The 72,089-nt window shown below is 40.5% G+C and overlaps 1 long non-coding RNA gene across 1 annotated transcript; it reads right to left on the bottom strand.

Moving 5' to 3' along the window:
- Positions 1 to 22,911: 22,911 nt before the first annotated feature.
- Positions 22,912 to 58,467, bottom strand: LOC139158998 (uncharacterized). The gene is made up of 3 exons (XR_011557790.1): positions 58,368 to 58,467; positions 24,825 to 25,118; positions 22,912 to 23,950 (listed from the first exon to the last, which is right to left on the bottom strand). It is a non-coding gene; the product is annotated as an uncharacterized lncRNA (long non-coding RNA).
- Positions 58,468 to 72,089: the final 13,622 nt, after the last annotated feature.

Genomic DNA, 72,089 nt, shown 5'->3' with positions numbered 1-72,089 from the left:
CAAAATGTGGGTATATGCATAATTTTGTATTTATTTATTTAATCATGTTTATACAGTGTATATTGGAGGTGGTGACCCTTTGAGCTATATGAAATGAAATTCCACTTTAATGTATGCTGATTAGTGTACATTCAACTTGACAATGAAATTATTCTATCATCTGTCCATCCATCCATCCATCCATCCATCCATCCATCCATCCATCCATCCATCCATCCATCCATCCATCCATCTATCTATCTATCTATCTATCTATCTATCTATCTATCTATCTATCTATCTACAGTATCTATCCATCTTCCCAGCCAGCAGGTGCTATTTATTGTTATTTATTTAATTAGATTTCTATGCTGCCCTTCTCAACCGATTACTATAGCTCCTTCCCCTTTTTCCACTGATCACTTCCAACATGATTGACTTTACTGAGAGAGTCGCCTCTCATGACATGATTAAAGTAAGAGATCCTCTCTTTGGCGATTTTACCTTCAAATGAAACTTTTGGTGAGGTTTGGTCTGTAACTTACTTCTGCATTTATTTATTTATTTATTATTAGAGTTGAAAGGGACCTTACGGGTCATCAAGTTCAACACCTTGCCTGTTAATTTGTTAATTTTTTCAGTCATGGGATGCATAATAGCTGCTTCCAGAGCCACAGCTCAAAGATGTTCACCCTTCCCTTATCTGCTCTTATATTATCCAACTTTTTCAGAGTCCACATTTTACAGCCATAAGTAGCAATTGAAAAATTACTACATTAACCAATCTGCATTTGGTTGTGAGGCTGATGTCTTCACTCTTCCAGATGTTATTCATGCCAGACATTGCAGTTTTTCAAAGTACTACATGCTTTCTGGTCGCAAGGTTGAAGTCACTACTTTGGTCAATTTTTGGTCAACCCAGGAAGATGAATTTATTTACTGTTTCAATGGTGTCATTGTTGATCTTCACTTTGACCTGCATGTTCTTTGTAGTTGTCATTATCTTTAAATTCTTGATGCTAAGGTGAAGTCCAAAATTTTCATTTTCATGTTTGACACTCAGGATTAGCCACTCCAGATTCTCTTTGCTTTCTGCAAGCAATATTGTATCATTTCCATATTGGAATTTGTCGATATTCCAACTGCTGATTTTAACTTCAATGTAAACTTGTCCAAATATGCATTTCTCATAACTATTTCTGTGTACATGCTGATTAGGATCAATGACAGGATGCAACCTTTCTGAGTTCCTTTGTCAATTCTGAACCATTTTGCCTCTCATTATCCTGTTCTTACAGTGGCTGCCTGATCAGAGTACAATGAATTGGCTGGATGTGGTGAGATATTTCCAGTTTGTTTGCCTGATCGATCGATCTATCTATCTATCTATCTATCTATCTATCTATCTATCTATCTATCTATCTATCTATCTATCTATCATCTATCTATCTATCTATCTATCTATCTATCTATCTATCTATCTATCTATCTATCTATCTATCTATCTGATTTTTATGCCGTCCACTCCCTAGGGTCTTTGAGGTAGTTACAGAGCTGGTCATTAAGGCTTTTGTATAATCAGTGAAGCACATCTAGAAATCTTTTTTAGTATTCCCTTGCTTATTTCTATCATCCAACATAGATTAGCAATATGATTATGCATTTCTTTTCTTTTCTGAAATTCTGCTTATATATCAAGCAACTCTCTATTGGTGTTGGATTCAAATGTTGCTCGAATATCTTCCAGATAATTTTACTCATGTGCTTTCAAGACTATAGTTCAGTGGTTGGAGTAGTCTATTATAATCACCTTTCTTTGTTATTGGGATAAATATTGACCTTTTTCATTCTTTATGCAATTGTCCAGCCTTCCATTCACTTTGGCAAAGCTCTGTCAGTGATCTCAGCAACTGTGCAGGAATTTTATCAATTCAGTTTTGCATTTGGACAATTGGTTGAGTGCCCACACTATTTTGTCTTCCAGGATATCTAGTTCCATTTTTGATAGGTCTGCCTCTCCTCTTATGGCTTGGGGTTATTTTTCATTTGTGTGAATTTGCTCTGCATACTCCTGCCATTTTTTCTCGATTCCTTGTTGGTCATGTCATTCCTCTCCCTCACATCCTCTGTCCATAGCCTTCCTTGCCGTAAAGGGCTTTCTGGCCTTCTTCATATAAGTGAAACACTCTCTTGCAGGACCTTATGGTTGCTTCCTCCAGTTTTTTTACATTGCTCAGCCCAATATTTTTATTCATCTTTTCTCCCATCTCTGGAACTTTGAGTTTAGTGCTTGCATTTCTTTTGGTTTCTTCTCTTTTCTGTTGTCTTTATTGTAGTTTCTTATATATGTTGTTGGGCTACTTCATTGATGGTTGTTTTTATTTCCTCCTATAGCTCATCTGGTTGTCTTTTTATAATGTTGAACAGATCAATACCTCCTTAACTTCATCTTCTTATGCTGGGGAAAGCTTCTTGGTGCCACATTTTTGAATCATGGGTGCTGCTTGACACTGCAGAACTTGAACTTTACTTTGACAGCTAAAAGTTTAAGGTCTGACTCCCAATCTGCACCAGGGAATGTTTTCATACCAAGGATGGAATTTTTCGATTTGTTTTGGCATAATACGTATACTGCTCAAAAAAATAAAGGGAACACTCAAATAACACATCCTAGATCTAAATGAATGAATATTGCAGCAGAGGCAGAGTAACGACACGGACACAAAGAGCTGGATTTAAACTGGGTCATTTTTATTAATTAAATTTGCATAATTTATTCATTAAATTAGCATAAATTTAACTAAAAACCCTAACAAGGACCCACAGGGTCAAACAATTACTTCTGGGGCAGAAAATGACATAATAAAAACTTCCGGGGCAACTTATGGGCGTATCTCCATGCTGATCCAGGTGAAGGGCCCCGCCCTCCCCTGGATCCCAGCCATGCACCTGCATGTTAGAGGTCTCTCCGTCTAACCCCTACAAGGGGACAGAAATGGGCAGGACCCAAAGACAGGTTCCACCTAATCGCTCAGATCGAACTAAAGGCACCATGAGCTTTTGGAGAGAACCTGTCAATCATCCCCAAAGATGCCCAACGGAGAACACACAGTTGCTAAACACCACCCAGTTTTCTGCCCCTAACCTGCCACAGAGTGGGGGTCAGATCTCTATCTTGGCCCCCCGACTCCCCCCTCTATCTGCACCAGCTCGCGCAGTGACCTCTGCAGGTCCTGTAAGAAGATGGTGTTCCCCCGTTCTGACAGGTGAACACTGTCAGCGCAGTAAAGCCACGGCTGATCTATGGTGATGTTGGGATGGGAAACCACTACCCCACCCAACTCTCTAACCAGCATACCCATAGCCTTATTAACCTTTCTCCTGACCTTGTGAATGGCCCTAAGGGAAATGGCATCGCTCCAGATGATCCTTGGGAGGATCTCAGACCAGACTACTTGCGTGGTTGGCCAAGCCATGCGAAGAACGCACAGGTCTTCGCGGGCCTGCAAATCAATGCCAGACCCCCAAGCACACACAAGTCATTGCCACCGAGGTGCAAGACCAACCACCTGGGTGCGGCCACCCTGTGCCACCCTCCCAGGAGCAGCGGGAGAAGCCCCTCCCACCACAGGCCTCTTCTTCCCATCCAGACGATGTTGACCCACCGACCCAAAGACAGCTGGGTCCCCACGGCGGTTCTTGCTGCGGAGCGGCCAGCCCAAAAGACCATACTGTGGCCACACAGCAATGCCGTCAGTCTCGCCCTGGAGGGACTATCTAGAAGAGGGCAGAGAAAGGTTACTTAGCATGAAATCCTGTCCTATTGCTTCAACTGGCCGTATATAACCTAAATAGGCCGCTGACTGCCAGCGGCCAATCTCCTGGATCCTATGACCTGGAAACCAGACACTGCTGCGCTAGTAGCAGCGCCGATACGGAACAAATGTGTTCCATATCTGGTGGGGTCAATGCCTCCCCTATGGCTTTATTGGTATCCCTAGTTAGGCAGACTCACTGTTCAGTATCATATCTCTCACATATTTGAGTCAATTAATAAAGTTTTTTGGCAGGGAAAACTGGAGTAAGATATCAAGTATTTCTCAAACTCAAAGCCATGTTGGACAATGCAAAAGGCTTATACCATTCACCCTTCACTATAGTGTGGTATGGTTGAACTTTGGTGGAGGGAGTTTAGAATATTAATGTAAAAGAAATATAAGCAAGCAGATGGAAATGCAAATTTTAAAACGGTCTATTTTGAAAAAAAAAGATCTAAAATATGAAAACAAAGTCAATAAACTTGAGACCATCAATGTAAGTTTGCTAAGTTTCATTATGAAACACACGGAGAATTGCCAGTTCTTATAATCATGAAGTCCTTAATCAAAACAAAATTAATATGAAGGGGAAAAAAATCTCAATACATTGTGCTTCAAGGCAAAGCCAGTGCCTCACTTATTCCAGTATAATATACAACCAGATTTGTTCACCTAAATTTCATTTCATGGGTTTATAGTTGCTGAAGGGAAAACAAAGAGAGAAAACTTGGAACAAATCCCAGACTTTACTCTTCATCTCCCAATAGTTTGGCAAGGAATAGCAACAGGAATACTTCCTTTTTGATTCTGGTTGCACAAACGGAAGAAAAGATCAATCCATCCCATCTCCTCTCTGTTGGAAAGATGTTATAGTCTAAAAGGAGGAAGGACAACTATATTTCAGTTGTTGTTGTTGTTGTTGTTGTTGTTGTTGTTGTTGTTGTTGCTGTTGTTGTTTAAATGCCAGGGTACCTCCTGAACACATAAAGGGAAAGGAAATATAAGGCTACTGCTAACCACTAATCAGTCCGGAATATATGTCGAAATATTGGTAACTGTAAAACCATAAAATATCTATTTGCGAAGGTACCTATCATGGCCTAGTAGTTTCAGTCTGGCATTTTAGTTTGCCTTGATTCATTTTTAAATCGAATGGCAGTCACGCTGACTAAAGAAACAATTGTATAGTTAACGTGTGCAAAATGTTTGACAATTGTGAAATATCAGCATGAGTCAAAATAAAGAACAGCTTGGGGAAGTGAGGAAATCTCACTTTGATTTGGAGAGAGACAAATGCTTGCATAAGCAAAAGGATAATTGAAACTCAAAGTCTACTTTTGCAGTGCAATAATTTGATTTTTATCATCTTCAGGGGGATTTGGGGGGGGAGTATTTATTGTTCCAGTGGGCTACTGTTTGAAAAACTTCAAAGACCACTCCAGTTAGTACATAATCCATTGTACTATACTATTTATTTATTTATATTTTTATTTACAAAAAAATATTCTTATTTTTTTTAATAAAGCAACTCAAGGTGAAAAGCATATTCAACACAGCTTCCTTGTCCTATTTTTTCCACAACAATTCTATCAGATGAATTGGGTTGACAGAGAGGGACTGGCTCAAGATCACCCATCTGGCCTGTGTGCATTTTGTGCTGGTTAGTAAAACAGGAAAAGCAAGTTGCAGTCCTGTCACATATGAAGGTTACCAGACTGAGGTGGCTACTTAAAATAATCTGTCTATACCAGTTATTTTCAACCTTTTTTGAGCCGCGGCACATTTTTTACATTTACAAAACCATGGGGCACATTGAGTGGGGGGGGCCCCTAAAAAATGTTTGGACAAAAAAATTCTCTCTTCCTCCCTTTTGCTCTATTTCTCTCTCCCTCTCTCTCCCCATCCCTCTTTCTTTCTCTCTTCTTTCCTCTTTATTGCTCTCTTTCTCTCTCCCTCCCTACTTCCCTCTATGTCTTTCTCTCTCCCACCTTCCCTCCCTCTCTTTCTCTGTCTCTCTCTCTCTTGCTTTCTTTCTCTTGCTCTCTCTCTTGCTTTCTTTCTCTCTTGTTCTCTTTCTCTCTTGCTTTCTTTCTTTCTTTCTCTCTCTCTCTCTCTCTTGCTTGCTTTCTCTCTTGTTTTCTTTCCCTCTCTCTTGCTCTTTCTTTCTCTCTTTCTCTTGTTTTCTTTCTCTGAGCTTCGCGGCACACCTGATCATGTCCCGCGGCACACTAGTGTGCCACGGCACACTGGTTGAAAAACACTGGTCTATACTATAGAGCTGGTGACTGTTTCTCCCCCATTCTGTGCATTGCCCTAAATGACATAAATAGATCTTTCTTTTTCAGGTTCTCAGAGTCATATATTGTATGAAAAGTTCTTTCATTTCAGCTCAGCTGTAGCATGCAGTAGCTGCATTTCTGAGACAGCACCAAGAAAATGGAAATATCTTATCTTATTAATGTAGCAGCTACCCTACAATTGTTTCAAATCAATTGAAACTTGTTTCAAATCAATAACACCACTTCTGTTCTTACCATGCTTACTTAGCCTAATTTATTCTTTCTGCTTACCATCATAATTCTTCTGCATCTCAGATATTTACTTGCCACCAGGTATATTTTCTTCAGTCTAGTTACAAATATGTAATATGGACAGTTACTTTTCTTCAAATAAATCCTGTCAACTGCTATGGAGGCTGTCACATAAAGACACATATTTCCTTTGCTCAGGTTGTTTCTTTTCTGGTTAAGTTCTATCACTTACAAGAGCATATCAGCCAGTCATCTCTGAATTTTTTTCAAATACACTTTCCTGGTCTTTGTTTCTCTTTTTTGGAGAAGTTAGCAAGTCACTGTTTAAATATATGCTTGTTTTTGTTGTACACTACTTTTCCAGTAGTGGCGTATAAACAACTCAAGTGCAAAGGATCATGCAGTTACACAAAATAGTCTGTGCCTCCATACCAGCCGGGATGAGAATAGTCTCCCTGTTTGTTAGATGAGGGGCACGGTTGCTCAGTGGCTAAGACTCTGAGTTTGTCAATCAGGAAGTTCAACAGTTGAATTCCTCATGCATTTGGCTAGGAGGTACTCGAACCATCCAGTTATTTATAAGGAGCACCCAATCAGCATGGCCTAATTGAAGCCAGCTTTAACTTCACTCAGTTCGCACTATGCCTCTGATCCTGTTTAACCCTTTCTCCAAGGTGCGTCACCAATCACAGTCCCCAATGAAACAATTTGAAGTCACTCTCTCTGGGCATTACTGGTTTCTGTAACTTGACTTTGGCTGGCTAGGACATGTTGTGTTTTGAATGTGGTATGAATTCCTTGCTGTAGCTGTGAGCTGCAATTTCCCATTCCTCAGCCTATGTCAACTCAGGAGAAGGTCAGGAAAGCTTCACAAGTTGACAGCTACGACCAGGATGAAGACCATAAACCAGGGGCAGACATCAGTAACAGAATATTCCCAGGAGTTTTGTGAGTTAGCTGCCACATGCATGGCTGGTCCTCAGAGGTCCTAATGGAGTGAGCTCCCATTACTTGTCCCACCTTCTGCCAACCTTGCAGTTCAAAAGCACATAAAAAATGCAAGTAGAAAAATAGGTACCATTTTGGTGGAAAGATAACAGTGCTCCATGCTCCTTCAGCATTTAGTCATGCCAGCCACATGACTATGGAGACGTCTTTGGACAGCGCTGGCTTTTCAGCTTAGAAATGGAGATGTGTACCACCCCTAGAGCTGGAAATGACTAGCATGGATGTGTGGGGGAACCTTTACCTTTTTACATTAGAAGATGTTATGATTGTATAAACATGTAAGTGTAGGAGATGCTGAGCTCATAATAGATATTGTGAATTATTTCCAAAATTGGTCTGCACACTTCTTTAAATAGCTTGCAAACACCTCAGATGCGTACATATACATGAAAAAAGTAAACACATAGAAGTAATGATATTATATAAATTAATTAAGCAGAGTAAAGAAGAGAAAGCTGCACTGCAATGACAATAAGTACTAATTAGCCTGTAGACTTCTTTGAAACCTCAAGAGATAAATACAAAAATAAAATTTCTAAGTTACCATGATTTTGTCCTTAATATTGTTTGTCCACTCGTATCTATCCAGCACAGATATTTCCTTCAAAGTCAATTAATCTTAGACTCATCTGACTGTAATGTGAATGGAATGTCAGAACAGATACAATTATAAAAAGAATTTTATTCATCATTCTTCATTCATTCATTCATTCATTCATTCTTTGATGCACTTGAATATTTCAACAAGTGAATCTGCATGGCTATAAAATGAAATAAATACATTTTAATAGAAAATGTGAATGAAGCTGACCTAATATGACATGTCTGTAAGAATATTTGTTGTTCCTCATTACTCTTTCCTTGATTAAATTACTAGTGTAAACATTGTATTGAAGTGTGTTTCTCCAGCGTTACCCACTAGTTATATAGATCACTGTTTCTTAAGATATGGTCTTGAAGATCTCCCAAGCCTTTTCTCAGAGAACTGCAAAATCAAAATTATTTTCCAACCTACTTGTTTTCCCAAAAAAATAAGTCATCTCCTGGTAATAAACCCAATCGGACTTTTGAGTGCATGACAAGCACTTATTTCAGGGTTCAAAAAATTATAAGACAGGGTCTTATTTTTGGGGAAATATAGTATGTTGAAAAATGATACAATATTAAAATTCCATCAAACAATCATGAAAAAATATAAACAACAAATGTATCAAGTTTATTATGTAATATGGAAATATCAATAAATATAAGCGGTACAAACAAAAAACCTTTTGAGGTCCTCCACAAATTTAAAGATGAGAAAGGAGCCCTACAAAATTGTTTTTTTTTTAAAAAAAACACCACTGATATAGACTCAGGTATAAAGATATGAAAATAGGTAACTTTGTATCTTCAGAAAAGCACAGGTACTGAAATCTAAAACACAATCTAATTTTACCAAATGAATCTCATTTAATATCTCATTGTATAAGTTTTGAACCATGGATTCATTGAGATGATGGCTAATTAGTTGCATTGTTTTCACATGTCACGAAAGTATATTTAAACCATTCAAGTGAACACCCGCAAGTGGCACTCTGAAATATACTATAGAATCCACTAGGAACATTTCTAGGATGGAACCATAAAAGGGAAGACAAGTCTTTCTTTCATACTTTCTGCAGAATTTAGTAATAGCATAGGAGGCAAAACATTAATAGATGCTTTCCCTATCATTTTGATACTGGAAATATTGAATTTCTGTTTTTCATCCATGCATTTAAAACTGGAATAGTTCTGTTTTATACATATAGTAGAACCTCTGGTCATGATATAATTCATTTCATAACTTTGGTCACAAACCAATTCAGTCGTGACCTGAAGCTAATTTTGGAAATTTGGCACTTACCAAAAGAAGGGCATAGATGGGAAAATCAGCTTCGGGAAAAAAAATATTGTGAATATTTGGGTCATGGTCAGATGCATTTGTGACCAGAGGTTCTATTGTACAACACACACCTGCATAAAGAGATACAAACACCAATCTGTTAGAAGTAGTTCTTGACTCACGCCACAAGTGGTGGAAAGAAATTCAGATGAAAGTGTAGAAAATGAATTTTTAAGGACATGTTACAACCAAGATTTTTGTAGGCCTGGATGAGTTTCTCAACCATTTCCTTGTAGTTTTCTGCTTTAATGTTTCCAAGAAAATTTGATGTCACTGATATAAATGCTATTCATGCAATCTTTTCCTTGCCATGCAACAAAGAAAGAAACTCATCATTGTTAATAAGTTCATGGATCTGTGGGCCAACAAAAAAATCCTTCATTTTTGGAATGAAGATGGGAATTTATTTATCAGGTACACAAAAGTTGCTTTATTCCTGTCCATTGCATTCACAAAGTTTTTCATTAATCCCAATTTGATGTGTAATGGAGGTAGTAAAATCTTTTTCTGTCCAGAAGTGCTGGATACTTTACATTTTTATTTCCTGGCTGCAGTGTCTGCTCTAGTGACCAGTCTCTTTTGATATAGTGCAATTATTTTGCCCGACTATCCCATTCACACAGGAAGCAGCAATATTTAGTATATCCACCTTGAAGCCCAAGTAAGATAGCAACCACTTTCTGGTCATCACAGATTGACCATTGCCGTCAATTGTAGTTAATGTGTCTTAAAAACTCTTTCAAGTTTTCATATGTTTCTTTCATTGCAACTGCGTAAGCAAATGGAATGGATGGTAGCAGATTGCCATTATTGCAGCAATACAACTTTAAGACTCATCTTGGAAGCACCAACAAACAACCTCCATTAATCTAGATTATAATCTATGTTGATGGCCAACATTAAACCACAGATGTTAGTGATATACTGTATTATTGCATCATCTTGGTATGCATGGTGGTTTTCTATTGGTCACCAACACTGACTATGTAATCAGTAGTGTAAATTGCATAATGCATTTTATAAAACTTACTTTATTAGTTGGTTGCTTATATCATGGAAGCTAGAGCCAATGTACATTTTTAAATGTTATTTTCATTTTCATTTTTAACAGCCCAAAATTATATAAGAACAGCTATTTTCACGCTCACAACTTTTTACCTGTAGAACAGTATAAGAGATAATGCATACAATCTTGAATACTATAGAGTACTAAGAAAAACATCCTGACATGTTAATGTTAATGTTTTTGGATGCACAGAAAGCATTTGATAATGTAAATTGGCAGTTCATGACTCAACAATTACAATATATGGACTTTGGGGCAAGATTTATTGGAATAATAAAAGCAATTTATAATAACCAAACAGCAAGAAATGGAGAAATGACTGATAAAGTAGACATTGCTAAAGGAGTAAGGCAAGGACGCCCATTATCACCTTGCTATTCATCTTGACATTAGAAGTATTAAATTTATTTATTTATTTATTTTATTTGTTGTTTTCAAATATGTATTGGTAGTATACAAAGATGTAACAACATTTTATATACATGATATTAGTAAGAGAGAAACATTAGGACAGGGGATGGAAGGCATGCTGGTGCACTTATTCACGCCCTTTACTGACCTTTTAGGAATCGGGAGAGGTCAACAGTAGATAGTCTAAGGGTAAAGTTTTGGGGGTTAAGTGATGATACTATAGAGTGGTAGTGAGTTCCATGCATCAACTACTCGGTTACTAAAGTTGTATTTCCTGCAGTCAAGTTTGGTGCGGTTCACTTTAAAAAAGGGAGTCAGGGAGGGAAGTGTTCAGCCATGTTTTGCAGACAAATGTAATGTTAAATTTAGCAGTTTTTTGTAAGAGGATGAGTTCCGGTATTTTGTTTACAATGCTTCTTGCATTAATTAGTTTGCATTGGTTTTTGGTGATGAGGGATTGGTTTTTGGTGATGAAAGATTAGTTTTGGGTATGGTGTCTGGATGGTGAATGATGGATTGCGGGGACTTAGTTTTGATGGAGTTAGTGCAGTAGTTGATGTATAGGTCAGTATATTCTTGGTCTTGAAATCTTTTAAGTTCTGCTTGGAGTTCAAGGGAGCAGATTTATTGTAGGATGGATAGGTCAATTTTAAAATTTGAAATGTGATTTAGGATACTTTATTATTTTTATGTAAGAGATTCTACAAACATATTGTTGTCATTGTGTTTTTAAGGTGGAGAAAAATAAAAAACATTTACCAAAGAAAATGTGAATAGATGGTAAGTTGCATGAGCTAAACAGATTCATAATTTATAAGGAATCGGCCTTTCCCAACTATACATCTGAATTCATTTTGCCTACGATGAAAAGAAATAGAAAAAAGGATGACAACAGCATATCTATTTGGTTCCTTTTTCTATTGTTTCCTTTTTATTTCAGTCATATGTAATTTTGGTTAATCCTTGTAATGTTGCAGGTACTCTGAAACATTGTCTATGCTGATTGTAAATCAGGACTGATAAAGTGCATAATATAGCAAATATTTGCATATTGTTAATTAGGTCTTACTTTGACAGTTTGCTCTTAGTGTCACATGTTAAAATGGGCTCTCAGTATTCTTTTATTCTCTTCTAATAGAAACGCATTGAGCATAAACATCCTTTCATTTTTTTTAGAATAGAATAGAAAGGATAATATTCTGCTTATTGGTTAAGACATAAGGATAGGTTGTTCTGTCAATTTTATTTCTACTGAATTTCAGATTTTAACAGCAAATTTATTGTTTTTAAATTCAGCAGAAAATTTTTATTCATATGTTTGTAGGAACCTCCTTCTCTAAACATTTATTTATTTTAAAGCATTTATACCTGTTTTTCTGCTTCAAATTTCTCTGAACAATAAGCAAAGTATATATTTTTAAAATCCCTCACCAACAACAATTAAAAATATGTAATGGAGCAAAATGTAAGTAATTTTTTTTCCTAACAGTTATCAGTATTTTTAGAATGTGTCAATCCTAATAATAGACATAGTTTGTGTACATTTTGTCATTTGAGAACGGTGATAACAATATTCTCAAAAATGAAGGTATATTCCAGGCATGTGTATATATCCTCCAAACACTTACTATGTCTGAAAAAAGCACATGTATGTAAAAGTTCTAATATACTGAATCAGCAAACAAGCCTACATTTCAAGGTGGCCCATCCTGGCTGGGATAAGGGAAACTATAGTGTAATAGTTTTTGAGAAACAGTATTTGAGAATAACACCAGCAGACTTACCGGCAGGTGCCTTTTGCAGGAGGGTCGGGACGACACGGGCACATGGCCGCCGCCATCTTGGATCTCGGCTGAAGTCTCGCGAGATTGCGAGGCTTCGGCCGAGAGTCAGGCCAGGGTGGCCTGATTGCTGACGTGGCCGGGCGGGGCTTGCCAGCCCTATAAAAGGGCGTGCAGGCCCAGGTTCGGCCTGTTCGCCCGGGCCACGTCAGAAGAGCAGACACTTGGCTGTCTGCTCTTGGAGCCTTTCGGCGGCCGCGTGGAGCGGCCGTCATTTCGGAAGCCTCGTCGGAGGCTTGAGGCGACTGCTGCTCGTTGCGGGCAGCAGGCTTCAGCCCATCTGAGGCTGGCGGTCTGCCCCTCTTCGATCGGCGGGCAGCAACGGCCTTTCGGATGGAGTCCCGCGTGAGCACCCCCCCTCCGATCTGTAAAAGGCGGCCGTGTGTTATGGCCGCCATCTTGACAGCCTCATCGGAGGCTCGTGGAGTGGTTTGGGGGCTTCGAGTCTGCCGGGCCTTGAGCCGTTGGCTGTTGTCCCCCCCTATTTCCTTACGGGGGGATCATTCGGGTAGCCCCCTTGGGGACGTGGGGGCGGGCTCGCGTGTGCGCGCCCCCCCCGGTTCGTGGCCCCCGAAAACCAATAAGAAATAAAATAAGAAATAAAATAAAAACGGAGGGCAGTTGGGCCCTTGGCGGCAGCTTCCTGCTGCTGCGCTGCCTGTTTGGGCAGAGGCCTTTTGCTGCCCTCTTGGGGCCTGGGTGGCCCCGGTTCCTTCATGTGTAAAAATAAGAACCATGGTGTACACAAGAACATATTAATAATAATAATCATGAGACTGATTATGGTTGAAATTATTTCATATATTTATATGGAAACATGGGCATATAACGGCAAGAAAAGACCCATTGGTCCCTCTAGTCTGCCCTTGTTCTGTTTTCTGTATTTTATCTTGGGATGGATATATGTTTATCCCAGGCATGTTTGAATTCTGTTGCTGTGGATTCATCTACCGGGTCTGCTGGAAGTTTGTTCCACGCCTTTACTATTTCAGTAAAATCACAGCCAAACTTCAGTTCAGTTATGGTCTAACATTAATTATTTAAATATTGTTGCCACTCGGTCCCAGTTTCTTGGGGTTTTTTCGGGGGGGGGCACCTGTAGCCAGGTTTGCCCCCTCCCCTCCCCCCCCGCTGGCTCCTAGTGCGGGAGCACAGGCCCCTGGGGCAGCTTTTTGCCAGGGCCTGGTGTGTCGGGGGCGGGGGGTTTGACCCCGCCAATGCAGGCCATAGGGCCTCCGCCCCTTTTGACGGCTTACCCGTCGGGGCCAGGGAGATTGGACATGGGGGCCACCACAGTGTGGGACCCGTTCGCTGCATGTCATGGGTTTGCTGCAGAGGGGCTTGTTTCCCCCCTTTTTGTATGTACAGCCATGCGTGCGGGAAGGCGGGGCTCCCATGCCGTTTCAATGTGCCCCTGCCCCTCAAAGGGGACGGTTAGGAGGGGAGGGGGTCCAGGGTACAAACCCCACCTACTGGGGGGAAACTGGGCCCAGCCCAATTGATTTACAAAAACAACAACAACACGGGGGTTGGTTGAGGGACGACCACCCTCGCTCGAGAGCGGCCGCTCTCTTGCTAGGTTTCTCCAAGGGATTCAGGATCCCTTACATGGGGGGTTCGAGCAAGCCTTTGGGTTCGACAACCTCAGGTTGGTTGTGGGACATGACGGCATTGTTCGGTCCAGAATAGCATAAGAGGTGGCCGTGGGGAAGGGCCTTGGGCCCTTCCCGGAGCCGCCCTTCCCAAATCTTGGGGTGTCCCCATTAGGGGTGGTCCCCTGAAAGGTGGGTGTTGAATTTAGGTTGATTCACCACTTGTCTTTTCTTAAAAGGGAGTCAGTGAAGGATTTCGTTCCTGACGAACTTTGTTTAGTCCGGCTCGCATCCTTTGATGCGGTCGTGGCCATGGTAAGGCAGTGTGGGGTTGGAGCCCTTATGGATAAATGCGACATTAAGTCAGCATCCCGGCTCTTCCCCATACACCCAGACGGCTTCGAGCTGTTGGGCTTCCATTTCATAGGTGTTTTTATGTGGTCGGGGTTTTACCCATGGGTGGCTCCATCTCATGCTCTCTTTTGGGAGAGCTCGAGCACCTTCTTGGAGTGGGCGCTCAGGAGGCGCAGCGGTCTGGGCTCGGCATTCACTACCTTGAGGGTTTCTTGATGGCGGGGACTGCGCGTGCAGAGCACTGCTTTGCTCTAATGCGGGTCTTCGAAGCCCTTTGCGCTCTGTTGGGGGTGCCTTTAGCCTCTACGGGGACCGAGGGCCCCGCCACCGGGATTACCTTCCTCGGTATTGAACTGGACTCAGAGGTGCAATCTTCTAGTTTGCCCCTGGACAAGTTGACACAAATCAGGGATCACCTTGGTACGGTTCTGGGGCTGCAGGAAGGTCACTCTTCGGCAGCTCCGGGACCTAGCTGGGATACTTAATTTTGCCCGCCGGGTCGTGGTGCCGGGCAGGGTTTTTTCTAGGAGGTTATATACTGCGATGAGGGGGCTCCGTTTGCCCCATCATCGTACCCGCTTATGTGCAGGGGTCAGGGCTGACCTCTGCGTGTGGCGGAGTTCTTAGAACGTTTTAATGGGTTGTCTTTTTGGAGGCAAGAGCTTCTTTTGGAAGCTGATTTGCAGTTGTGTTCTGATACTGCATGTACTCGTGGCTTTGGGTTGTGTTGGGTGACCAGTGGTGCTGGTCTGCGTGGCCTCCTGAATGGGGGCCTCTTCTTTGGTTAAGGATTTGACCCTTTTGGTAGCTCTCCCCCTTGATAGTGGCCCTAGAGCTTTGGGGTGAGCAGTTTGGGGGCAAGACTGTGCATTTTGGTGTGACAGCCTAGTGGTTGTCCATGTTGTGAACGCCCTGTCCTCCAAGAGGGACAGGGTCATGCGGCTTGTCCGCCAATTTTTTTGGGGGGCACAGGTCCTTGTCCCTGACCACATTGTTTTTAGCTAGGCATGTCCCCGGGTTAGATAACGGGGTTGCTGACGCCTTGTCCCATGGTCAGTTGTCCCGGTTTCGGACCCTGGCCCTGCGGGCACGTATGTCGCCAGGGGCTTTTCCTGTCCACCTTGGGGCCGGGGGGCTCCTGGGCAGTAAAGAGTAGAGGCTTGCTGGGCTACGGCACTCTTGGGAGTGTCTGGCACTCTGGGGGGCTTAGCAGCGGGCAGGTGAACTGTTTGGGATTGCAGGCAGTATACGGGTTACCCCTATAGCTGGCCTGCCCCAGTTGTGTACCTGGCCATATTTGTGTCCAGCTTAGGCAGCGTGGCCTTTCGGTTAGGACTATTAGGTCCAGGTTGGCCGGCTTCGCCTTGTTTAAGGCGGGGGCGGGGTTATTGGTTTTATGGTGACTTCCGCATTGTGACAGGGCGGGAAAGTTGGGCCGGGGCCGCATCGCGGGCCACCAGGTCAATTTGGTGCCTTCCATCTCATTACTTCAGTTAGGTGGGTGCTAGTGTGTAGGGTTTGGCCAGGCCAAGTATGGATCCCGCCATTAGGGAACGCTCGTTCTCGAGAGGCGCTGCCACTAGTGTGGTAATGGCGTTCTCGATACGGAGGATTCGGGAAGTCGCTCGCCGGCGGTCAATGGCCTGTTTTAGGGTACGAACGGCCTGTTGAGGGTCCGGGTAAGATCTTAGGCCAGGTTCCTCCTTTGGTCCCCTTCTATTCAACCCCGCCAGGACGCGTCCGACGGTGTTGCTTGGGGTCATGAGCGCTCCAAGACCACTCAGCAACAAGTTACCATCGGGGGTGGGGACCCTGCTGTTGTGGCGGCTGGGTCTTGGTTGTCTGGCTGGGGAGACGGGGTGTGCGGTGGGACGGGCGTTTCTACCGCTATTGCTGGGAGGGCGGCATCCCATTGCTGCGCCCAGGTGGTCCTGGGAGGGCGGCATCCCGTTGCTGCGCCCAGGAGGTGCTGGGAGGGCGACATCCCGTTGCTGCGCCCAGTCGGTCCTGGGAGGGCGGCATCCCATTGCTGCGCCCAGTTGGTGCTGGGAGGGCGGCATCCCATTGCTGCGCCCAGTCGGTGCCGGGGGTTGGCATCCCATTGCTGCGCCTGGATGTGTGCTGGGAGGGTGGCATTCCATTGCTGCGCCCAGTTGGTGCTGGGAGGGCGGCATCCCATTGCTGCGCCCAGTTAGTGCTGGGGGCGGCATCCCATTGCTGTGCCTGGATGTGTGCTGGGAGGGCGGCATCCCATTGCTGCGCCCAGTTGGTGCTGGGAGGGCGGCATCCCATTGCTGCGCCCAGTTAGTGCTGGGGGCGGCATCCCATTGCTGTGCCTGGATGTGTGCTGGGAGGGCGGCATCCCATTGCTGCACCCAGTTGGTGCTGGGAGGGCTGCATCCCATTGCTGCGCCCAGATGGTACTGGGAGGGCTGCATCCCATTGCGGCGCCCAGGTAGTGGGTCTTGCACCTCGGTGGCAAGGACCTGTGTGGGCCTGGGGGTCTACTTTAGATCTGCCAGGCTCGCGAAGCCTGCGGTGGCTTCGCACTGTGTGGCCCTCCACGCAAGGGGTGTGGTCGAGATCCTCACGGGGATCGCTTGGTGGGACGCCATTTCCCTTAGGGCCCTTCACCGGGTTAGACGGGGAGTTAAGGCCCTGGGTACGGTAGTCAGAGGGTTAGGCAGGGTGGTTGTGGCCCATCCCCGCATCACCATAGATCAGCTGTGGCTTTACCTGGCTGCTGGTCTTCCTCTGTCAGAACTGAGGAACACCATTTTTCTTACAGGACCTGCAGTGTCTCTGCGTGAGCTGGCGCAGTTAGAGGGGGGAGTCGGGGGGCCAAGATAGAGATCTGACCCCCGCTCCGTGGCAGGTTAGGGGCGGAAAACTGGGTGGTGGTTTAGCAACTGCGCGTTCTCCCTTGGGCATCTTTGGGGATGATTGACAGGTTCTCTCCAAGCTCATGGTGGGGTGCTACCTGAGCAGTTGTGGGGAACCTGTCTTTGGGTCCCGCACCTTGAAGCCCCCGGGTAGGGGTTAGCCGGCGGGACCCCCCTCATGCAAGTGCATGGCAGGGTCTCAGGTGAGGGAGTGGTCCCTCACCTGGACTAGCATCGAGCTACGCCCATAGTTGCCCAGGAATGTTGATTGCTATTTCCGCCCCGGAAGCAATTGTTTGACCCTGCAGGTCCATTGTTTGGGTCATATTTAAATATGTTAATTTATGCTAATTTAGTTGAATAAATTATGCTAATTTATTTTAATAAAAATGACCCAGTTTTAAATCCAGCTCTTGTGTCCGTGTCATTACTCCATCTCTTCTGCAATAACACCAGCAGACTTACCGGCAGGTGCCTTTTGCAGGAGGGTCGGGACGACACGGGCACATGGCCGCCGCCATCTTGGATCTCGGCTGAAGTCTCGCGAGATTGCGAGGCTTCGGCCAAGAGTCAGGCCAGGGTGGCCTGATTGCTGACGTGGCCGGGCGGGGCTTGCCAGCCCTATAAAAGGGCATGCAGGCCCAGGTTCGGCCTGTTCGCCCGGGCCACGTCAGAAGAGCAGACACCCGCCCGCCCTCCCTATGTTTGCAGTGTGCTATTATGGGTCGCCCTAGGGGGCCGAATGGGAATTTTTTGCGGTTTGGCCTTTTAGCTGGGCCGTTTTTTCGCCCATTCCACACTGGGGAAGGGGATAAGCGGTTAGGGGGTGCTTGCACCTTTTTAGGCTAATTGGCTTACCTTTGGTCATTTGGGTAGGCAGGTTAGGGGCGGAAAACTGGGTGGTGGTTTAGCAACTGCGCGTTCTCCCTTGGGCATCTTTGGGGATGATTGACAGGTTCTCTCCAAGCTCGTGGTGGGGTGCTACCTGAGCAGTTGTGGGGAACCTGTCTTTGGGTCCCGCACCTTGAAGCCCCCGGGTAGGGGTTAGCCGGCGGGACCCCCCTCATGCAAGTGCATGGCAGGGTCTCAGGTGAGGGAGTGGTCCCTCACCTGGACTAGCATCGAGCTATGCCCATAGTTGCCCAGGAATGTTGATTGCTACGTCATTTCCACCCCGGAAGCAATTGTTTGACCCTGCAGGTCCATTGTTTGGGTCATATTTAAATATGTTAATTTATGCTAATTTAGTTGAATAAATTATGCTAATTTATTTTAATAAAAATGACCCAGTTTTAAATCCAGCTCTTGTGTCCGTGTCATTACTCCATCTCTTCTGCAATAACACCAGCAGACTTACCGGCAGGTGCCTTTTGCAGGAGGGTCGGGACGACACGGGCACATGGCCGCCGCCATCTTGGATCTCGGCTGAAGTCTCGCGAGATTGCAAGGCTTCGGCCGAGAGTCAGGCCAGGGTGGCCTGATTGCTGACGTGGCCGGGCGGGGCTTGCCAGCCCTATAAAAGGGCATGCAGGCCCAGGTTCGGCCTGTTCGCCCGGGCCACGTCAGAAGAGCAGACACCCGCCCGCCCTCCCTATGTTTGCAGTGTGCTATTATGGGTCGCCCTAGGGGGCCGAATGGGAATTTTTTGCGGTTTGGCCTTTTAGCTGGGCCGTTTTTTCGCCCATTCCACACTGGGGAAGGGGATAAGCGGTTAGGGGGTGCTTGCACCTTTTTAGGCTAATTGGCTTACCTTTGGTCATTTGGGTAGGCAGGTTAGGGGCGGAAAACTGGGTGGTGGTTTAGCAACTGCGCGTTCTCCCTTGGGCATCTTTGGGGATGATTGACAGGTTCTCTCCAAGCTCATGGTGGGGTGCTACCTGAGCAGTTGTGGGGAACCTGTCTTTGGGTCCCGCACCTTGAAGCCCCCGGGTAGGGGTTAGCCGGCGGGACCCCCCTCATGCAAGTGCATGGCAGGGTCTCAGGTGAGGGAGTGGTCCCTCACCTGGACTAGCATTGAGCTACGCCCATAGTTGCCCAGGAATGTTGATTGCTACGTCATTTCCGCCCCGGAAGCAATTGTTTGACCCTGCAGGTCCATTGTTTGGGTCATATTTAAATATGTTAATTTATGCTAATTTAGTTGAATAAATTATGCTAATTTATTTTAATAAAAATGACCCAGTTTTAAATCCAGCTCTTGTGTCCGTGTCATTACTCCGTCTCTTCTGCAAACAATTTTCTTTATTGACTCTATGTGTAGGTACTCTATCTGTTGCATTCCGTATACTGTGTATCTTCTATATACAGTCGAAGGATGGCAATTCCATCATATCCAGCAAAGCTATAAGATTGTCACAGTGAGATTTAGTTCTGCGTAAAAAAGTTAAAGAACTCCTCAGGTTATGCTGAAATCCCAATGCCTAAACAGACATATTGATTTTGTTGACATGGAAATGGTTTACCATTGTATTTTTCTAGCATGATCCCCACTCCACCCCAAACTTCCCATTCTAATTTACATTCGTCAAATTTTCCCATACTATCCTATCAGGTTTTAGCCTTAGGTTTTTCAAATGTATCTAATACAAATCCATATTATTGCAACTATAGTATGAGTTGGTTTGGAACATATTTCAAAAGCAACATTTTGTTATTATAGTAGCTAAGCACTAAATATTTAGTGCTTGTTTTAGTGGTTTGTTTTATCTTCAAAATTTGTCTTGGACTGTATTTATTTATTAAAGTATACCATCAAAAGCAGGATTATGCGAATAAGACACTGATACAGTATTCTAAAAAATATAGGTAGTCTTTGACTTGCACTAAGTGATTGGTGATATCACTTAGTGCAGGGGTAGGCAAAGTTGGCTCTTCTATGACTTATGGACTTCAACTCCCAGAATTCCTGAGGCAATCATGCTAGCAATTCTGGGAGTTGAAGAGCCAACTTTGCCTACACCTGGCTTAGTGGTTTATCAGTTTACAATGGACTTCTTATGACTTATGAACCAATTTATGACAATCATGACTTATGATCATAATGGGCAATGGGCAGGCTCCATTACATTTGTAATTCAAGGAGTACCAGTAAATATTTTTATCTTTAAAACTTCATTCTAATATACAGTAGTATTGTCTTTTTTTCTCACTCTCTCATCAGCAACAACCTAAAAATCTTAGAATTGAATTATTTTTAAGGAAAAAGAAAAAAATTAAAAAATTAGATTTTGGTACATTTCACAAATTTCTTCCCCTGCCAGAATTTAGTATATAGAGATTTTTTTTTTAACCTAATGGATATTATTGAAAGACAGAAAGTAAGAAGTAAGCAAAGCTAAATATTTTATTGAAGAAGCAAATTGTTTAAAAATGGCTAGAGATTGAATTGTCTTTTAAAGGTATTTATCTGTACAGTGTACCAAAAGCATGTTCACCATATATTTATCTCTTCTCATGGTCCCTCAGAAATGTGAATGGACTGTTAAAACTAAGAAATTGGGAATGGATGATTGGATTGTTGGTGCCCTTTACAGTGATACTTGATTATATGGGTGATTGTTTGAAAAAAGGTTTATCATGTTGTTCTTCAAGATAAATCTACTGTTTTCAGAGTGTGCAATTTGACAGCAGAGTAAAGATTACAGTAGTGAATACAGCTGCAATGAAATATTATGGCCTTTTTCCAGGTATAGCACGCCTGTCAGAATTGGAAAAGAACAGTAGGCCTCACCTCTCATATAAATAGATATAGTGGACTGTGGAAATAAACCCTGTGTGCTAAAAAACTGTAGTTATTGGAGGTTAGCTCTGTCTGAAATCATTTTGCCTTCTCCATTTCCTCACTCATTTTGGATATTTTTTTCCTAAAAAAGAGCTATTATTGTACTTATTTATTTGTTTTGTAAGACAAATCTGTTTGCAAATCATTCTGCATAGAATTTAGAGACTTACATTTTTAAGCATGCTAACATTTTGTTCTAATAGTGCCAACGAGCTTGCAGAAATGCTGGGATATAAATGGACTGGTCACCAAGAAGACAGGGAAACCTTTGTTTGTACAACATTTTGTGTGTATACTAGAGACACCGCAGAAGTGTAGACTAGAACAGATTCCTAAACAAACCGATTCAAGTACACAATTCAGTAATCTTCTCTGGCCAAAAAGTTGCTATTTTTTTGCCTGTAGATATATAGCTGGTTTTGTAATTATTTACCGTTATACTGATAATAAAAATTAATTTTCCAACTTTAATAGTGAATGAATTTAAAAGAATAAATTATATAACTTTAAAAGGAAATAAGCTATATAAATCTTCTTCATACTTTATGATTCAACAAATGGAAATAAAAATAAAAATTATCTGACATATCAAGATTTCTCATATTATCTGAGATACAGCAAAGATGAATAAAACTTGCATAGCATCAATAAACATACATTTATTTATTAGACTTCTATGCTGTCCTTTTCCTGAGTCTCGGGATTCCTCATATGTGAATTTCTTATTCATTTTTATGATGAAAGCAACTCCCTATTGACCAACTATAGTGATCATAATTATCTTTATTTAAAAATGTTTTTTTAATATTTTTATTGATTTTTACCATTATCTATGACTGGGTTATAATTTATCTTGTTGCCGGTTCACTTCCTTGTGCATTGTGTAGGTGCGCGCATATATGCACAGTGCTGAAAAATCCATTCTTTTTTTTAAAAGCCAAAAACAAGATGGTGATGCATGCACAGTGCCAGAAACTAGGCTTCTACGCATGCACAGAAGGGAAGAAAAACAAAAAAAATCCCCCCAAAATATTTTTTTAAAAAAAATCCAAAAAAAGAGATGGCGGCATTCACGTACCAGCACCAAGAGAAACAGCTCCATGACATCATTGTGACATCACCAGAACTTTCTACCAGTTTGGCCAAACTGGTTTAAACTGGGAAGAACCCATCACCGGCTCAAGGTTGACTCATCCTTCCAAGGTGGGTAAAATGAGGACCCGGATTGTGGGGGCAATATGTTGGCTCTGTTAAAAAGTGCTATTGCTAATATATTGTAAGCCACCTTGAGTCTAAGGAGAAGGGCGGCATAAAAATTGAATAAATAAATAAAATAAATCTCTGCATAGGACAATCCAAATGATTTTGAGTCTTGTTAACTCTGTTGACTGTGATTGATGGGAGTAAAGTCAAAAACATGTAGAGAATACCAAGTAGCCTAAATCAGCTACAATATCTAAACAAATATTAAAATACCAAGGGATTGATGAAAAGTATGAGGTAGCAATTTTACTGAATTTAAACTGGTCTGGACAAGAATCTACCTGGGCATCTTATGTATGTTATCTTGTATTTTGTCATAGAAGAAAGATGGATGTGCTAAAATAAGTATAAATCTACATTACCTACTATTATCAACCTTAAGATAATTCTCATATCAAAGTATCCGAGCACTTGTAATTCTATATTCTTAATTATTATTTTTAATATCAGGACTCATTATAAGTAGATTTCTGTACAATAGTAATAGACAAGAACCAGTATGATATAAACAGAAGATTCCTAGAGCTAGCAAATTTCAAACAAGGATATATTGTATACAGTATATACAACTCACATCACCACAGGAAAAACAGCTGCTGATCTTCAGCGGGGACAGGTGGTCAAAACAAATCCAAATCTTTTCTCAATTCACTGTTTTGAAATAATGGTGACTGATATGTTGTTGAATATGGTGTCTGATATACCACAATGGGAATGTATATTTACATGCTTTATCTAGGCCATCTGAAAGAAACATCATTTAAAATCGGAACACCTACTTTTTATGTATCCCAAATAATGCACAGACAATTTCCAAAGCAGTGTGACTGAAGAACCCTGATAAAAGTAATGCACATGTAGTTCTGATAAAAGTAATGCATGTGTAGGAATTCTGGTAACTGAAGTTTAACGCACCTAGAGGGCATAATGTTGTTGATAGTTGTTTTAGTAACTCAGATTCCCAAAGTGACTTGCCTTTGTAAAAATTAAAATAAATTATGTCATTTACTGGTACAGGTTTGTTGAATTCAATAACACTTTATACATTTTATCTGTGCTCAGGAGGTTTCACAATTTAAATGCAAAGTGAATTATTTTAAAAGGAAGACAAATACTATCCTATTAAATACAGTACATCTTAACGACACATATCTGCCTACTTTGGAACATTTGTCTTATTCACTGTAGTCTTCAGTTTTTCAGCAATGGTTAAGTGTGCTCTCAACAACAAAAGGCTGCTAGTCCTTTGCACGAAGAACCTCATGAAGTGGCTTTCATAAGATCAATAACAAAGAAAACTCTTCTCTCAAGTTAACAATGTAAAGTATCCCTTGAGAGAAAAATAGCTCAAAAGAAATATATCATATCTATACCTTTAGAAATATCTTATTAAGGTACTCAGTCCAGTCTTTTTCTTCAAGTTAACAATAGTTATTTACTTGCTTCACTTCCACTTCCAGTGGTTGTGTAATGTACTCCAAATTTCATTCGCTGCTTCTGGAGGGGGAAAGAATAACAATCACCTTGAGGCTCAACTACTGCAACGCTCTCTACATGGGGTTACCTCTGAAGAGTGTTCAGAAACTTCAGATCATGCAGAAAGTGGCCACATGAGCAATCATGGGCCTTCCTAGATACACCCATGTCTTGTCAGCACTCCGCTGCCTGCATGGTTGCCGATTAGTTTATGGTCACAATTCAAAGTGTTGTTAATGACCTATAAAGTCCTACATGGCATCGGACCAGAATACCTATGGGACTGCCTTCTGCCGCACGAATCCCAGCGACCGGTTAGGTCCCACAGAGTTGGCCATCTCCAGGTCCCGTTGACTAAACAATGTAGCCTGGTGGGACCTAGGGTAAGAGCCTTCTCTGTGGCAGCCCCAGCCCTCTGGAATCAACTCCCCCCGGAGATTCGAACTGCCTCCACCCTCCTCGCCTTCTGCAAGATGTTGAAGACCAGGAATGGGAGGATTAATGCCCCCCTCTTGTGACTAGTAGGACTTGAATGTGGTGTGATTGTCTAGCTTGATTGTTTTTTAATGATAGCGGGTTTTTAATTTAGTTTTTTTCTTAATATTAGATTTGTATTTGTATTGTATCGAGCTGCCCCAGGTCCCCAGAGAGGAGCGGCATACAAATCTAAATTATTATTATTATTATTATTATTATTATTATTATTATTATTATTATTATTATTATTAATTAATTATTATTATTAATTATTAATTATTATTATTATTATTATTATTATTATTATTATTATTATTATTATTCCCTCCCTCTTTCTCTCTGGAGTCTCCCTTCTACACAAAAATAGTTTATATTTGAATTTGGTTTAGGTTCTGGGTAGAAATTATGCAATACTTACCTCAATCCAATACACTGTTTCTTTTCTGCTTTTCTTCATGCTTGTTTTTCCAGCTGTCAGAGCTCTGGTTAGACTATTAATGGCCATCTTCTTCTCCACCTGTCAGGAAGATTTTCCTGGATCCAGCAAAGTGGACCACTGTCTACTTGTAATCTGCAGGAGCCCTTCCTTTCTTGCCATCCCTACAAGGTTATGTTTGGCTCCAAAAAATCTCTCGGCAGCCAGAAATCATCTGAACTTTGTGGAGCCCCACTAATCACAGCTGTACCACTCTGGTTACAAACCAGATGTCCCCTTGGAAGAGAGATACAAAGTATTGGTTGGCGTGGCAGTCATTACAATTAGGTGAATTAGGACAATTAGAATATGGCTCTAAAGTTGCATTGAAAAAATGTTCATCAACCATTCCCCAGCAAGCTGGAGGAGATGTTAAGTGGGAAGCTACAAGGTTCCATCCTGATTCCAATTTGGTTCAGCATTTTTATTAATGATGAGATGGGGGGATTTCTTACAATTACTTAGGTATATGGCTAATGCATAAATTGAACAAAAGTCAAAACTCTTGATGAATTATTAAAGTGATGGAAAATAACATAAAGTTTAAAAGAGAAATGCAGCTATTTCACAGGCTGAAAGATGAGGTGTAGCTTATCATTTATTTAGTTGCTGAAGCATGTCAGGGATCAAGTCTGCAAGTTTTTATTCAGAATACAATATCAATGGCCTTGTGTGATTGTCAATAATCCTCATTAATAATGCCTTATTTGGTAACCATTTGCAATTATGACAGTGCTGAAAATGTAACTCTGTCACCAATCCTCACTTTTTTTTTACCTTTGCAGATCTGTAAAGTAAAGCTAAAGTAAGATTGTGAGCACAGTCATAATTCATTCATCTACTACTTAGCTCAATAATTGAATTGGCAATCCCAATTGTATTCACTAAATGAGGACTATCTATATTTCTTCTTCCATATAGGAGGAAATTTCAATGACTGGAAATTTATGACAGTGATTTCCAGTGAACCATAGTTAAGTAGAATGGAATGCAAACAGCATAAGAAGAATTAAAATGAATTGGAAGTACATTTGCTTTGTGCTTATGTCCACCCTTACTTTTGAATACACCTAATGTGTCTGTCACAGGAAACTTAGGATTCTTTATGAGTTATATTTAAGAAAAAACATATCAATGTCTCAAATTAATAAGCATTTAAGGATACAGTGATCCCTCGGTTAGCGCGGGGGTTACGTTCCAAGACCTCCCGCGCTAACCGATTTCCGCGTTATACTGGATGCGGAAGTAAAAACACCATCTACGCATGCGTGCCATTTTTTTCATGGCCGCACATGCGCAGATGGTGGAGTTTGCGTGTGGGCGGCGGGGAAGACCAGGGGAAGGTTCCTTCAGCCGCCCAACAGCTGATCTGCTCCGCAGCGCGGAAGCAGCGAGGAGCCGAAGATGGGGTAAAGGCAAAGGGGAAACCCCATCTTCGGCTCCTCGCTGCTGCCGCGCTGTGGAGCGGATCAGGTGTTGGGCGGCTGAAGGAACCTTCCCTTGGTCTTCCCGCCGCCCAGGCAAAGGGGAAACCCCAAGATCGCTTGCCGCTTGCCGCTTTGCAGCTTGGAGCCTTGCTTCGCCTCCTTCGCTGCAATAGGCAAGCGGCAAGCGATCTTGAGAAAGAGAGAGAAAGGAGGGCGACTTGCCAGTCCAAGCCCCCCTGGATGAACAGCCTCGCATGGCCCCAGCGCCAGGCTCCGCTGTTGCCTCCGCCCCCATTTGGCTCTGCAGCTGAGAGGCCTTCCCGGCAGAGCCCTCCCCAAAAGCTCCCGCCGCCAGCGCAAAAAAGAAAAGAAAAAAAAATCCCCAAAAGAGGCAGGCACAAAGCGGGGGCACAAGGGGAGCTGCCCGGCAGAGGTTGCTTTTTTTCTTCTCGTGGGCAAGTGGAGGGGGGGAGAGAGAAGGGAGGAAGAGAGTGTGAGAGAGGAAGAAAGAGAGAGAGAAATGATAGAAAAAAGGGGAGAAAAAAGAGAAATGAGAAAATGATTGAAGCATAGTGACAGGAAAGAAAGAGAAAGAGACAGAGAAGTGACTCTTGGTGATGACGTATGACGTCATCGGGTGGGAAAAACCGTGGTATAGCAAAAAAACCGTGGAGTATTTTTTAATTAATATTTTGTGAAAAACCGTGTTGTAGCGTTTCGCACTAATCGAGACCGTGCTAATCGAGGGATCACTGTATAGCTATAAAATTATCATTGTGTCTGCCAGATATTGGTCAAATATGATACATGCAAATTCATTGTGTTTTGAAATTCACATACTGAGGAAAGCATACAGTGATACCTCTACTTACAAACATTATTTGTTCCGTGACCAGGTTCATAAGTAGAAAAGTTTGTAAGAAGAATCAATTTTCCCATAGGAATCAATGTAAAAGGAAATAATTCATGCAAACCCATCCCAACACTCACTGTTTGCTTCCTCCTGTTTGCTGGTGCTCCTGGGATGCTCCGCCTCCGGACTTCCATTGCTGGCTGAAGTGCCTGTCATTCTGCTGCAGGGATCCCCCTTTGCTTCCTCCCACTTGCTGGCACCACTGGGATGCTCCACCTCTGGACTTCCATTGCTGGCTGAAGCACCTGTCATTCTGCTGCAGGGATGCCCCTTTGCTTCCCCCCGCTGGGAATTCCTGCATTTCATGCTTGCCATCCATCCGAAGCACCTGTCATTCTACTGCAGGGATTCCCTTTTGCTTCCTCCTGCTTGCTGGCACTGCTGGGATGCTCCGCCTCCAGACTTCCATTGCTGGCTGAAGCTCCTGTCAATCTGCTGCAGTAATCCCCCTTTGCTTCCCCCCACTGGGGGAAGCAAAGGGAAATCCCTGCAGCAGAATGACAGGCGCTTCGGACGGACGGCAAGCATGAAATGCTGGGATTTCCCAGTGGGAGGAAGCAAAGGGGAATCCCTGCAGCAGAATGACAGACGCTTCGGACGGACGGCAAGCATGAAATGCTGGGATTTCCCAGTGGGAGGAAGCAAAGGGGAATCCCTGCAGCAGAATGACAGGCATTTTGGCCAGCAACAGAAGTCTGGAGGCAGAGCATCCCAGTGGTGCTGGCAAGCAGAAGGAAGCAAAGGGAGAACCCTGCAGCAGAATGACAGGTGCTCTGACGAGCAATGGATGTCTGGAAGTAGAGCATCCCAGCGGTGCCAGCAAGCAGGGGGAAGCAAAGGGAAATCCCTGCAGCAGAATGACAGGCACTTTGGCCAGTAATAAAAGTCCAGAGGTGGAGCAACCCAGTGCCGCCAGCTCAGGTTTGTAAGTGGAAAATTGTTTGTGAGAAGAGGTAAAAAAATCTTAAACCCCCTGGTTCGTATCTCAAAAAGTTCGTGTAAGTAGCGATACTACTGTACTTTAAAAAGTATATCATTTGGAAAAAAAATGCTTTATATACATTATTTTAAAAATCTACATTAAAATCATTTTTAAAAATTATAAACTTATTCGAGCAATAACAGAATGGCATGGTTTTAGGAAATAATGAATTTGTGTGTTCCTAGTCAATGCAGAGGAAGGGAAACCACAGAGTGTATTCCATGTCCACTGAATCAAGAACTGCTCTTGAACATTTATTACTCATCATTTTGCTTCTTGAATTCTGCATTACTATAGTAAAATTCAGAGGTCATTATGAAGAACTGAACATCACAGCCAGACAACTGACTGATTCAGGATGCATCAAATGCTATAGATATTCTCCAAGACATTTTGCTCAGACATGCTCCCCAGAGACATATCTATCAAAGTATGACTAGAATAAAGGAATGTAATCTAGTCAATACCACAATGAGAAATGATATGAAGGGCTCCATCTCTCTATAGCTACCATCATTTGAGTAGAAAAATTGAGATACATTAGTTGCTAGATATATCCTGGCATCTATATGCTAGACAAGAGCATAGGTAGGTTTCCATCAAAACTGAGAAACTGGTATGATGTAGATCAGAAGTCTTTAAACTTGGAAATTTTAAGACTTGTGGACTTCCAGAATTCTTCAGCCACTGTTGTTGGCTGGGGAATTCTGGGAGTTGAAGTCCACATGCCTTAAAGTTGCAAAGCTCAGAGACCCCTGATTTAGATGACAAATGAACTTAGAGTGCCTGATGATAAAGTAATAAAGTGTAATAATAGGTTTTCTAATAATGTTTGGAGAAGGTGAGAAGCAGGGGTAGGCTCTAGCCAGATTGTTAAATTGGGCTCGCCGTGGTCGCTCATGAGTGCTTTCAGGGCCAGCGTGATTTTGCTTCTGTACCTGTGGAGATAGCAAAATTGCACACAGAGCTGCAGGTGGGCCCATGTTTCGGCATGCGCAAAAGCAAAAGACCCTCACCGAAACATGGGCACACCTGTGGCTACGTGCGTCATTTTGCTATTTCCACAGGTGCAGAAGCAAAATTGCACTGGCCCTGGAAGCACCTATGATCTGCAGTGGCAAGCCCAATTTAGCATTCCACCTAGCAACCCACCCCTGGAAGTAAGTTATGGAGCCATCATTTTGAGAAGGAAACCTACCAGTAAATGTAAAGGCACCTTGACAAAGTGAACTTGGAAGTTGTATTTTGAGGAAATATAACATTGGTGAAGCTCTTCAAAGAAAAACTCTCTACTAATCCCGATAAGGGAAACACTTTTGCAGCGATGGATATAGGAACCTGAAGAGATCAGAATTCCATTTAGTAAGCAAAAGAAACAAGATTTGATTCACAGCAGTTCCTTCTATTTTCATTGCTCAAAATGGCCAAAATAGCACCACTCAATTACAAGCAAAAGAGATATTAACAGATTTGGCAGGAATGTAATGTTGGCAGAAACACAAAATACCTTTAAGGGAAGGGGGGAAAAAGTCCTAATGGGATATTTCTTCCCTATAGCAGAGTGGAGGGAGAGCCTGATCTGAAGCCTCAACATGTTGACTAATTCAAGAGAGGGGGAGTTATGAAACAGGGGACTGGAGAAGACTGCATACAATATTCTCAGGGAGGGAATTTGAGACTAATTTAAGAAGGAATATAAGCAGACACAACTTCAACATTTTGCGTATTGCATTTTAATATGCATTTTGAACTTTAATATGCTGATGGAAAGATAGGGGCAATTCTAATGTGTGGAAAGGGATGACTCATGTCATGAGCCATTATAATAGGATGTTTAATTACAGTCACAGCTGCAGGGTAACATCACACTAGTAATTTCATCTGTGAATTCCCGTTACAAAGAACTGTTTCCAAGGAGCACAAACCTTTTTCTATGTTGTTCTTCACTTGCACAACAACCCCACTGAGATATATTTTGTGTGTGTGTGTTTAACTGTACAAACAATCATATTCAGAATACACTTGCATGGAGAAGTATAACCTTTCACCAAATGCTCGCCTGCATGACTTCTATCACAAGTGACGGATTTGAAAGTCCAGACCAAACCTGAAACATGCAAAGTTTTTGCCCATGCAGAGAAGCCTCCTTCAGCCTATCATTCATTTATTATAGTATACTAGAAGGAGCATGAGGAAAAGAACCAGAATGTACAATGTTATCTTAGTGGAAGTGGCATTACTGATTAATGGAAAAATATATTATTAAACATACTGTACATTTAATAATACCTTAGTTCTTCTGATTCAGGATTAGCTTTATATAGAATAGAATAGAATAGAATAGAATAGAATAGAATAGAATAGAATAGAATTTTTATTGGCCAAGTGTGATTGGACACACAAGGAATTTGTCTTGGTGCATATGCTCTCAGTGTACATAAAATAAAATATACATTTGTCAAGAATCATGTGGTACAACACTTAATGATTGTCATAGGGGTCAAATAAGCAGTGAAGAAGCAATATTAATAAAAATCTTAGGATATACGCAACAAGTTACAGTCATACAGTCAACATGGGAGGAAATGGGTGATAGGAATGGTGAGAAAAACTAGTAGAACAGAAGTGCAGATTTAGTAGAAAGTCTGACAGTGTTGAGGGAATTATTTGTTTAGTAGAGTGATGGCGTTCGGGAAAAAACTGTTCTTGTGTCTAGTTGTCTTGGTGTGCAGTGCTCTGTAGCGATGTTTTGAGGTAGGAGTTGAGACAATTTGTGTCCAGGATGTGAGGGGTCAGTAAATATTTTACCCGCCCTCTTTTTGACTCGTGCAGTATACAAGCAATGCTGTTTGTTTGTTTGTTTGTTTGTTTGTTTGTTTGTTTATTTATTTATTTATTTATTTATTTATTTATTTATTTATTTATTTATTTATTTATTTATTTATTTATTTATTTATTTATTTATTTATTTATTTATTTATTTATTTATTTATTTATTTATTTATTTATTTATTTATTTATTTATTTATTTATTTATTTATTTATTTATTTATTTATTTGCCGCCCCTCTCCGTAGACTTAGGGCGGCTAACAACAGTAAAAAAACAATATAAACAAATCTAATATTAAAAGTAGTTTAAAAACCCCAATTTAAGAAACCAATCATACATACAAACATACCATGCATAGAAACATAGAAACATAGAAGTCTGACGGCAGAAAAAGACCTCATGGTCCATCTAGTCTGCCCTTATACTATTTTCTGTATTTTATCTTAGGATGGATATATGTTTATCCCAGGCATGTTTAAATTCAGTTACTGTGGATTTATCTACCACATCTGCTGGAAGTTTGTTCCAAGGATCTACTACTCTTTCAGTAAAATAATATTTTCTCATGTTGCTTTTGATCTTTCCCCCAACTAACTTCAGATTGTGTCCCCTTGTTCTTGTGTTCACTTTCCTATTAAAAACACTTCCCTCCTGGACCTTATTTAACCCTTTAATATATTTAAATGTTTCGATCATGTCCCCCCTTTTCCTTCTGTCCTCCAGACTATACAGATTGAGTTCATTAAGTCTTTCCTGATACGTTTTATGCTTAAGACCTTCCACCATTCTTGTAGCCCGTCTTTGGACCCGTTCAATTTTGTCAATATCTTTTTGTAGGTGAGGTCTCCAGAACTGAACACAGTATTCCAAATGTGGTCTCACCAGCATTCTATATAGTGGGATCATAATCTCCCTCTTCCTGCTTGTTATACCTCTAGCTATGCAGCCAAGCATCCTACTTGCTTTTCCTACCGCCTGACTGCACTGTTCACCCATTTTGAGACTGTCAGAAATCACTACCCCTAAATCCTTTTCTTTTGAAGTATTTGCCAACACTGAACTGCCAATACAATACTCAGATTGAGGATTCCTTTTCCCCAAGTGCATTATTTTACATTTGGAAACATTAAACTGCAGTTTCCATTGCTTAGACCATTTATCTAGTAAAGCTAAATCATTTACCATATTACAGACGCCTCCAGGAATATCAACCCTATTGCACACTTTAGAGTCATCGGCAAATAGGCAAACCTTCCCTACCAAACCTTCCCCTATGTCACTCACAAATATATTAAAAAGAATAGGACCCAGAACAGATCCTTGTGGCACACCGCTTGTAACCTGACTCTGCTCAGAATACTCGCCATTAACAATAACTCTCTGATGTCTACGCTTCAGCCAGCTGCAAATCCATTGAACTATCCAGGGATTAAGTCCAATCTTCACTAATTTATCTATCAGCTCTTTATGTGGAACAGTATCAAAGGCTTTGCTGAAGTCCAGGTAGGCAATATCCACGGCACCACCTTCATCCAACACCTTTGTGACATAGTCAAAGAAATCAATGAGAGTAGTCTGACATGATTTGCCTTCAGTAAAGCCATGCTGATTTGGGTCTAATAAGTTATTGTTTTTTAGGTGCTGATTTATCCTCTTTTTGAGTAGAGTCTCCATCATTTTAACTACAACTGATGTCAAGCTAACTGGCCTGTAGTTACCAGCTTCTTCTCTACTGCCCTTCTTGTGAATAGGCACAACACTGGCCATTCTCCAATCCTCAGGAACTTCTCCTGTTAACAAGGATTGGTTAAACAAATCAGTCAGGGGGGTAGCAATGACAGATCTGAGTTCTTTAAGAACTCTGGGGTGGATGCCATCTGGACCCATTGCCTTATTTATCTTTAATCGTTCAAGTTCTTCTAAGACATCGGCTTCTAAGATCACTGGAGCTGAATCCGTACAGCTGGAAGCAATGCTATATCCCTCTATAGTATTATTTTGTAAGGTGTCTTTTGAGAAAACTGAACAGAAGTAGCTATTAAAATGGTCAGCGATCTCCTTATTCCCATTAATGCATGTATTATTCCCGGTACTAAGCTTCGTGATGCCGCAGTTTTTCTTCTTCTTATCATTAATATATCTGAAGAAGGTTTTATCCCCCTTCTTTACAGATTTGGCAATTTCTTCCTCTTTTGAGGCTTTAGCAGCATATATTATCTGTTTCGCCTCCTTCTGTCTCATTTTATATACCTCCCTATCAGCTATACTTCCAGACTCTTTATACCTCCTATAGGCAGCCTTTTTTTCATTGACTATAGCCCTTACATCATTGCTAAACCATAGCGGTTTCTTCTTCCTTTTACCTTTAGTTATTTGTCTTACATACAGTCCAGTGGCTTTTAAGATGGCCTTTTTTAATACAGTCCACTGGATGCTCGCTCCTGCCATTTTATCCCTCCCCTTTAATTCATTATCTAAATATTCTCCCATTGCATTAAAATTTGTTTTTCTGAAATCCAATACTTTGGTTGCATTATAGGATTGCTCACAATGAGTTTTTACATCAAACCACAAACATAGATGGTCACTGCAACCTAAAGTTTCTCCCACCTTGACATCTGAAACCCAATTCCCATTCGTAAAAACTAAATCTAGAATATTCTCCCCTCTAGTTGGTGTCTTAACCAGCTGTGCCAGAGCTGCTCCTGTAAAGGCCTCTACTATATTCTTACTTTTGCATGTAAGGGCACTGGGGATATTCCAGTCAACATCAGGCATGTTGAAATCACCCATAACCACAATATCTCCCTTTACTGCCATTTGGGTAATTTCATCCACCATCTTGTTGTCATATTCCTCGGATTGCCCTGGAGGCCTATAGATCACCCCAATTCTAATGACAGAACCTTCTTTATTTTGCATGCAAATCCAGAGAGTCTCTAGATCTTGACACGTATTTTGAATTAGTGTTGTTTTTAGACTTTCTTTAATATAAATGGCTACTCCACCTCCCCTTCTCTCTATTCTATCCTTCCTATACAGTGTATATCCTGGTATGGATATTTCCCATTCATTAGAATCCTTAAACCATGTCTCAGTTATGGCAACCAGGTCCAAATTATCTCTAGATATTATGGCCATTAATTCACAGAGCTTGTTGCTCAAGCTTCGAGCATTTGTGCACATTACCCGAAGAACATTATTTTCGTTATTAGTTTGCCCCTTATCATCAACAACTACATCTATATTATTTGCAGCTCCCTTTTCATAAGCTTCCAAAAACTGCTTTATCCTCATTGGTCGGGGACAGAAATCACCCACATCAGTTACATCTCTGTCCCCTTTACCTAGTTTAAATGCCTGTCCAAAAAAGTTCTGAATTCCTCACCGAGCACCTGGGTACCTCTGTATGATGGATGCAAACCATCCCTCTTAAACAACTCCCTATTAGACCACCTACTGACATCATGACTTACATAGCCAAAACCTTCAGCTTTACACCACTGCCTTAACCACACATTAAACTCTCTGATACACGTTGTTTTATCCTCTTGGCCACAAACCGGTAACACCTCTGAGAAAGTCACTGAATCAGTTATTTTACCCAGCTCCACACTTAGACATTGAAAATCTCTTTTTACTACATTAACATTTCTCTGGGACAAATCATTTGTGCCAAGATGCACCACCACATCAACGTTATTACCTTTACTCACAGTCTTAACAATGTTTGTAATCCGCCTCCTGTCCCTGCTGGCAGTGGCCCCTGGGAGACACCTCAGCACCTTAACCACATCCTTGCTCTGTCCCAAATCAACACCTCTAACGGTCGAATCACCCACAAGAAAATGTGTCCTCTTTTTATTTCTACTAACTGTACTTGATGGTTTGGTGACATTTACGACAACTTCCCCTTTGAACATCCCCTCATTCTCTGCCTGAGGGACCTTGCTAATATCTCCAACATCCTTACTATTTAAATCCGCAAGAACACTATAGGAATGCATAAATTTTGTAAGCCTAGGGGGAAGGGAATATCTCAATTCCCCCATGACTGACGACAGAGGTGGGTTTTAAGGAGCTTACGAAAGGCAAGGAGGGTGGGGGCAACTCTAATATCTGGGGGGAGTTGGTTCCAGAGGGTCGGGGCCGCCATAGAGAAGGCTCTTCCCCTGGGTCCCGCCAGATGACATTGTTTAGTCAATGGGACCCAGAGAAGGCCAACTCTGTGGGACCTAACCGGTCGCTGGGATTCGTGCGGCAGAAGACGGTCCCGGAGATATTCTGGCCCGATGCCATGAAGGGCTTTATAGGTCATAACCAACACTTTGAATTGTGACCGGAAACCGATCAGCAACCAATGCAGACTACGGAGTGTTGGTGTAACATGGGCATATTTAGGGAAGCTCATGATAGCTCTCGCAGCTGCATTCTGCACAAGTATTTATTTATTTATTAGATTTGTATGCCGCCCCTCTCTGAAGACTCGGAGCGCCTCACAACAGCAAAACAATACAAATCCAATAATTAAAACAATTTAAAAACCCTTCATATAAAAAGCAATCATACATCTCATATAAACCATACATAAAGCAGAAACGGTCCAGGGGAATCAATCTATGCTAACGCTGACAAAACAAAATACAGTAATACCCCGGTTATTGTGTCCCCGACCATTGCGAACAGGGTAATTTGCGATTTTTCAACCCGGAAGTCAAAACACCATCTGCGCATGTGTGCCCTTTTTTTCTATGGGCACGCATGCGTAGATGGCGCCCGGCAGATCAGCTGCTGGGCGGCTTCCCTGGGTCTTCCCCCTCTTGCTGGCAGGAGGGCGAGCGGCGGGCATCAGCAAGGAGTTTCCCCACCGTCCACGCAAACTCCTCGCTGCCGCCCGCCCTTCGCCCGCCCACGCCGTTCATTCTCGCCGCTTTCGAGCTGAGTCCCGGAGCGAATTTGCTCCGGGACTCAGCTCGAAAGCGGCGACAGCCAGCGCGGAGAAGCCGTTCGCTGACGCTGGCTGTCGGCGCTTTTGAGCTGAGTCCCGGAGCAAATTCGCTCCGGGACTCAGCTCAAAAGCGGCGACAGCCAGCGTGGACAAGCCGTTCGCTGGCGCTGGCTGTCGGCGCTTTTGAGCTGAGTCCCGGAGCGAATTCGCTCCAGGACTCAGCTCGAAAGCGGCGACAGCCAGCGCGGACAAGCCGTTCTCTGGCGCTGGCTGTCGGCGCTTTTGAGCTGAGTCCTGGAGCGAATTCGCTCCGGGACTCAGCTCAAAAGCGCCGACAGCCAGCGCGGCGCGGCTGTTTTAAAATGTCGCCGCCAGCATGGGGGGCTTGCCAGCACCCCCCGGACCCCCAACCCGGGTTTGGGGGGCTGCTAGGAAGCCCCCCATGCCGGCGGCGACATTTTAAAACAGCCGCGCCGCCCCCAATCTTCGGCTCCTCGCTAGTGCTGCGGGAGTAAAAACACCATCTGCACATGCGCAGATGGTGTTTTTACTTCCGCAGCGCTACTTTGCGAAAACCCGCTCGTTGCGGGAGGTCCTGGAACGGAACCCTCGCAACGAGCGGGGGATCACTGTATGTCTATTGAAAGGCATACTCCTATTCATTTCATGACTTACTGCAAAACTACTCAGAAAGTATGACTGCTTTTACTTGATCTCAGCAAGTACTAATTAATGTGCAACCTTTTGATTAAGTCACATTCTCTGAAATTTTATATTATCATTCCTAGGACCTCTTGGAACTATTGACAGAGGATAAAATATGTTCCAATGAATGGCACACGCCTCCTCTCCCTCCCCACCCCAGTATCTCTGTTATTGGGAATTACTACTGAATACACATGATAAACAAATATTTTATACAATCCTGGTTTATCTTACTTCTGATGAACCCATATTATATTTCACTCTATATAAGGATGTCTATAGGCAAGTGGAATGATGAATGAACACATTCCACTTGCCTATAGACATCCTGCTATCTCAGTAGAAGCATAATTCAAGGTGTTTTGCCATTTGTAACGGAGAGGAAATTTTAAAAAGTCCTATAGGAAACAATTTCTGGTAAAGCAGCACCCATAAAGTCTCAGTGTTGCCAATTCCACCCACACAATACATCTGTAACCTTTGGGAAATGGGATTACTAGCACAGCAGTAGCAAGGATTGGTCCTCAAGATACATTGTCCCTTGAGCTATATTTTTAAATTTATGCTAAAGCAGACTCCTACGTCAAATTCTGTTTCTTTGCACGAGCTTCTAGGACCAGGCTATCAAAAGAAGCAAATGTTTCAGCAGAGCTAAACTTCAAATATACGGAAATTATTAGAAGAGGCACATTATGATCTCTTTATACACAGATCGCAATGGGAGAAACTGTATGACAGGAGGATTCATCTATATTCTTGTACTATAGTATTTTATGGAAGCATAATCCACCATTAACTTGCCTTTAGTATGTTGACAAATGCAATTGAAGCTTCATCTGCTTGAATAGCTGCTAGTTTGAGAATGTGGCTCTAGTTATTTAGTCCTCTGGCTTCCCGGATGACACTAATCTGATATATCCTAAAATAAAGAGTGAATGTAATTCATAGTCTGAGGTATACCATAGCTGGGTCTGTTAATGTCCTATTTCTATCCTTTCTAAAAATAATGACAGTAATCCAAGTAAAGATGACGCCGGGGGAGGGAAGGTAAATCGCTGAACAAGAGAATGAATAATTAATCCCATCGTAATTTGCCTTTTCTTTTGTACTTTCACCATCTTTCATCTCTTGGGCCTTTTACTTTTTTCTCCTTTTTCTAAATAGGTAAAAGTGGGGTTATATGCATAAACGGGAAGGCAAGAGAAAGGCAATTGTTGGAATAAGATCTTTAAAGTCACAAATTTGAAACATTAGGGCACATGACCAAAATCTAAAAGCCTCTACACTTTTTCTCATTTTTCTTTTTTCCCCCTTTTTAGCAGCTCAAACAATCAGATCAAGTAACATATATAAAAAGATCTGAGCTATGCCTGTAATTATTATTAAGTTCTTTTTTGGTTCTCCAATGACTCCATAAAAGGAAAATATGGTTAAAAAGCATCACTGGCGAAGAAGTTACTGGAAGAGCTGGCTCTTCCAGGAATGACTCCACTGCAAATGAATTTGTGCATGTTGTTGCATTTCCCGCTACAGCAATGGACTCTTTTAAAAATGTGCTGCAGGGACAGTCTTCACTTTATTGACCTGCTCAAAACTCCTAACAATGCATCAGGATTGCTAGAAATGGGCATTTCAAAGCTACAGTGCAGCAACTTTTCTGCAAAGTTTCTGAAAAAATAGAACTCTTTGCATTTTTAAATAAAATTTTGTTCAAAGATTTACGGAGTGCAATACAATGTGCTGCTTAATGACAGAAACTGACTGAGGATAAGGTAAACATAGCATGTTCTGCAAACAACAAAGTTTTATCTCAGGACTTTCTTATTTGGTGTTAAAGCAGAATTATAGACTTACCCATGCTCTTGTTTGTTTGAACTGCTCAGGTTTTGGATATTATGGACTTATAGAAATCACTTTACAGACTGGGCAGACTATGGTCCATGGAAAAGATTGCAGTCACTATACATACTCTTTTAAACATACTAATTTGTGGAAGGAAGGAGAGTAAGGAATTATTAGTACAGTACTATCATAGTTGTAGCTCTTGTAATTTTTCATGGCAAATTAACCTGATGATGTTGAAAATCTAAATATTAATTCTAGGAAGCCCTGCTGCCAGCTCTTTAAAAATTTATAATTAGTGGCTTAACAGTAAACTGCATATTCAAATAATATAAGGTTGCATATTCAAGCAATATTATCAGTACAGCAGTGCAATAACAACCAATAGAGTATAGAGCCATTTAAAAAAAATAATAATGATGACCTGGGCAACTTGATCCTAGAGAATAATTTTAAAAAGCAGCAATGTAAACTATGACATCTACAATTCGATCCCATTCTTGGCAAACAGGACAGTGAATTGACTGCTTCATCTGCCAGGAAAATACTTCCTGGAATTTTGTAACGTCACAATGCATGTTGAGGGAATAGGAGCTTGATTTTTCTAATGTAAAAAAAAACACCTGTCTGCTGCTGGATAGCTGGTATATCAGCAGGTTTCATTAAAAGGTGATGTTTTGTTCCAGATTTTTCTCCTAGAAAAGTATTCAGGTACTTTCAGGTACAATTCAAGGTGTTTTTAATCGTCTTTAAAGCCCTTCATGACATGGATCCAGACTCTTGAGGGACTGTCTCATCTGATTTCTGTTGGTGCAGGAATCATACTGTGGAACCCATCAGCTTGATTGTTCTGGCTTGCAGGATCCAACAGATCCTTCTTTGCTGTTGCACCTGCTCTGTGGAAAATCCTGCCTCCCAGTATGAAGTCAGCCCTGGCCCTCCTGACTTTCTAGAAGAGCCTACAATCTGGCTCTGAGAAAGGTCCCCAAAGCTGAAAGCATGTATAGCCATGCTTTGTTTCCTCCAAAAAATACTGTGAGTGGAGCTATTATTTTGGTTCATCTCACAGACACCCAGATGTTTATTCAATTCAATTCAATTCAATTTATTAGATTTGTATGCCGCCCTCTCCGAAGACTCGGGGCGGCTCACAACAATAATAAAAACTGTATAATAATGGAACAAATCTAATAATAAAATTATATTAAAAAAAACCAACAATTTAAAAACCATACAACACATACATACCAAACATAAAATATAAGAAAGCCTGGGGGAGATGTCTTAATTCCCCCATGCCTAGCGATATAGGTGGGTCTTGAGTAACTTGCAAAAGACAAGGAGGGTGGGGGCCGTTTTAATCTCCGGGGGGAGTTGATTCCAGAAGGCCCGCCCGCCACAGAGAAGGCTCTTCCCCTGGGGCCGGCCAAACGAGTTTAAACAGGATGTGGCATTTTTAACTACCTATCAAGTCTTTCTCAAGGACTGGGATAGACAGATGTGTTTGTTTGATGGCAGTATCACAGGAAATAAGTTGCCTTTTGCAATTGGTTATTATTTTTATTATACCAAATCAATACCCTGCAAAAGGTCTTCTCACTGAAGATTTTGGATCTATCATATTGATAGATATGATTAGGTTTCCAAGTCTATGGTTGAGAAATAGTGACTGTCCCCCAAAACCCCCATTTCATTTCTGTGACTAAGGAAAGACTGGAACCTGAAACTGTCCACTACATCATAATGAGTCTCTAGAAAATAGATAGAAAGTCATATATGACAAAAGGCTACCATAGACCAATTTTATCTTGCACTCTCTAAGCTACTGCCTAAGACATTGATATCTTTTAATTTAAACAGCTGTGATTGGTCAAGGTAGCATTGAATCATGTTTGATTCCATTTATACTTGAATGTTCTATTTAAGAAAGCTTCTATTTAAGAAAGCTTCTATTTAAGAAAGTTGAATTTTAGATATAAGTATAAAACAATGTAAAATAGTTGCAATTAAGATATACTTAGGCAAGATTTTTTTTCAGATGAAATGTGTAGGAGACTGTATAGGACACAGGTCAGGCATCTCTTCTCCATTCATAATTTTTATACTTCTAAATAAAATTATTTACAAAAACTCCACCATAAGGGAAATAGGAAGAGATGATGAGGGTTATATATAAACGTCTGTACCTAATAAACATACCAGAAGTTTATATTATGTAACTGGATTCTTGTAAGCAGCCCCAAGTGCACGAGAAGGGTTGCCTATAAATCTAATTAATGATAGATAAATAAATAAATAAATAAATTTCCAATAGCAGTAGGATTATATTGAAATCTGCCTTTCAATCTCATCAGAGGAATTCCCTCATGTCATCTTTTGGGATAGTAAGCCAGGGAAACTGTAGCATCCTGGAAAATCATTGTACAATGAAAGGCTGGGTGTTGACTTATCTTTATTGAATGAAAACTTATAATGGAAAAAAATAATAATATTTTTTTTCCTAAATGGTTTTAATATCAATTTGGCACATGGGGGGGGGGGAGTCTAAAAGAAATGTAAATAAATTGAATAGTTGAGGCTTGTATTTCAAAATTCATTTGAGAAAAATCTAATTTAATCAGAAACCAAGCATAGAATGTAGAGCAAAGTGCAAGAGAAATAATAAAGAATCAAAATGTGGGAAAGAATTAGTCATCTATAAAACATACATACACACGTAAACACACACACACACATCAACTGATTCTCCCAGCTGGCCCCTCTTACACATTGCTGGGCTATGACATTGTTCCACAATAGATACAAAACTGAAATTTGATATACAAGTCTAAGTCACAATGCATATCACCAAAAACAAATCTTGCAATTTTTTAAAAAGGCCTTTTTGGGAAATGTATCTCTCTCATAATAGCGGCCAACATTAGGGCTAATCGTATCATTCACACAGAGATAGTGGAGTGGAAAAAGCATAGAAACTGCTCCATTCACACTCTAGAAATAGATTTTATTGGGCAAGTGTAACAGCAATTGCTCTGCAGCCGATATCTATGCTTACAGACTTTGTTTTCTACTTAACCGTATATTATTGCCCCAAGATGTTCTTGCAATCAAGTATTTGTTCTCAAATTGCTCTATATATTACTTCTTTCATAACTGAGATATCACCCACACTGTCTGCACATCTAGCTTCCCCCCCTAGAAGTGGTACTGTGAGTCAGTTCAAGACCATAGACAGTAAACCCTTATTTAATGACCAACTCCAGACATAAAATGTATGCTTTCCTGTCTGCTTGTGGTTGCTCTTCTAGTTAATGAATAAATGGCTCTATCTTCAAAAGATGTGGCTGGCCTGCTGATTTGAAATTGCTTCCCAACAGCAGCTAATAGCAGACCCCCAACAGAGATCAAATGAGGATTCTGAGTCAAAAGAGGGGTCTTAAAAGGGAGAAAATAGCATCTCGGATGATGATGCAATTTGTTCCATAGATTATTTATTTGGACTTGGATTATCCAAATTCAAGCCATTTCTACATAATATCCAGCCTTATGAAATAAAAATTTGTTTCTATCAAGGCAGATCTGCACTTTTTGCTGGGCCCATCAATTCACTGCTTCCTGAGTGCAGGAATGAATGAAGTCATGCACCTTCCAGACAGAGAACATTACAACTGTTTTAAGATCTTCATAGCAAATGATCTCTGGTGCTTCACTCCATCCTAGTAACATCCCAGCCCCTGGGTTGCAGTGTTGGCACATCTCCTCCATCCAGAAGCCCAGGGCCGTTTTCTCAGCAACCATTTGTGGACAACCACTCTGAGTCACTAGGAGTTATTCATTATTAAATGAATAACATTATTAAATTATTAATATATATATTATTATATACATACACAAAACATTAAACCACACTGCTTGTTCTTTAGCTGGTGTTGGCCTCCATATGCAATGAATTCTTCACAAAAATTCATAATCTCTTTACACAGTACACATGTAGTGTTTTGTAAAGATATGCAGATTTTATAAATGCCATCAAATATTTTTAGTATAGCATCTAGTATGCAAAAACTACTGGAAACATCTTAGCCAACATCAAAATTTTCAAATTTGCTCTTAAGCTCTTGATTATTTATTATCTTGTCCAATTTTTTTGCCCTCTATTCTATGATCAAAAAATGCCTACATTAATTACCACATTTTCTTCTATATAATCACTGTTAAATTTGATGTGTTATGTGCCAAGATATAAGACTACATACGTTATTCCCACAATATTTTAACCTGCTAATTTTCAACTACTTTTTTCAACCTGGTGTTGCCACTAATTTTTCATTACTGGCGCATGATAGTTTTTACAAATGTTTCAGTGAATTATTTTGGTGTATTTATAATCAGTTTGTTCAATCTTCTTGCATGAGATGAGTTGATGATCTACCATTTCTTCTGCTTTTTTGCAAAAGCTATACTTTGAATTATTTGATACTTTTTCATTTTGGTCTTGATTGCATCTGAGCAGCTTGTTCTTGTTCTAAAGCAAAAATCAAGCCTTCATCTTCTTTTTTAATATTTCAGCCGTAAGCCATTGCAAAGTGTTAACTTTATCCACTTTCTCTTCAATGATTTGTAGAAATTGATTAATTTTTTCCCTTGCAGGAGCATAGTTCATATTTGTATTACATGATTTCAATATTCATGTTTTGTTTTCTGTACATTTAGTTACTTTCAATTTTTAACTTGCATCAATGCTTGTTCTTGGCTGTCTTTTTTATATTGTGCCAATACAAGCTTTTTTTCTTGGATAGTAAATCTTTGCTTCCATTTCTGCAGGGCAGGTGTAATTTATCAATATCACTAGATCAATATAATGCAGTGAATAGTTATCTGCAATTTTGGCTTTGGCTCCAACCATCCAGTTCAACTTGTGTCCAGTTAATAATTCCAGCAGTGTATCATACCAGTGGTATGATAGTACAAGCAATTTATTTATCTATTTGTGGTCCATCTCTATTATTTTTATAAATAACTTAAATGGTACCAAACTTATCCAACGCACATTCCTTCTCCTATTTTGCCCACATAACAACCTTGTGATGTGGGTTGGGTTGATAGTGAGTGACAGGTCCAAAGTCACCCAGCTGGCTTTCATTGCTAAGCAGGACTTGAACTCATAAGTATCCTAGTTTCTAGGCTGATGCTTTAACCACTATACCAAATTGGCTCATTGATAGATTTATGGTGTTTATATTCAATTGTATCTTTAGAATTTGTCTTACTCTTTATCAATCACATTTTTAATTTGTCCATGTTTGATGTCATCTAACTGTAAAATATGTGGCTTAGGCTATTTTTAGACTTTGTCCTAATGGCTCTTGATGGTTTGACCATTCAGCATTTTAATTCCATTATTATTCATGATTTCCCCTTCTTTATTGCTACTGTAGCACATTTCTCTGAGCCAAATATCATTGCTATAATCTGTGCTAAACATTATTAAAGTATTTGTCAATAACTGGATTTCAATTTTTCTTTTTCCACATAGCTTCAAATCATCCACATAAAACAAATGTAAGATTTTATTAGCATTTTTGTTGTTTGATAGCTAAGATTTGTTTTGTTCAAAAACATTGTGAGTGGATTATTACTGTACTAGGGGTCATCACATAAACAGCCAAATATTCAGGCTGGATTTGGCATTTTTGTCCACTCAGTTTAGGGCACCATGCATTCTAGTCCTGCCTTAGGGCCAAAGCCAGATGGATGACTTTGTGCCAGCCATTGTGCCTAGGAAGGAAGTCATGACAAATTACTCCCAAACTTTTGCCAAGAAAACTGCAGGAACTTATCTTGGTAGTTGTCTTGAGTCAACACTGACTTAAAAGCACTATAAACAAATAAACATAGCTGCTTTGTTTCTAAATCTTCCTTACTTAACCTGTCCATGAAGTTATAGAGGACTAAAAAAACAATCCTATTGATTTTATTATCAGAGCATTATAAATGATTAGTGCCATAGGAGATAACTTGGAAGTGTGATGGCAGCAACCATGTGTACAAACATCTGGGAAAATAACAGAAAGGTGAGGGGGTTAGTGTGGAACAAACAATTTGCAAAAGTCCATAGAGCAGGAAGCCCACAAGTCTTGTTTTCACTTCTGTATTCAGAAATGATGCTGGGAAATTATTACTGATCAGTACCTACTCAGCTGACCAGCATATTTACCAGCTATTTAAAACCATTTGGGAGAGATCATTCAGAGCTTTGAAATGGGAGTGTCATCAGTGGTTCCATTCCTCCTTTTTAAAGAAGCAACCAGAATCACAAGATCAGATTGTCTACATTTTCATGTCCTCCTGTGATGGGAAGAGGAAAAAGCAAGAAAAAGATCTTTCAAGTCCACACTTGCTATAGTCTGGACCAGCGGGGTTCTAAAACCCTTTAGTAGCACACACACACACACATGTTCACATGGGCAACACTTCTACACATGCGCAGAAGCTTCTGTGCATGTGCAGAAGCATTGAGTGGGTGGAAGGAGCAGCTGGTTACAATGGTTCTTAGAACTGGCCCAAACTGGGAGCAACTCGCCACTGGTCTGTACAGAGTACAACCCTGGTTCTATTGGCAATCCACTGCAATCTGGATTGGGATGCCTGAAGTTATGCTTTTAAAAAATGCCCAAGAGACAAATATTTTGTTTGTTTGTTTGTTTGTTTGTTCGTTCATTCATTCAATTTTTATGCCACCCTTCTCCTTAGACTCAGGGTAGTTTACAACATGTTAGCAATAGCGGTTTTTAACAGAGCCAGCATATTGACTCACATTCATTTGTTTAACAACGGTTCAAAGATACAACAGCACTGAACAAAGTGACTGATGAACCTAAGACCATCGCAACATCCATCATGGTCATGTGATTAAAATTTGAGTGTTTGGCAACTGGCATGTATTTACAACAGTTGCAGAAGCCCGGGATTACATGATTACCATTTGACCTTTCCAGTTGGCTTTTGACAAGCAAAATTGATGGGGGAAGCTACATGATTCCCTTAAATAAATGGCAGAAGAAGATTGTAAAATCTGGCACAACTCACTTAACAACTGCCTTGCTTAACAGCAGAAATTTTGATCCCAATCCCAATCCTTGGGAACCTGCCTCTAAATATTTTTGTCAAAAGGTCATGTGCTTTGCAACCATTTCAATTAACCACACTGACATGTAGCTGTACTAGCCGGCTGATTGTAGCAAACATTATCCAACTGAAGCACGTCTTCAAAATTTTGTACTGCTCTCTTCTTGCACTATGAAATTTTAAATGTAAAAAAATGAAATAAAATTGAAAATTCTGGTCTTCTGTAGGGCAGAACTGCCCTTGAATGTAAACTAGAAATAAACTAAGAAAAAAATGATAATATTGGAATTAAATTGAAGCAATACAGAATGATCCAATGAGATTCTATACCTAAGACTAAGAGATCCAGGAGCAGGATGTTGAGTTTCCTTATCCATTTCTTAGCTTAGCCCCAAATTCTGTCCATTCCCTCAAGCAAACCCCCCCTGTCTCTTATGTAACTGCAAGTAAGCACATCTGTGTTAAAGTTAACTGATTAGTTATTTTGACGAGCCAGATTTTCCTTTTAATGGGGATTCTGAGTCAGCATCAAATCCTTGTTTGAAGTCTTCCAAAGATTGGCTGTACTATGCAAACACAACACATATGCACACACTTCATCCCATATTTTTGCCAGTATATATTTCAGAATGTTGGAAAATAACCAGGCGAAGAACTCATCTGATAGAACTCGGTGGACTTGTAGATTGGATGATCACAGGTCCTACTTTAAAGTTCTCACATTAAAAGGCTATCAAAGAACAGACACTGATTTTAAAGGCTCTGCCATTCAAGTCTATTTTAAACATTAAAAGGGATGAGATAGTAGGACCTTGAAAGTGCCTAGGAACAATGAGCACCTGGATAGCATATTGACCAGCCACATGTACAATATTACTCAGCCTGTCTTCTCCTGTCTAGTTGGATTTTCGTTCAACCATATGGACATGATAAAAAACAAAACCAGCATTTTACTCCATTACAGCATTTCAGCTATACTGAAACTGATGGTTGTGTAATATAATAATATAAAGAACCAGTATTTTCTCCTATTTTTTCCTTCCCTCCCCATCCTCTTTGCTTTTTGCACCATTTTTCTGCACTATAAGTTTGAAGGTAGAGAGGTATTAGCTGCTGATGAATAGGACATTAATATTTCACATGTATTAAGTCTGCTGTATTTTTATTAAAATTATAGGAAGTATTCCTAAAATCAGTATGAACTAATTATATTTATTTATTTATTTGATTTTTATGCCGCCCTTCTCCTTAGACTCAGGGCGGCTTACAACATGTTAGCAATAGCACTTTTTAACAGAGCCAGCATATTGCCCCCACAATCCAGGTCCTCAGTAATTATATATCAACACAGGATATGTATTATCTTCTTCACTACATTTTTAAAAATATAATATACTGGTAAATCTAGCCTACTTGCAAATCTAAGGAATGGTACATACATTTAGGCAGGACAAAAGGAAAGTCATACTGTGGAGGAATGGGAAAGAACAGTCACAGCTGAGAGAAATAGATCAAGGCAAAAAATGGATGAAATTACTTGGGTTCCCAGAGGAGAACAATTTTGAAGAAAGAAGATATGGTTGAGATAAGATGGCTGCAGTCCAGTTTCTGGAAATCTTCTACTTCAACTTTCCCATAGCTGGTCATTTAACTCTTCTTGCCTTTTTAGTTTTGAATGGGTAATTATTTTTAAAAAAACCCGTATGGGACTTCTTTTGTGCGACCCAGGGAACTATTGCCTCATAATGGACCTAACACTGTCCTGGAAATTGTTGACAACTTCTAGAACACTTTATGCTCCTATACTGGGGAAGGGGAAAGAAGAGAAGGAAGGGAGAGATAGGAATTCCACTGAATGCATGCAAGTAACTGAGTGCCTTTTTGTGTGCTTTTGGATTTTTGCCTGTTGAGTTCAGACACTTCAGCTCTTGAGCCCCAAGGAATTGGGTGGCATATAAATCAAATAAATTTTCTTAAATTAAATTATTTATTTATTTTATTTATTTATTCATTTGTCCAATACACAAATACATAGGAAGAAAAATAGACATGTGGTAATATATATAAGGGTAAAAGTGAACTTAGAGGAGAGGATATATGAAAGGAAGAAAATATATATGATAAGTGAAAGAAAGGAAAGACAATTGGACAGGGGACAAAAGGCACACCAGTGCACTTATGTACACCCCTTACTGGCCTCTTAGGAACCTGGAGAGGTCAATCGTGGAGAGTCTAAGGGAGAAATGTTGGGGGTTAGGGGTTGACACAATTGAGTCCGGTAATGAGTTCCGCGCTTCGATAACTCGATTGTTGAAATCATATTTTTTACAGTCAAGTTTGGAGCCGTTCGTATTAAGTTTGAATCTGTTGCGTGCTCTTCTGTTATTGGTTATAGTGAGCAAACATCAGCCCCTGCCTGCTTTTGGCAGGGGTTTAAATAAGGAGCTCATTTGGGAAGGAGCCAATCAGAATTTCCCTGTTCTGTTTCCTTGCCGGTCTGGAATGAAAACTTCCCAGCTTCTCAGGACATAATATTGCCCTTCCTCTCCAATTTGGAATCTATCATCTCTCCTCTTTCTCACACATTTCCCCTCTCAACTTTATCATTCTGTTTCCTGAAATCATTTAGTGAAAGAAAGCTTCACTGGCTGAGTGGGGTTTCCTTTTTCTTATTTAGCAATCAGAAGTGTTAGTGTCCACATGCAAACTGTTCCTCTTTTAATTGAACCAGAATTTCCCTAAGAATTTGCAACTTGCACGAGCCTTCATGCTTCACTGAAATCCTAATGCAAGATGGCCTGAGAATATTATTTTCCCATTGCTAAGAGGGTGTCTTCTATGTATGGGAATTGTTGAAGAAAGTATCCTTCCCTGGGAATATTCCCTGGGAATATTTAAAGAAATTACCCAACCAATTTTTCTATCAATAGATTTTGATGGACAATTTCAAAAGTCATTTGTGCCTGAGCTATCTATTTTCTGCCCAATTTTATTCAAAAAATGTGCTGATTGCTCTTCATGATGAGATTGCTGAAAATACTTATCACATATTTTGGATGACAATTTTGTCTAAATAGCAATTGTGGGATTGTTGTTTTTTAACATCAGAATTAGGGAGCATCAGAATAAGATTTGAGCAAGAAGTGCTCAGTTTATGGTATCAAAACATCAGTAAAAAGACACAATACTACTAAAACTGAACACTTCTCTTACTATTTCTGAACAATAATGGAAAAAGCTATTCCATATTCTCTTGATTATTCACTATTTGTCTCTCTCACTCATTTCCATTTTCAAGGACCAGCAGCTAGAAAATTGTTCTCTCCGTGGGCTAACGGGCTGTGTGATAAATTTATTAAGGTTTTTCTTTCACCTATTTGATAAAGTTGTAGGGGTACCCATTTTATTGGAAGATGTTGCAATAGGTGGCCTGTTTCCTTTTTCTGATGTTCTGGGTTACTTATTGCATTGTGAAAAGAGGCATATGAGCTTTTCCTTCAGCCTTAAGAAGTAGGTTACTTGTCCAGTAAACTGAAATTTGCTACTACTTCTCTTTCTCCCCCCTCAGTTGTGATAGCTCTTGCAGAGTCAGCCCATTGAGAGGTTCCATGGGGCTTCCTGAAGCCATTGACCTTATCTTTCAAAGAAATTCACTTAATCAGTGATGGTGGGAATTTCTCTACTCATATCACATGGCCCACCCCATGTGGTATAAATGAGTTGTCTTTCAATCTGCACCAGCAAAGTGAGTTATTCCAAAGAAGCAGCAGGTTAGCCATAAGTAACATCACACAATAATGATTATAACTGACTAAGAAGATGGAAAAGTACCCCCTATGAATAACAAGGACCATCAATAGACAAATTAACTAGAAGTATAGTACTGTAGTCATCTTCATGAATAGTATAAGCTGTTTGTTTGGAATGCTGAGCAAGGGATTGAATGATGCAGGCTTGTCTCCAGTTGAATATCATAATTCTAAAAATGAATCTTGAAGCATGTGGAAGAGGCAAAGAAGTTCACGTCTGTTATGGCCTTTAGATGTTAAGTTATAAAGATGTTTTTTTCTCTCTTTTTTTGGTGATGGGCACATTTGATATTTAGGAAACATGTTGTGAACAATGTCACCTAAAAACAGTCAAACAAAAATGCTACTAATTTAGAATGTTTTCCCTTTTCTCTCCTCACCCGCTTCCTTTGTGGCACTCTACCACCCTGTAGTTTACTTTTATTTTCTAGAAATATGAGGACAAAATATTCTACCGTGGCCATTAATTTTTTACAGTTTAAAAAGACTTATGGGATCCTGTTCATTTGGAAATAAAAATAAAGCTAAGGACTCCAATTTGTGTTATAGCATGCTAGCCTCATTTTATATTTTTAATTAAAATATTTTGGGGTAGGTTTTTTCTCTCCCCCCAACCCCCCCCAAAAAAGTCAGATGGTCAAGGAACCTAAACACCAAGAAGGAGCTCTGTAGTATATTGTATACCAATTGCTCTAAACGGAGGAGAAGATGGGTTAGGTAATAGCCCCATCCTATTATTTTAAATGTGCACAGCAGAAATAAGCGTAGTACTCCCATTCCAACACCATCATTGGATGATCCGTGATGGCACAGTGGTTAGAATGCAGTTGTTGTTGTTGTTGTTGTTAGTTGTGAAGTCATGTCCTACCCTTCATGCCCCTTAAGCTCAATAGAATGCAGTACTGAAGGCTGATTCACTGCTCACTGCAGAAGTTCAATTCTAGCTGTTAGTGCAATCAGACGGGGATACGATTCAAGGATTGACTAAATGGTGGCAAAATGAGATACAAGTAGAGGTACAAGAGATGGAAAATATAGTCGAAAATATAAGGAAAACTAAGAATACAAGAATTAGGGAAATGAGAAGAAAAATATTACACAAGTGGTATTATACTCCCGTTCAACTCGCACACTTTCAGCAGAAGATTAGAGGTAATTGTTGGCATGGCTGCGAAGATAAAGGAGTGTTTATACATATGATTTGGGAATGCCCCATAGTGCAGGAATTGTGGCAAAAAGTGCAAGAGGATATAAATAGAATGTTAAATATACAATGGATAATCACAATGGAAATTGCAGTATTAGTTAAAAGCAATGCGATGGGAGAATTTAGAGAAATAAAACAAGCAGCAATAGAAAGCACTCAGACAGTAATAGTTTTGGGTTGGAAGGATGCGACAAAATGGACAATGCAAAATTGGTATAGGTACATGGTGGACCATTTTCAATTTGAAATGATGGATAAAAGGATAAATTTGGATAATGAAACTGAATTGAAACAACTGATGGGACGGTGGGACAAAGTAAGAAGATATATGACGAGTAGAATCCGAGACCAAGCTACAAGAAATAAATTGGAATCACTCTATAATATGTAATTAGATATTTTGCTCTTGGCTTATAGTGGTTTATACAAGAAACACCCCCGATATGGTGGTGGGGTATGCGTGTGTGTTGGGGTGGTGGGAAATTTTTTTCACTATGCACTGTTTTATGTTGTGTGTATTTTAACCTTGCTAAAAAAATCAATAAAAAAATAATTTTTTTTAAAAAAAACAGAAGTTCAATTCTGAGCAGCTCAAGGTTGATTCAGCCTTTCGTCATTCCGAAATTTGTAAAATGTTCCAGATTGTCGGGGGTAATATGTCGACACTGTAAACTGCTTAGAGAGGGCTGTAAAGCACTATGAAGTGCTATTGCTATGAAATATTATAATTGAAAAATATTAAAGGAGATATTGCCAATGCTTATCTGAAGAGGAAAGAATCTAGTTTTGAAGAGTTTTTACATAATTTTTAATTTTTCAGGATTCTACATTTTGATTTTTCTCAAGAAGCCTGCATTTGTCTAGAATTCAGCACATTTATAGGAAATCTCAGTCTTCCTTTACTACAGTCATAACTGTAGTACCATAACAATCTGAGTGAGCCAAAGAGCCCTTGCTATACCAGAATCCAGAATGTAGGGTTAAATCCTGTATTTTTCTCCTGTGCTTATTTTGTTTGTTTGTTTGTTTGTTTGTTTATCTATTTATTTATTTATTTATTTATCTATTTATTTATTTATTTGCTTATTTGCTTATTTGCTTATTTGCTTGCTTGCTTACCTACCTACCTACCTACCTACCTACCTACCTACCTACCTACCTACCTATCTATCTATCTATCTATCTATCTATCTATCTATCTATCTATCTATCTATCTATCTAGACCTATGCAGCCCAATCCCAAGGGACTCAGGGCGGCTTACAACAGTATAAAATTATCATATAAAATTACAAATAGCAATAAGAAGAAGTAAAAAAAAGTAAAATTCTAAAACCCTGATTAAAACTCATAACAAGGCAACCCACAACCCACGTACATACCATTCATGAAATCATATTCATACAGGTGGTCAGGTTAGTGTTAATTTAGGATCCCCAATCCTGCCGGCATAGCCTGGTCTTTGTGGCTTTATGGAAAGCCAGCAGGGTGGGAGTAGTGCAGAGTTGATTCCAAAGAGCCAGGGTGGCAACAGAGAAGGCTCTCCCCCAAGGTCTCACCAGTCTACATTGCTTGGCTGACAGCACATGAAGGAGGCCAACTCTGTGTGCTCTGCAGGAGACAGTCCCGTAAATAATCTGGCCATAAGCCATATAGGGCTTTATAGGTAAAAACCAACACCTTGAATTGTGCCCGGAGACTGATGGGTAGCCAGTGCAGTTCACGGAGTATAGGTGTTATATGGTGTACCGATGTTGCAAAGTGAATGCCACTTTCTCAGGCTTATTTATTCTAGCCATCTGTATAGTGCTTGCTTAACCAACTTCTTTATTCATAACTCCCCTTGTCCCATTCTACTAACCCTGAACATTTTCCAGAACTAGTAAAAAGTGAAATGGAAATGGTGATGGATAGCGGACAGAAGTAGTGTGCTCATTCATGATTCATCTCATTACATGTAGAGACAATATTCACTAAGAATGCTTGCCTCAGATTATATATGTTGTTATTATAATAAAAGAATAAGAGCACCTTCTCTTCAGAATCTCAGAGTAAAACACAACTCACAAAATCAATTGGAGTGAAATTAAAGTGACATGAAAGAACTGAAAATGTATCAGCAATAACATTTTTAGAACAAAGTTTTTGTCTCTAATGAATCATGTTGGAAAACACTTGATTCAGTAAGCAATTTTGCCAATTGTTTAAAAAACAACGTAACAAATTTATTACAATCCTGTCATTTCCTGTTAAATCTTATGTAGTTTCAATGTTCTATTTAATCAGCACAATCAGACTGCCTGAATTGCCTGTGAGTCAGTATAATGAAATAACCCATTTTCTCCAAGATGGGGTTCACAATGACTTGGTGAAATGCTTTCAAGTGGTTTCCTGAGAAATGCACCAAGACAAATTCCTTGTGTGTCCAATCATACTTGGCCAATAAAAATTCTATTCTATTCCGTTCCGTTCCATTCCATTCCATTCCCTTCTATTCTACTTCATAGTTCATGCATTATGAAAACTGCTTCTTCAACTCAAGAATTGACTAACCTCCAATGCCACATAGATGATGCTATCCTTGGTCAAGCATTTATGTGTACAACATCGGCACTGATAGACACAGAATATGGTGCTATGAATCAGATTTCAACCGAACATATATAATAATATTAAATTGAATAGGCTTCTTACCAAATATTTTCACTTCAGGATAGCTTCTCTACTGCTGCTGTGAACTTTTGATTTGCTCACATAAATTGACTATTTTCTGCCTTGAGATACTTAATGCTATAAGTATTTTCAGTCTCCCACCTGTGCATTATTTTGATGGTTTACAACAATTTGAAGTTAAACACAATATTGTAGCAGTTGATTGGTGGCATCCTGGCAATCTTGTTTTTGCTGGATTCCGAATATCATCGGGGGGATTATTTTTTCATAATGTACAGGGATAAAATGCTGAAAATGTACTTCATCTAAACAAGAGATGAAAATATACTTCTTCACTCTACTTTTTACCTTTTTTTTTTACTGCACCTAACCAGGAATATTAGTAGGAACCAGGAAGAGTAGTAGATGCTTGGAACAAACTTCCAGCAGACATGGTTGGTAAATCCACAGTAACAGAATTTAAACATGGCTGGGATAAACATATATCCATCCTAAGATAAAATACAGGAAATAGTATAAGGGCAGACTAGATGGACTATGAGGTCTTTTTCTGCCGTCAATCTTCTATGTTTCTATGTTTCTATATTCTTTGACATCTACTAAGGTCCACATCCCACATGAAAGATGCTGCAAGCTTTTCATTGCCAGATATATAATAAGGAAAAAAACCCCAGCATTTCTCTCAAGCTAGGTAGTTGTGTGCACATGCTAAACAATAAGCAACTAATCAAGAGTGCTTTGCATAGAATGGGCTCACAAGAAGGAACCCCCAAAATAGATGATTAATCCACATATAATCCATGCAGATTAGTGGCTCACCCTAGGCAAGAAATAATATATGGGATTTCTGTTTACAGTGAACTTAAGGAAAAGGTTTTCTGAGTTCAAACCTGCCTTGCCTGTCATATTGACTCTAATGTATTTTCAGTCCTACCTTATGGTTTGCCTTCTAGTCTGACCACTGTTCAGTCTGGATATTCAATCTGAAAAATCAGTGAAGAATATTCTAGAATTCTGGGTGCTTGCTTTTCTTACAGTTATTTCCGTAGAGACTGGTCCTTTACAAGGCCAAGGTGTTATCTTTTGAAATATTAGAATCAAAATTCTAGATGTCTAGGGTTCTAGTGGTCTTTAATAAGGCTTAAGATTCAATGCTTTAGGTTGTAGTGGCCTTTAATAAGTTAGACTATTAAATTAAATGACAGAGCTTTCAGCACAGCTTGTATGGCCCCATAGCGATATCCTTTGATTGCTCCGTGTGGCAAAAGATACGAGGATCAAGTCTCAGGTGCCATAGCTTTTATCTATCTGAGATTGTGTCTTGCTCTGAAATTTTAATGCTGAGGTTGACATATATCCTGGATGAATGTTTCCCAGCTGGGTGCTCTAGCTCATAAAAAAAAAAATCCTGCTTAGGAGTCATATAGCAAGGAAATGGCAATCCTGTACGTGCTTCAACTTATGCCCCAGATTTGTTCTGTTTGATAAATACTTTAAATCCAGCTTGTTGTGTTGAATCCGGGATATGATGAGAGAACTCTTTCCCTCAGAATATTCTTCCTTAATTTCTAGGCCATTATAACCTTTAGAGATACTTTTCTGACAAAGTGATTATCTTTTTCAGAATCTATACCTTGGTGCCTATCCTTCGTTCCATGTTTATACTTTTTTCACAGAGTGCTATACAATGCCTCAGATGTCTGTCTCCTTTTAATCCTCCTCTTTCATTATAATACGTAGGAGACACAGTCCCTTGATAGGTAGATTATATATGATTTGATACATGGATTGGATTTTCAGTCTGGGTCATATGTGATTACATGGCTCTATGTGAATGCACACCCAACTTCTCCCATTTTAGGAAAAGGCAGGTTGGGCTTGATGCACAGAATAGAAGAAAACCCATAACGTGCTAGAGGTGGAAAATACTTTTCAACCTGAACAATATTTTGTCTTCTACTACTATACATAACATATTAAAAGTGTAAGCCAAGTGTCGGGATCTCTTCCAATTACATACCAAATTGCAATAGCAATAGCATTTAAACTTATACATCACTTTACAGTGCTTTACAGCCCTCTCTATATTTATTTATTTATTTATTTATTTATTTATTTATTTATTTATTTATTTAATTTTGTTATGCCGCCCTTCTCCTTAGACTCAGGGCGGCTTACAACATGTTAGCAATAGCACTTCTTAACAGAGCCAGGCTATTGCCCACACAATCCGGGTCCTCATTTTACCCACCTCGAAAGGATGGAAGGCTGAGTCAATCTTGAGCCAGTGATGAGATTTGAACCGCTAACCTTCAGATCTACAGTCAGCTTCAGTGGCCTGCAGTACAGCACTCTACCTGCTGCGCCACCCCGGCTCTTACAGAGTCAGCCCATTGCCCACAACAATTTGGGCCATCATTTTACTGACCTCAGAAGGATGGAAGCCTGAGTCAACCTTGAGCCTGATGAGATCCCAATTGCCAAATTGCAGTCAGTTGGCAGGCAGCAGAAGTAGCTTGCAGTACTGCACTCTAACCACCGCACCATAATAATATAATAAATAATTGTGAATGGTAACGCGGTGCATTAAGGATCTAATTCCAAAAAAAGATTTGTATTAAATTTCAATGGGAATTACTTTCTGAACAGCTCCAACATCAAATGGTGCAGCCCTATTCTAATGGCAGTTTTATGCTTAGAATATTTGGCAGCATCTGGCTTTAGGAAATAAAAGTAATCATGATGTAATAAGTAAAAAAGTGAACATAATCTTCTACCCTACTTTTTATGATCTTGCTACATGATTCATTCAGTGAGATTTATCCACTCTGAGGTACATGGGTCTGAATATTGGTGTTCAAGATTTTTTTGCCTTTCTCAAAGGCACTTTCCACTTACAAACCCAAACCTCCAGAACTGTAATGGGAAAAGGCAGGGAGAAGCCTCTGTGGGGCCTTTCTAGGAATCTCCTGGGAGGAAACAGGGCTGGAAAAAGCAGGAAGACACCTCCACGAGGCCTCTCTAGGAATCTCCTGGGAGGAAACAGGGCCTCCACCCTCCCTGTGATTTCCCCAATCGCACACATCATTTGCTTTTACATTGATTCCTATGGGAAAAATTGCTTCTTCTTACAAACTTTTCTACTTAAGAACCTGGTCATGGAACGAATTAAGTTCGTAAGTAGAGGTACCACTGTACTTTTTAATATAAGCTTAAAATTCTCAATTTATTTAATAAAATGAAATCTTCTAACTATGATCTACATGGATTTTTAATTGATAATAGATGTGCAATTTTTGCCTGCTATTTTTATCCTTGCAGAATTGAGCATAGAACAGCACATATTTGGGCATAGGAGAGTCAGTTTGGGGTAATGGTTAATGTACCAGGCTAGGATACAAGAGACTGTGAATTCTAGCCCTGCCCTAGGCACAAAGGCAACTGGGCAACTTTGGACCAGTCAATCTCTATCTGCCCTAGAGGAGACAATGACAAATCATCTCTAGAAAATCTTGCCAAGAAAACTTCAGAGTTTGTCTGGCAACCAGGACTCAATGCTGGCTTGAAGGCACACACAGTTGTGCATAATGGGACCAGGATGCTATATGATTGTATTAGAAATGTTATTCTCTATTATCAACTTATTTGAGACATAACAAGAAACAAATAAATTGAGCAGATTTGGGCTAGACAATCTAGCCAAAGCCCTTGTTAGAGAATTTATCAAGGAAATGAATTGTTGGAATCAAAATCAGTTTGCTGAAATGGAAATTTTTGATGAGCTTCATTTTATTTATTTATTCATTCATTCATTCATTCATTCATTCATTCATTCATTTATTTATTAGATTTGCATGCCGCCCCTCTCCGTAGACTCGGGGTGGCTAACAACAATAATAAGACAATATAAACAAGGGAGGGGCCTGAAAAATTCTGCACTTTTGTTGTTGTTGTTGTTTTATTTATTTAATTAGATTTCTAGGCCACCCTTCTCCAGTGGACTCTGGGCAGCTTACATAATAAAATCAATACAAAAATAAAATATATAAGAAACCCAATATAAAATCTAATATAAAACTCCAAGAATTAAAACCATTCAGCTAAAAAGAAACCAGTCACACTCGTTCACTCATAATGTCAGCCGAGCTGATGGCAATGCTCAACGGCCCAAGGCCTTCCAGCAGAAGTGTGTTTTTAGTGCCTTGCGTATGGCCAGGAGGGTGGGGGAGTTGATTCCATAGGGCTGGAGCGGCCACAGAGATGGCCCTTCCTCTAGGCCCCGCCAGGCGACATTACTTGGCTGATGGGATCTGGAGAAGGCCAACTCTGTGGGGCCTGATCGGCCGCTGGGATATGCTGTTGTTGTTGTTTTTGTTGTTGTTGCCAGGTCAAATAAAGCTGTTGTCTCTTGTCTTGTTGACAGTTCAGAGAATTGAAACAGGATTGAACTGTCAAAAATCCCAAGTTTAACCTTTACCAGGTTTAAGTCTTGGGATTTTTAAAGGAACTGTCCCAGCTTCTGTCGATTTGTGTTCTTTTATGAGTGGGGCACTGAAAAAGTTACCAACAAATCAGAATAGCAGAGGGAGCCACACACACCCATATTAGTAACTCACTGTGTGTAAGAGCTTCCAATTGAGTGGAACGTGAATCCAAATGTAATCTGCTGGGTCTGAATTGTGCCTATGAATCCTCTTTAGAATAATGCAAATGGAATTATGGATTGCCCATGTTCCCAGTGGCAAAGAAGTAAATCTGAGCCTACTTTTACATTCAGATTTGCATAATGAACACCACAGCTTTCTCCATTGTGATCATGGCAGAATGAAGTACAGTTCCAAACTTTTCATAACAAAAGTTTGGGATGAAAGCAGAGACTCCTCGTGTTTAGTCTCTGTTGTAGAACAAATACTTATAATTAAACTGAAACCAAAATGAAAACATAGTCTGAGGGTAAGAGCCAAAAACGAATACTATAATCTCTTCTCCCTTGTCCCCCCCCCAAACCTCTCCCCACCTTACCCTTTGCTGTTTCCTGGGAAGTAATGTTGTCATCTCTTATGACTGGATGCCCTTCTGCAGCCAAAACTTCACTTTGATTCTGGCCAGCCAACTGCCATCTGGAAGTATTTAATGACTTCAATACTCATAAATGCCAAATATTATGTAGGCCCTTGTTCTTTAAAGCAGTGTTTCCCAACCTTTTTTGAGCCGCGGCACATTATTCATATTTTCAAAATCCTGGGGAACACTGAACGGGGTGGGTGGGGGGGTGGCTAAAGAAAAGTTTTGACAAAAAAAAATCTTCCTCCATTTTGCTCTATTTCTCCCTCACTCTTTCTCTCTCTTCCTTCCTTCCCTTCTTTCTCTCTCTCCATCCCTCTTTCTTTCTTCCTCTCTTTTTTGCTCTCTTTCTCTCTCCCTCCTTCCCTCCCTATATGTCTTTCTCTCTCCCTTGCTCTCTCTGCCTCTCTTGCTATCTCTCTTTCATTCTCTTTCTTTCTTTCTTTCTTTCTTTCTCTCTTTCTCTCTCTCTCTGTCTCTCTTTTTCTGTCTCTCTTTCTCTCTCTCTTGCTAGCTCTCTTTCTCTCTCTTTCTCTTTCTCTCTCTCTCTGCCTCTCTTGCTCTGTCTCTCTTGCTCTGTCTCTCTTTCTCTCTCTTCCTTTCTTCTCTGCGGAGGCCGGCGAAGGTTTTTCTTATTTTAAATGTTCCAGGTGGCAGGGGGATGCAGAGCCCGCACGCACACACCCCCAACATTCCAAATTCTGCCTCAGCTGTGAGAAGAACGCCTGCCCCGCCTGTCCTGCAGCCCTTTCGCTGACAGCCTGGGACAAAAGCGCTCCGTGAAGGGACTGCAAGAGGGGCCGGGCGGGCATTAGCAGCCAGATGAGGAGGACGAGAAGCCGCTGCAGCCACCCCCAATCCCCCCCTTCCCTGGGTGCCTTCCAAAGGCCCCTGGAAAAAGGCAGGAGGTAGCAACAAGGCGCGAGGACAAGCAGGCAGCTTGGCGGAGGGGAAGCGCTGAGGGGCTCTCCTCCTTCCCCACCCCCCGCGCTTCTCTCCCGCCCTGGCTTTTGCTTCGCCCGCAGATTTCCCCGCAGTTCAAAAGGAGGCAAGAGGTGGCCTGGATGAAATTGCGGGGAAATCATGGGGCAAAGCGAAAGCCAGGGCAGGAGAGAAGCGCGGGGGTGGGGAAGGAGGAGAGCCCCTCAGCGCTTCCCTTCCGCCAAGCTGCCTGCTTGTCCTCGCGCCTCGTTGCTACCTCATGCTGCTCCCACCATGGCTGCGTGCGGTTCCGGTGCCCCTGGCTGAAGGTCGTCCTGTGGCTGGTCTTTGGCTTTACGGTTGCTTTCTGGTTCCCTCTCCTCCCTCCGCCTGTGTCTACCGCCAGCGCCTCATTCCTCGGAGCTGCCGCTTCCTTCCAGGCAGCCCAGCCACGCTGCCGTAGAAAGTGCAGAGGTTATTGCCGCCACCTCTGCCTCCACTCAGGGAGCCACCGTGGTTGAGCTGAGGGAGAGGAAAAGGCGCGGTGACCACGGTGGCTCCCTGAGTGGAGGCAGAAGCGGTGGCAATAACCTCTGTGCTTTCTACGGCAGCGTGGCTGAGCTGGACGGAGGGAAGCGGCAGCTCCCAATCGAGGAACCCACGGCAACGGGCGACGGCTTGGTGGGAGGCGACGGCAGGAGACACAGGCGGTGGGAGGAGAGGGAACCAGGAAGCGACTGTGAAGCCCAAGACCATCCACAGGATGACACTCAGGCAGGGGCGCCGGCAGCGCCCCGCCCAGCTTGAGCTTCTCGCGGCACACCTGGCCATGTCTCGCGGCACACTACTGTGCCGCGGCACACCGGTTGGGAAACGCTGCTTTAAAGCATATTTCACTCTCACACCTTTTAATTTAGAAAAAAGCTGCTTCTCTTAGAAGTGTTCCTTGGATCTCTCTCTCTCTCTCTCTTTCTCTCTCCCTCCCTCCTTCTCCCTTTTAAATCTCCCTTCCTTCCCTACCCCTCCCACTCCCAGGATATTTTTTTTGACCAGTACAGTTTTTCTGTCTTTTTGTGACTACTTCAGGGACTAGAAGGAAATAGAAAGAAATTGGCTGATGTTTGGAATTTTTTACTACTCTTCTACCATTTTCATTTTAAAATGCATTTAATGCTGCTCAGTAAAAAATTGGCCTTATTCTTTCTAGTTGCTTTTCTATATTTAGAAATTTGATATCCATGCACCAGGGGTTTCTATAATGTGATGGCACTCCAAGGCAAATTTTCTGAGGTCTAGAAAGACTTTCACTTGCTTTATTTCTTACTTAAATTAATTAAGAATGCAAATTAAGTCAAACTGAGTTCAGTGGGCTTTATACACAGATACATTGATATATGTACATTAAGCTTAAAAGACTCAAATTCAAAATATAATAATTATAATTTTATAGCAATATATTTTTGGTTAATTTTCTCTTTCTCATAGATTACTCTGCAACAAATAGATGAACATGATAACTTGCTTATAACCTGGGTTCTATGAATAATGGTAGGTGACCTTTTCTCATTATTTGCTCACAGTGATGCAAAATGTTCCTTAAAAATTAATTGGAATTTAATGGGAATTTAAGTGATATAGATGCAGCATTAATAATATCTTTAAACTATGCTTTACCTTTGTTATATGAACCTTTGGAATACTTCCAATCCTCTAGATATACACTGGCTATGTTAAGGTGACATAAACTAACTATAACCATGGTTAACCAAATGGGAACAAGCTAAATTCAAGCTGGAAAACTTGAATTTGAAATTGGAAGCCTTAAATGATTGGCTATTGCAGTTTAAAATAAATGCTAATTATAGTTAAAATTAATTATAGCTCCTGTTTGGACATTTAGAAAAAAAAAAGAAAGCCATAGTAAAATTCCTTATATTCCATTTTTTCAACAGGGTGAAGAAGAATAAAGCCCGGGAAAGAATACGTTCATTTATATCTACTAAATATCAACATGTTGCCAGTTTAAAATAGCCATTTTAAGAAATCCACATTAGCAGAAACATTTAAATAATTATAATAGCATTATTGTCTCACATTGAGGTTTACTACCCAACAGTGCAAATTATCTTCAATGGACTAACATGAAGAAATTCTGAGATGACACTTCTCCTAGGGTTATCATGAAGCCAACAACATTCACAGCTGCATGCTAGGTAGACTGAGACATCTGCTTTGCCACAAAGAAAAAAAGGAATCTTGCCCCTGCCCGCCATATCAGTTGAAAGAGCTTTTGTCCCTGTTAAAGGGACTCAGTTATTTCTGAACTCTAAACAAAAAAATTGTCTCCCTAGAAACTAGAAGGTGACTTTAATTATATTCATCAGAACTAGGAAATAGTTAACAAACTTAGTTAGAAATATTGACTTTGCAATTTATTATCTCTATGCATGCTTAATAGATTTGTGTTTTTATGCTTAGAGTTAGTTACTATAGTTTACCACGATCCTGCATCTCAAATAGGAGCAGACCATCTTGTGATTGCCATACATTTAGATTGTTCTTCATATTCTCTCTTAGAGTTTCAGTTAAGTTGCTATTTGAGATCTGAACAACTTTTGCTTCCTTTGCCACTGAATATTTTGCTTATGACAAGTTAAAACCCAAAAGGGGAATTTTTACATTTCTCTCTCTCTTTTAAAAAAAAATAAAGCTTATTTTATTTATGTCTTGTGAGATTGATCAATCTTCCCACAAAAGAGTGGAAATAGGATGATTTCCCTAGCTACATGTTTTAAAGCCAAGAGGTGGCATTATGGAATTCCTTTCAATTTATCTTATGCCTTGCCATTTAATTTGCGACAAATTAACATAGATAATAGAAAGTCTAGTTTTCTCAAACACCTTACTTAGATGTGAAAACACCAGAATAACAGAGTTGGGAAAGATCTTGGAGGTCTTCTAGTTCAATTCCCTGCTCAGGCAGAAAACTCTATATCATTTCAGACAAATGATTGTCCTATTTCTTCTTAAAAACCTCCATGATGGAGCACCCACAGCTTTTGAAGGCAAGTCATAGAAACATAGAAACATAGAAGTCTGACGGCAGAAAAAGACCTCATGGTCATTCTACTGATTAATTGTTCTAATTGTTAGGGAAATTCTTCTTAGTTCCGGGTTAGTTCAAGGCTCTCTCCTTGATTGGTTGCCATCCTTGCTTCTTGTCCTGCCTTCAAGTGCTTTGGAGAATAGGTTTGTGGCAGCCCTTGAGATATTGAAACACTGCTATCACGTAGTCCCTTCTTTTCATTAAACCAGACATACCCAATTCCTGCAATCAATTCTTCATATGATTTAGATTTCAATCCCTAATCATCTTCATTGATCTTCACTGCACTTTTTGTAGAGTCTCAACATCTTTTTAATATCTTTTTAATGGCTTGTACACATTTAATTGGATTCACTCTTTGTCTTTCTTCCATTATATTATAGGCATGTCTTCCAAGCTTCCTTCCTCCTAATCTCCCAGAGCCTCCTCAGTGTACTAAGGGCACCATGCATAGAGTTGAATGGACACAGACTATTCAGGAGCAATCCAATCCAACTCCATCCAGCCTGACCCCATTATTCCAGTAGTTGATTAAGGTAGTCAAACAAATTGCCAAATGATCCTCAGGAAATTTCACAAGTATCATTAGAAACAAAGCAGTTTTCAGATCAGGAAGTATGAACAGCAGGGAAACTCCAGTGAGATGATGGATGGATTGACAGGCAGGTAGAAAGACAAGTAGATGAAAACAGCAACAACAATATTGCTTCCTTAAAAACAAATGAATAATCTCAACAGTATTCTCCCTCCAAGATAAAATTTGCATAGAAATGTATAGAAAAAAACATAAAAATAAAAGCTTATTTTTCAAGAAAAGAAAACTTTCAGAAAACTGGAGGACAGATTTCAGCACAATATTAGCAATATATCAGAAAAAGACAGCTCACACACAATGTTATGTTCAGCGAATAGTAAAAGAATCGGTCCTCAGTTGTCATGATATGTTGGCACATTTTCTTAAACAATGTTATTATTAGCACTTCTTTAGCCTGAGAAGTTAGGAAGATGTCCTAGATTTAGAGAGTGTTTTGCTTCTAATGCCAATATCCTTAAGCTGCAATCATCACTAGAGCTCACTCATTTACTTTGCAAAACTCCTGTTAAAGGCAGAAGGATAGCTCCAAAGAAAGAGTAAAGGCAAGAGTTCCTATAACATTTCATTCCTTGTGGGTTAGTTTCACTTTAAGAGGGCTGATTTTGCTGCAGGGTCAACTACCACCACTTACTTCAATTTTCAGTAATTACAGTTTGTTCAGTGACTTGGCTCCTAATTGCACACATGGCGAAAAGAATAATCCATTTTTTCAACCTCATTCGCAACTACATCTTATCTACCCATTTTTGCAAGAAAGAAAACTGATTGGAAACTGAATGGAAATCATATTTTAACTGCACCTTATAAGATTTTCAAGGATTTCTGTTCACAGAAATCCAGTCTTTGTCCTTTATTTTGTGTAAGCACTAATAAACAGAAATTCAACCAATTGATTTATTCCAACTATCCATAAGAAGAAATCCAAACCAATGGTTTGGTGACTCCAATTTCAATATTAATCTAAAAAATATCTGTCTTGTATTCCATCAGGGTCTTTCTTTTTTAGCCTTATATGAATTCAAAAGTATTATTTCAGCACTGAAGCAAAATTTCTCAGAGAAGAGAGATGCTTCCAAATTGTCAGTTAATTTAATTAATCTCACTCTTCCCACCATGAAACTTTCTAACACACAAAGAGAATGGAAAATTTTGAAAATAATATGGAAAAAGGTATAGAAAATTATTTCCTCATTACACAAAGAATATATAGAAGGCTACCTTTGAACAACATTGTACTGAATATAACCTGAAGCTTTGAGATGTTACTTTATTAAAAGACCTTTAGGAAGCTTGACTATTGTGAATAATATATTAAACTAGGATTGGAATAACTCCTGTTTAATGTACTCAGACTAGCTAGCTTTATATCAGCTGTTATCTTTTAAGCTGATCTATCTTACAGGGTATTATCTGGTTTATTGTTTGGAAAAGTGCCCAGTATGTATATTCCTAAAAGAAAAAAAATGGTTGTAAATTTAACAACTAAATTTGGTTGTAAATTTAACAACGATAACAATAGTCACTCTGTTACAACCTGCTGGGAGATAGTATCCCACAGAACATGAGCTTTTTTGGCTTTACTTTTGAAATCCCAAGCATAGAAAACCTCTAATGGTTTTAAGTAGGAAAAAGAGTTACAAATTTTGGCATTGTTTTTTACATGAAAAAAAGCTATAGAAACTATTAATCTAGTAACCAGCATATTTTCTGTTCTTAGTCACAATCAGAGGAAGGGAATCTGACAATATTGGCTAACCAGAGCATATAAAACATTTGCTAGACCAATTCTCGAATACAGTTCACCTGTATGGAACCCGCACTGCATTTTGGACATTAATATAATCGAGAGGGTCCAGAAATATTTCACAAGAAGAGTCCTCCATTCCTTTGCGTGCAACAGAATACCTTGTTCTACCAGACTTGAAATGTTGGGCTTAGATAGCTTAGAACTACATTGCCTGTTTTATGATCTAAATGTAGTTCATAAAATCATTTACCACAATGTCCTACCTGTCAATGAATACTTCACCTTCAACCGCAATAATACACGAGCACACAATAGATTCAAAGTCAATGTAAACCTCTCCAAACCTGATTGCAGAAAATACGACTTTAGCAATAGAGTGATCAATGCCTGGAATGCACAACCCAAAAAACTTTAACCTTAGACTGCCTACAGTCAACCTCACCCCATACCTAAGAGGCCTGTAAGGGGCATGCATAAGTGCACCACTGTGCCTACCATTCTGATCTTTCTTTCTTTCGTTCTTTCTTTCTTTCTTTTTTTATTGTTACAGTTGAAAGGGGCCATGAAGGCCATCAAGTTCAACCCCCTGCCCAAGCAGGAACCCTATAGTACACCAGTCAAGTGGCCTCTTACTGTCCTATTGTCCAAATTTACCTGTACCTACTTTGCTTATGTTTATATTTATACCAATATCTACTACCTTGCACATGTTTTTGACAAATAAATAAAATAAAATAAATAAAAATAAAATCTTTGTATTAAGGGACTCGAGAACATAATGTTTACCCTGCCTGTTTATTGCTAGCAAGGCACTGGCCTCCATCAAATGCTTTGATAAACAAGATATATAAGACAGCCTTTCAAAAAAGTAACTTGTTCATCCTATAATTGTTCAATAACCAGAAAAATGATAAAATAAATAAAATATGTTCTATATCCAGAACTGTTCAGTAGTAATTATTTTAGAGATCAAGACTGTAAACATATAAGGAATCAGCTTGTATCTTTGCAAGAGTGGAAATGGAAAATCAAGTTAAATTTGAAAAAAGCTTGGCATGTAAGGGGCAATTTTCTCAATCACAGAAGACAGTTATGTGCTTAAATCCACATTAAACTCAGTGGGAATAAGTGCCTGTTAACTGGATAAAAAAAATCTGCCCTTCTCTTCCTAAAACACTCCTTTTCAATTAATTTGTTGATTCCCATTTAAGGTCTTATCATTATTTTCTCTGGATAAAATTGTCTTTTCTTCTGGAAGATGCATCTTGTTTTAAATTGCTGCCAGCTCTAATCAAAGCCACCTACGCAACACTACTCTCCCCCCTCTCTACTTCTCTATTTTCCCCAGAACCCAGATTTTCTTTTAGAATTACTGAAAATGGCATACTGGCAATTTTGGAAAATAGGATGAACTGATTTCAAACAAACAAAGCCAGATTAATATATATTTTATTTGTATGCCAATAACGTTTTCAGGAACAGCTAAATGAAGAGATGATCTTTTAACTGAAGTTCCATAAGGGATATGTATTTTATTTTATCTGCTTGGAAGTTCACATATATATATATACTCTTATTTTATCTCTAACATAATTGTGTGCATCTTTCAATTTACTACATTAGTGAAAAATATTTAAAACAATATGTGTAAGTTGATAGACATTTTTTTAATTTGCATTTTCAAATGCTTTTGATGAAGTACCTGATCAAATAAAACTGAGCCAACCTAGTACAGCTGTACCTCTACTTACGAACTTAATTCATTCCATGACCAGGTTGTTAAGTAGAAAGGTTTGTAAGAAGAAGCACTTTTTCCCATAGGAATCAGTGTAAAGGCAAATGATGCGTGTGATTGGGGAAACCACAGGGAGGGTGGAGGCCCTGTTTCCTCCCAGGAGATTCCTAGAGAGACCTCATGGAGGTGTCTTCCTGCCTTTTCCAGCCCTGTTTCCTCCCAGGAGATTCTTAGAGAGGTCCCACAGAGGCTTCTCCCTGCCTTTTCTGTCCCTGTTTCCTTCCAGGAGATTCCTAGATAGGCCCGACAGAGGTTATAGTTTCAGAGGCTCGGGTTTTTAAGTGGAAAATGAGAAGAGGCAAAAAAATCTTGAACACAAGGTTCTTATCTAGAAAATTTTGCAAGTAGAGGAGTTTGTAGGTAGAGGTAACACTGTATTCAAGAAATTGGCATAAAGATTCTCATAGGTATATAAGAATACATATAAGAATAAATGGTCAAGTCTTACAATGGAACAAGGCAAAACATAGAGTCCTCTGGAGAACTACTGTGTATAGCAATTTGAGGATGAGTCGAGCAGTGAAATCTTAAAAAAATGTCTGGTAATATTAAATCATTTCAGATAATAAAAATGAAAAAGAAACAATGTAATCAAAATAGTTGCATGTTTACAGTGGGAGGAATGGTATTTAAAATTGCAAATGGAAATGCATTTCAATAGAGTAGAGTAGAGTAGAGTAGAACAGAACAGAACAGAACAGAACAGAACAGAATAGAATAGAATAGAATAGAATAGAATAGAATAGAATTATATTGTCCAAGTGTGATTCGAAACACAAGGAATTCGTCTTTGGTGCATATGCTCTCAGTGTACATAAAAGAAAAGATACATTTGTCAAGGATCATGAGATACCACACTTAATTATTGTCATAGAGTACAAATAAGCAATCAGAACAATCAATATTAATATGAATCGTAAGGATACAAGCAACAAGTTACAATCATATAAGCAAGTATGAAGTAATGCATTCTGTATTATGAAACTGTCATTAGTTAATTCATTATTGTGTTTCTAATCTAACATTTTTACAAATATTTGGGCAATGTCTATTATTCAGCTTTTGAACACCTGTATGTCAAGTGTTTTTGATGACAACAAACTATTTTGATAAGTTTTACCAAGCAATTTAATGTCAAAATAAAGTAGCACTAGGAAGAGTTTAAATCTAGGATACAATATGTGTCAAAGATATTTCTACGGTGAATGCAGCAGACACAGTATATGTAAGCATTTAGTTAAATACAACACTTGGAAATATATAAAATTCTTTTAACTCTTATTCTCTTTCTTATCCATCTGTTTTTTCATCTACTTACACTACTACTTGAATTTGACTTAGTGTTTTGAATTTAGGATTGTCTTGTCAAAACAAATGCCTCATTGAAGCTAGGCAAAACTAAATGCATTAATCTTTTGCAAACAAAACTGAGGGAATTATAATATCAATTTCACAGATGAGTAGAACTAAGAGACGTTCACTAGGCTTAGTTACAAATGACTCAGAAAGCCCAAATCCCATGTCCATATACTAGCAGTTAGATCAAGTTAAATCATCCTGCCAAGAGAACAGAAAGGAGAATAGTAAAACGGCTTGTAGGCTGACTGCCAAAGTTTCTATGTCAATTTTTATAAATGATCCTTTTTGTTTGCAGAGTTGAACAAGTGCTGTCCCTTCTGGTGCTTTGTCTGTGCTACCCTGCTTTATTATGATCAAATGAGTGAAGAGAGCAGTATGAAAATAGAACAATCCTATAAGTCCATGATGGCAAACCTATGGCACATGCGTCACAAGTGGCACACAGAGTCCTCTCTGCAAGCATGCAAGCTGTTGACCAGCTCTAGCCCACTGCACATGGGTGAGTGCCTCCAGCCGGCCTGTTGGTTTTGGGGTCAGACAAACTCATGCTTTCTCCTCATTTTCTGCCGCCCATGCCTTCCCAGATCTCGGGGGATTCCACCCTGGTGCTGTTTGGTCGGGCAAGGCTTCCTCCCCAGCTCCATTTGGGGAAAGAGGCTCCCCCCCCCCTTTGGGGAAAGAGGCTTTCTGTCCTTCCCAGCTCCATTTGGGGAAGAGGCTTTTTCCCTCCCTCAGCTCTATTTGAGGAAAAAGACTCCCCCCCCATCTCCCTTTGGGGAAAGAGGCTTTCTGTCCTTCCCAGCTCCATTTGGGGAAGAGGTTTTTTCCCTCTCTCAGCTCTATTTGAGGGAAAAGACTTCCCCCCCCCCTCCCATCTCCCTTTGGGGAAAAAGAGGCCTTCTGTCCTTCCCAGCTTCCCCTTTGGGGAAGAGGCTTTTTCCCTCCCTCAGCTCTATTTGAGGAAAAAGACTCCCCCCCATCTCCCTTTGGGGAAAGAGGCTTTCTGTCCTTCCCAGCTCCATTTGGAGAAGAGGTTTTTTCCCTCTCTCAGCTCTATTTGAGGGAAAAGACTTTCCCCCCCTCCCATCTCCCTTTGGGGAAAAAGAGGCTTTCTGTCCTTCCCAGCTTCCCCTTTGGGGAAGAGGCTTTTTCCCTCCCTCAGCTCTATTTGAGGAAAAAGACTCCCCCCCATCTCCCTTTGGGGAAAGAGGCTTTCTGTCCTTCCCAGCTCCATTTGGGGAAGAGGTTTTTTCCCTCTCTCAGCTCTATTTGAGGAAAAAGACTCCCCCCCCCATCTCCCTTTGGGGAAAGAGGCTTTCTGTCCTTCCCAGCTCCATTTGGGGAAGAGGTTTTTTCCCTCTCTCAGCTCTATTTGAGGGAAAAGACTTCCCCCCCCCCATCTCCCTTTGGGGAAAAAGAGGCTTTCTGTCCTTCCCAGCTTCCCCTTTGGGGAAGAGGCTTTTTCCGTCTCCCAGTTCCATTTGAGGAAAAAGACCCCCCCCCACTCTCAGTTCTGTTTGGGGAAAGAGGCTTCCCCCTTTATTTATTTATTTATTTATTTATTTATTTATTATTTAGATTTATATGCCGCCCCTCTCCGCAGACACGGGGCGGCTCACAACAAAGTGAAACAATTTACAACAAATATAAATTACAGTTTAAAAATATTTTTAAAAACCCCATTTTCTAAACAAACATACATACAGACATACCATTCATAAATTGTATATGTATATGTCTCAGTTCCCCCATGCCTGACGACAAAGGTGGGTCTTAAGGAGCTTACAAAAGGCAAGGAGAGTAGGGGCAGTTCTAATCTCTGGGGGAAGTTGGTTCCAGAGGGTTGGGGCCGCCACAGAGAAGGCTCTTCCCCTGGGGTCCACCAACCGACATTGTTTAGTTGACGGGACCCGAAGAAGGCCCACTCTGTGGAACCTAATCGGTCGCTGGGATTCGTGCGGCAGCAGGAGATCTCGGAGATATTCTGGTCCAGTGCCATGAAGGGCTTTAAAGGTCATAACCAACACTTTGAATTGTGACCGGAAATTGATCGGCAACCAATGCAGACTGTGGAGTGATGGTGAAATATGGGCATACCTAGGTAAGCCCATGACTGCTCTCGCAGCTGCATTCTGCACGATCTGGAGTTTCTGAACACTTTTCAAAGGTAGCCCCATGTAGAGAGCATTACAGTAGTTGAACCTTGAGGTGATGAGGCCATGAGTGACTGTGAGCAGTGAGTCCCGGTCCAGATAGGGCTGCAACTGGTGCACCAGGCGAACCTGGGCAAACGCCCCCCTTCCAGCTCCCTTTGGGGAAAGAGACTTTCTATCCTTCCCAGCTCCATTTGGGGAAGAGGCTTTTTCCCTCTCCCAGCTCCATTTGAGGGAAAAGACTTCCCCCCCCCTGCTCTCAGTTCTGTTTGGGGAAAGAGGCTTCCCCCTCCCAGCTCCATTTGGGGAAAGATGCTTTCCTTCCCCGCTCAGTTCTGTTTGGGGATAGGAGGCTTTTCCCCTCTCCCACCACTGTTTGGCGGTGGTGTTATGTCCTGGGGTTCCTGGCAGGAAAATACTCAGTGTTAATTGGTTGCCATGCCTGGCAGTTGAGCATATAAATAGCTGCCAGGCGGGACCTCTTGTTGTTGTTGGTTTTACTTGTTAGCTTAGCTCAAGCCTGTTCTATATTCGTAAATAAAGTGCTGGTTGGACGTTGCCTTCTTTTCTCCTTCCGGAGATTTAACAGATGTCACACCAAAATGGGGGGGGGGGCATGTGTGCATGCATGATGGGTTGCATGTGCAGGGGGTGGGGTATGTGGGAGGTGCAGTAATTTACCATGACAGCCAGCAGCAGATGCAACACAACTTTTATTAACAAGAACTCAGGTAAACTTCACAACAATCTTGACAGGATATTTATACCAGAACTCAACCAATGGGGACGCTGACCAGTTCCCGCCAAATAGCTCCCCCTACTGTTGCTAGGGACATAACAGGAGGGACATTGTATTATGGGTGTGGGCACTGATGAACATGCAACAGGGTGTGTATATTTTCGGAACCCAATGGGAAAAAAGATTTGCCATCAATGCTGTAAGTCAGTTATTTTCAACCTTTTTTGAGCCGCGGCACATTTTTTACATTTACAAAACCATGGGGCACATTGAGGGGGGGGGGGGGGCTAAAAAATGTTTGGACAAAAAAATTCTCTCTTCCTCCCTTTCGCTCTATTTCTCTCTCCCTCTCTCTCCCCATCCCTCTTTCTTTCTCTCTTCTTTCCTCTTTATTGCTCTCTTTCTCTCTCCCTCCCTACTTCCCTCTATGTCGTTCTCTCTCCCACCTTCCCTCCCTCTCTTTCTCTGTCTCTCTCTCTCTTGCTTTCTTTCTCTTGCTCTCTCTCTTGCTTTCTTTCTCTCTTGTTCTCTTTCTCTCTTGCTTTCTTTCTTTCTCTCTCTTTCTCTCTCTCTCTCTCTTGCTTGCTTTCTCTCTTGTTTTCTTTCTCTCTCTCTTGCTCTTTCTTTCTCTCTTTCTCTTGTTTTCTTTCTCTGAGCTTCGCGGCACACCTGATCATGTCCTGCGGCACAGTAGTGTGCCATGGCACACTGGTTGAAAAACACTGCTGTAAGTGAATCAAACAGACAAGACAACCGAAAGAATAATACATGAGATTCAAATTCTTTGCTGTCCCACACCTTTTCAACATTAATTTTGTGATTATGCTCAGCCTCAAGATTTCTGTGGCACTTTGTAACATTTTTCTCCCACTCTGCATGTCAAAAATGTCCCAGCATAGAGATTCTCTTCTTTGGTATATTCTTATGGTCAGCTGACATTGTGAGCATATTATTATGAGCTTACAGGAAGCAGGAAGGAAAGGCAATAAAATTAAAAGGTATGAAAAGCTTTTTTCTTTTTTGTGCAAAGCATTATCTTTTACAAGAAAGGCCAACTGCCAGCAAAAGCATTTCCTACACTAGCAGACCAGCTTGCAAACTAGCAATAATCTCATTTCCATCTTTCATGCTACAGTTCTTTTGAATGTGAGGTGATTGAAAAGCATTAATTTCTCTTCACGCTGCAGGGTCTAAACCTCATGAAGCCAGATCTCAGCAGTTGCCCATTCCTTGTTCATACAGGTTCTTTATATGTGAATCAGATG

Source organism: Erythrolamprus reginae, chromosome 2, assembly GCF_031021105.1.
Source record: "Erythrolamprus reginae isolate rEryReg1 chromosome 2, rEryReg1.hap1, whole genome shotgun sequence".
Taxonomy (NCBI): Eukaryota; Metazoa; Chordata; class Lepidosauria; order Squamata; family Dipsadidae; genus Erythrolamprus; species Erythrolamprus reginae.
Note: the sequence above shows the minus strand (reverse complement) of the source record. Positions and strands in the feature narration are given on the sequence as shown.